This window comes from Cryptomeria japonica, chromosome 4 (genome assembly GCF_030272615.1).
Source record: "Cryptomeria japonica chromosome 4, Sugi_1.0, whole genome shotgun sequence".
NCBI lineage: Eukaryota > Viridiplantae > Streptophyta > Pinopsida > Cupressales > Cupressaceae > Cryptomeria > Cryptomeria japonica.
In genome coordinates this window covers 113018620-113090708 of record NC_081408.1, presented here as the reverse complement: position 1 = coordinate 113090708, position 72089 = coordinate 113018620, and positions in this window count along the sequence as shown.

The window sequence follows — 72089 nt, the reverse complement described above, 5'->3', positions numbered from 1 at the left end:
CTCTGTAAAAACCTTCAAAAATGTAAATCCAGGCTAAAATGCATTATCCCACATTAGCTGGGCGATGCATTTTTTTTATATTTAAAAGTAAGGCTTCACACATCCATAGTGTGAAAGCCTTAAAGGCTTTTGATGGATGGTGCTTGATGGCACCCAAGGTGGGCCCACGCGTGAGCACGGATCCTGAGGCGATGAAGGAGGTGACTGAGTGGTGACTAGGTGGACCCCACACATGCACGCTTCCCAAGGCAGATAGGAAAAATTTTGCAAAGGAAGGCCGGCTTAACGAGTGAGCAAGTTCAAGATGGATCAATGGTGCGTGCGGTTTCGCGAAGGCGAGATGCACGGAAGTTAAGCCCTGCGAAGTTGCAAAAAGGGTAAATGTCGAGCATGTTGGATCAAGATCAACGGCCTGCGTGGTTTAGCAGATTAAAGATGCACGAACGTTAGACCCTACGAAGTTGCGAAAGCCAGGTGGCACACAGGTGACGGGTACAGTCAGCGGTCCAGCAGGTGGGTCTCGGTGAGGTGGCGATGACGTGGCGGCCAAGTGACAATGACAAAGCAGATGACGTGGTAGTGATGAGGTGTCATCCCAGGTGGCACCCAGTGGACCCCACCAGCCAATCAGATCTCACCACATGGCAAGGCGCTAGAGCACATTCAGAGGCAAAAATCAAAATTAAAATTGTAAATGATATAGTTTAAACTATATCAAATAATTCAAAAATTTAAATGACTGAGCACAAATGGGAATTAATTCGCCCAGGGTCTCAATTTTGGCCAAAATATAAAGTGTTATATATCGCCGGAAAGCTCTTGGAGTGAGGAATCCGATTATGAGGTTAATTTTGAAAAATGTGGGATATTTTGGAAGGAGTTTACATAGGAACAAAATTCAGTTAGAGGGGAGGCACTTGACAATTTTCAGTTGTAGATTTGATTCTCTTCCCTCTCCTTCTTATTCCCAATTCTTCTTAGTTGTAGGGGTTCCAACTTTTGAGAGATTTTCTCCAAGGGAGAAATCCAAAATTGCAGGTTCCAGTGATGGCATCCTTTTATCAATGCAAATGACAGTGTGTTCGTTTATGTTTTTAGTGTTGTCTTTACTGTAGGTTTAGTTTCAGTTTGCAGGTTCACACATATGCAAGGCATGTGTGAGTTTCCATGAAATTGTCTCCAAAATGTACTCAGAATCATATAATTTCATATTATCAAGGATAATTTGAGTTGGCTCTTTAAGATTCCTTTAAGAGTGTAATGTTGTCTTTTGGGTATTCTTCAAGGAAGGATTTAAATCCTAAAACCAAGCATTAATGATTTTGAATGCATTAAGTATGGTTTTGTGATAGAGCAGAGGATTGTATTAATGTAAGGCATTGATACATGAAAATTTGATGTTGAAAAGAACTTGCATCTGAGATTTCTCATCTAGTTTTATGCATGACTTTGTGGCCTGGATAAGGCACTGGTCTCTTGTAATATTGAAAGGTTGCCAGAACACCTTTTAAAAAAGCAAAAATCAGAATATCTTTTTATATTTTATGTTATGTGGAAGTGTCCCTCCATCTCATGATTCAAAAATATTGAGTTGCAAGTGTGGATCTAGCCCATCTGTAGTTACCTCTTAGTTTTTGAACCTTTTGAGATCCATCTCCTTTTGATTGATGCAGTCTTGTGTGTACTAGGTCTGATTAAATGCATCAAAGGTATACCCACCTAGGTTTTGCAGAGCCTGAAGAGTAGAAGGATTCATATCCTTGTCATGTTGTCCAAGCCCTGAGGTGTTTCATTGATTGAGATCGACTATCTCATAGATAGATTTGAAGGTGTCTTGGGTTATCACTTTTGGTGAACAATATTTCTATCAAAATACAATTATTTGAAAGAGAATGTTGAAGCAAAAGATGTTGGTTTATGTGAATACAAAAGAGCAGATTACAGATATCTTTACTAAGCCTTTGCCTAAGGAAACCTTTGAATATCTTAGAGAGCCGCTTGGGGTAATACCCTCATCGATAGAGACAGATGATTGGAGATTGGCATCAAACTGACAGAAACTAACAAAGAAATCTTCTTTCCGGCTTTGATGGAGGAGAGGTACTTCTCAAGTGGAGTAGTTGGTTGTGTGTTCTGGTATTTTTATTGCTTTGGAATTTGATGTCAAAGGGGGAGAGATATCTATGGAAAAAAATTGTATTTGGGAGACATTATTCATTGAGGGAGATTTGTTTACTCATTGTATTTTGGTTTTGATTTATGGTACTGATCTCTTCTGGAGATTGTTGGTTTTTGGTTTTTGGTTTTTGGCATTCTATTTTAGCACTTAGATGTTTTTCCATCTTGTGCTGCCATCAATGCCAAAGGGGGAGATTGTTGGTATTATGGATGTGTTGCATTAGTTTTGTCATTGATGTCAACACTTATCCTTCTAGAGATCTACATTATTGATTTGGCACTATGGTTATATTGGTTTATTGTTGAACCGACACATTGTGTTCACCAGCAAGTTTAGTGACTTATGCACAATCAGCGATATATTGTTCACTGATAGGTTATATGGTTCACCGACACTTTTGATGACTTGTTATCATATGGAGATCATTTGATTATGTTGAAGACCTAGTTTCGATACTTGGTTTTTGTGTTTTTGGTTATTGGTCTAATCGGGTTGACATATTTGTTGTTACCGACAGATTGGTCTAGGTTATGGACCGATATGCGTTATCTATTCTAGATCAGCACGACATGCTATGAAGATGATTTATTGATTGGATATTGTTGTAAATGTATTGAGTTGACATGTTTCATCACATCAAGACTTATTTGTAATTGATTTTATTATAATATTCTTAGTGAGCTGACCTACACATTTGGTCTTAGGTTTTGTATATATGTTAGATCTCAATTGATGAGATATGGGACATGGTATGTAAGGTTATGGTATTGTAACATGGTATGTGCGAATATTGAAGATCATATGAGCATACCATAGAGAAGGTTTTTGAAGGTGTTTATCAGAGCTTAACCGATATTGAATCTAGTATTGGAGATGCTATTTTGAGCAGTACATTATTATAGGATTTAACCATCCCACTGTAGTCATTGCGAGTCCCATTTGAGTAGTGTGCTCTAGGCGGTTGGCCTTTTTGCATGTGCAGACCCCATTTGTATACACATACTATCTGTAGTAGTTTCATCTAATTGTGGGTAAGGTTTCCCATCATGGTTTTTCCCCTTACCGGGTTTCCACGTCAAAATATCTATGTTATGTGTTATGGATGTTGTTTCTCTTTCTGTTTCATGCATTAAGTTTCACTAGTATTGATATTAACTATTAATCTATTAACTGGCATTAAGTTTGGTTTACCATTATTAGGTATCAAGTTTAATTAAGTTATAATTGGGTTGAAATTCGTTGACAACTGATTCACCCCCTCTCAGTTATCCTTCCAATTCCTAACATTATAAACATTTGAAATGATATTGTTTAGGGATGTTTCATTAGACCAAAAGAACATACTTGTGGTGGATAGGGATGTCATCATTGATATAGTCACTATGCCAACACCCCCCACATGATAGAGATGGATACAAAAATGTACCATTGTGGATTTGCACCCACTATGTACCTCATCGATAAGTTGAGCTTACAAGAATAAAGGGTCTAGAGCTTGAGAGACTCGAATCGATGACCTACACTTTGATACCATGCATATTTTTTCCTTCGAACTGGAAGATTCATCTAGAGGTTTGAAATTAGTTCCCTTGGATCAAGATCCTTCTCCCCTTTGTCTTTGGATTTCTGATTGGATTTTGAATTGTTCTTCCCACTTACATGCATAGAAAGTGCATGAGCTCTGTAGTTTTTCAAGGTACCTATCTTTATGAACTTATCCTTCTCATGTATTAGAGACTCAATAAAAGCATCAAGTGTGGGCATCTTCCAACTTGCTCTGGTTGTAATCCTAATTGTGTGAAAAGAATGGACAAAAACAACATATTCTAGACCCAATTTTGATAATATTGAAAGAATCAACTTGTTTTCTTCTTTGGCTTTGTCAATTCCACAATATTTCAGTTGGAGTAACAATGCTTTGACATTTGTGAAGAAGTCTTGAATATTTTCAATACTTTCCAGATCCAATAAGTTAAGTTTATTCTCCAGGATGTGACCTCGCATCTAGTCTTTCTTCCCAAAAAGAGCTCCAACATAGTCCAAACCTGGTTTGGTGTGGTGCTTGCTTCAACATGAAACAACAACTCTGGAGAAATGGCTAAGCAAAGGAGATCGTAAGCCTTGTCCATCTAATTTAAATATTTGGATTTTTCAACTGTGGAATTAGGTTCAACCTCTATTACCATTACGATCTGATACAAGCCTCTGCTTCTGAGTTGAAGCAAAATCTTTGGCCTCTAATTAAAATAATTATATGGCATGAGAATTGTAGAAGTTGGAAATTCCATTCTTCTTAATTTCTCTAATATTTTCAATGCATGCAAAATTTGTTATCCTCCTTCCTAGCTTCCAGATACCATGTAAAATTTTACCATCACACCAAAAACATGTACTTGTAGTAGAGAGGGATCTCATTGTCAATACAGTCACTACACCAACGACTTCTAGACTTTTATCTTTTTCCATTTTCTAGATAGAGCTGGATTGAATGATTTTGATTTCCACTTGGTTCGGTTGCCACATTATTCCAATTCTCCCGAAGGCTACATTAACTTCCACAAATTGTCCTTTCCATTGTCTACAATATTTGACAAACTAATTCTAGTAGTTCAGTTTCTTGTATTAGAATTATATCATTGTTTTTAGACTCTAGTTGAGGCTTTATCATGCATCTATTGTCAGAGGAATTTAGGCACTTGATGAATCTTCATTGCTTTCTAAGGGAGGGGTTTTTCCCTTGGTTCTAGATCTGTGTAGATAGGTTTTGATTGATGTTTGATCTATCTTCAATGCTTCTTTCCTTTTCTGTTTGTCTGATTTCCTTCCTTTACCTTTTTTATATAGATAATTATTTTGAGTATTGGCAGTGGTCTAGCTTATACTTCTAGGCTGTAGTATGTCTAAATCATCCAATGATTCCTATATTTTAGTTTCCATTTTTTCTTCTGGAATTCCCTCTTTTGTATGATGCTTTTGTGATGTAGAGTCACTATTGTTGATATCAGGAGGATATTTGTTCTGCGTAATTCTTTGTTTTTGTCTTCCTTGGCATTCTTCCTTTCCTCTACTTGCATTTGTTCTTTTCTCCAATCTTTCTTGTCTTCCATTAGATCTTATTTTCTTCTGATGAAGATCCTAGAATGATCCCTATCTCTAATTTTAGTGATTCTTTTTGTTGGTCCTCCTTAAGCACTGTTGTTTTATCTACTTCAATTTTTGCCTCCAGGAGAAAAATAACAAGTATAGAAAATTTGCAAAGAAAAACAATAACACATCAAAGATTTACATGGAAAAAACTGGTAAAAATATACCACTAAAAAACCATAAGAAAATTTTGTCTTTCGTATTGATTCTCAGGAATTATAGAGTTACAACAATCTCAAAACTGTACATCAAAACATGACTTCGAGCAACCTAAAACAATCGAGTTGGGGAGTCCTACTTAAAGACAACTTACTAAATATGGTAAGTATGACTCACACAACTACATGTAAAACACATGTTGAAATCCATGATGATGCAATAAATGGTAGTTAAGATAGCCATGATGACGCAAACACTGCTAGCTAAGATAGCCATGATGACTCAACCACTACTAGCTAAGAGTCCAATGTAGACTTCACATTCCAACATTCTCCCACTTGAAGTCAAATTTCAAACTTTGAATAATTCCTCTACTAAAAGACCATTGCCAATGCTACCTATAATCACATAATCTACAAACCAAGAGAACTTCTGCACCAAATGAACTTCTCTCTACTAATAGGTTTCGTCATAATATCTATAGGGTTTAAATCAGTGTGAATCTTGGCTAAAGAGATTTCTCCTCCTTCCACCACTTCACAAAAAAAGTGATATTGAATATCAATATGCTTTATTTTGGAATGGTAAGATGAGTTTTGTGCTAAGTGTAAAGCACTTTGACTATTGCCATGCGGTACCATGTTATCTTACTTCACTTGCAATTCACCCAAAAGTATATGAAGCCAAATTGCTTCCTTGCTAACCTATTGTTAGATACTTGATCAGTCCCAAAGACACTGAGAAGGGGGGGGGGGGGTGAATCAGTGTCTAACCAGTTTACAAAAGATTTAAACTTGTTTGTAACTTTATAACCCAAGTTAATATACATGTAAACAAGTAATAATGCAATAAAGAGAAATAACAATATAACCATCAATGGACACCATAACACAAATATTTCTGGTGAGGAAACCTGATAGGGGAAAAACCTTGGTGGGATTTGTGACCCATAATATTTACTCATTGGCCAATATGAATCAATATTACTTATACAATAGGGGTTTGGACATGTAGGAAGGCCAATAGCCTAGAGCTCACTGCTCAACAACAAAAATGGAGTCCCATTGACTATAAAATTGAATGATTAAATCCAATGAAAATGTACTGCTAAAATAGCATTTGCAATGCTAGATTCAGTACCGGTTTAAGCTCTATCAGATACCTCTACCATAAACCTTGCTTCGCTTTGCTCTGCTCTTATTCACTCATAAAATAATTACATCATAATGCATATACAGTTATTCACTCTCATATACCGCTTGCATTCATTACCTAATTACATTCCTTACTTCACTTACTTGCTTACAAAATGACCTATACATATATGAGTCTTTACAATACACCATGTCAGCTATACAAATAATATTACAATATAAAACAATATAATTTCCATGTCGGCTAGGAGTGCCAATAAGATCTTTTGTCAGTGTAGAATGGATGCCGATGAGAATAACCTTGTTGCACCTGCTGGTACCGGTAGATGATGTCTATTGCCGGTGTAACCTATGAACCATGTTACCAGTTGGTTGCCATCAATGACAACATCAACTATTCTCATCTGAGTGTATAATTCCAAAAATCTCCCCCTTTAGCATTGATGGCAACACTCATGAGAAAAATCCAAAAACTGATATCCAAAAAAAAATGAAGTCGAAAACTAAGAGTGCTCCCCCTGAACAAATGATCCCTTCTGTACATTTTTCTCCCACACTACTACTCCCTCTTTGACATCAATGACAAAGTATGTCAAAAAAGAATAAAACAACTCAAAATTCTACCTCAAAGGTTGTAACTAGTTATGTACAATCTGAAAGATATCCGCTAAAATCAAATTAAGACTTTGTATGAATTTAGTGTTGTTAGAATTAATGATTTCAGTCAGTCTGATCATACCGGTCAGATAATGCATATGCTGCTCCAGTGATGTTTCTCCTTGAATTGTTGCTTAAGATAGCTCAATCTATTGTGTTAGAAGGTTGTCCAATCTCTCACCAAGTTTATTTTTCAGCTCTTGGGCCTTCATTCTTATCCTTGCTTTTTCTTTTTCTAATTTCTCAATCTTTTCTTCAAAACTGTCATTTCTTGATCAAAACTAAAGTAAGTTCCAAACAACCTATCATGTTATATGCTATATTATCAATCTCTTTTTGTGTTTTCTTTATCTCCACATCAATGCCCTCTATTAGGTGGTGAGGCTTCCATGCTTCCTTATACAATTCTTTATATTCCAAAATAGTGGAATTAAGTGTCAGTAATAAAGAATCAGTATGCTCTGTGCAGTCCTTAATAGTCTTATCAAATAATTCACCTTTCTCCTTATTCACCCTTTCCTTAATAGTCTCTTCATTAATTTTGTCTATAGTTAGAATATTTGAAGCAATGAATTTGGACAATGTGTCCAATTTACCTTAAGATCTAGAAATGTGATCTATCTTACAATTCGGTGCAATCATTTTCATAATAGGTAGGGTATCATCAATGGCCTTAAATACTAAGGCGTTGCATTCAGTGATTTTCTTTATGGAATCTAAAAGTACATCTGTCACATTAGTAGGTTTGTAATCCATAGTGGAAGTGCTAGGTGGAGTGTGAGGTTCTGTAGTTGGTTTCTTCTCATCTCCGGATTCCTTAACCACTTCTACTATCTTGTTTCCATCAATGACCTTTTCTTTATTCACCGTTTCTTCCTTATGCTCACTCTATTTTTCAACTTTTTTTTCATCCTTAATATCTATCTTGCTGACTGTCGGTTCAGCTATACTCTGCTCTTGTCCCTTTTCTGCTTCATCTTGTGCTTCTACTTCTGCTTGTGCTTCTACCGGTGTCTCAATGTTAAGCTGAGTATTGGCAGGGGTGGTATCTATTTTCTTCACTTCAACTGTCTCCTCAATATTCTGTTAAGATTCAACAGTGTTTAATGGTTACTCAAAGACCATAACATTTGTAGCTTCAGTTCTATTTTCCTCTACAATTTCCTTATCCATGAAAATAATAAAATCATGTGTGTCCACATTCATGGTAAAAATAATATCAGACTCTAGAATAGTGTCATCTTGTGTCATTTCCTTTTCCTTCTCTTCTGGTTGACTATCAGTTTGTGTAGGTGCCTCTGCAGTTATTGGTGGGGTGTCCTATGTTGGTGGAGGAAGGTTATCCTTGACCGTGATATCAGGTACACTACTAATTTTTCATTTACCCTTATCTCTCTGATATACCTGTAAATGACTTGTCTATTTTCTGTCTATCCTTCTCTTCTTTCTTCTCTCTTTCCACAAAAAATATATCCCACTTATCTGTCGTTTCCTTTTCTATTTCTTTCACTCTGCCTGCCATAAGGCTAACCTGTCGGTGACCACTCACAAAAACTATTCTATTTGCCTCTGATATTAAATCATTAATTTCCTGTTTGGAATTAACAGGCTGCACAACAAGTAGAGCCTCTACTTTTAATTTCTTATCTAATCCCATTACTGACATTCTCTTAGCCTCTAACCTTAAGTACAAATCATTTGGTAGATCATCTATAACCTCAATAAGAACTTTCTTGTATATATCTAGGTACAAAATAATGCTTTCCTCTATAGTATGCTTATCTAAATCCTTGAAAGAATGATAAACTTTATTCACATTACTAAGGTTACCTTCTTGTGTGATTTCATTGATCAACTCTTCTAGTGTAAGCATATCCAGTACCTTAGGTTTTTGTTTCTTCTTTCTAGTCACTTTCTTCTTCAGACCAATGGGCTCTCTTACAACCTATTGTTTCTTTCTCTGTGTCCTTGACTTCTTGGGAGATGGAGCAAGTGCTAGTGAGGGTTTTCTTTTCTTCCTGTCCACTCTCTTGAATTTAGCTACCCTATCACTATCAAAATCAAAAGAAGTAGCCATAGGGGAAATGTGAGCTACCAGTTTCTGCTCTGATTGAATTTCTATCACACTAGCAGCAATACTGCTAAGATTCATCAAACCTTTTGTAACATCTTTTACCATTTTAGAAGAATCTTTCATAAATTTATCTCTTTTCTTCCTCTGCTTCATCATAGCAACACCACTTTCAATGGTTTTAGCATTACCAAATATTTTCTTTGTTGGTTCTGGTGGAGCATCTAGGAGTATTTTAGCATATGAGTCCAAGATGTGCGAGTCCACCTCATATCCCATTTTAGTAATCTAGACAGTTATGGGTCTAGTTGCTTCTATCCAAATATCATCTCTTTTTACTACAAAGCATATCTGTTTATCATATTTATCCACAATGCTTTGGGGAATCCTTTCCCTTTGTCTCATTTTAGCTTGGAAATTCTTAAAGTAATCTTTAACCAACTTATCACCATCAGATCCCATACTAGTGATTGCCTCTTTTATCTATTTTCCAACTAAAGTATCATAGGCAAAATCCTTATGACCTATATCGGGGATCTCTTTTCAAAAGTAAAGCATTAAACATACTATCTGACTTCCAAATTTGAAGGTTCCTTTCTTATCACCTTCAATCTTATACAAATTCTCTAATAGTTCATCCTTTAACCATTCAAAAATGTCAATCTTTGCATTGTTCAATATCATCTCATGTGCGCTATGAATGCATGAACTAGACACATAATTCAACCTATTTGTATGACCAACTTTATAGCCAATGACCATGCTAGAAAATTTAACATTTTTATCCTTTATATCATTGACCCTAAGTGACTGGTTGTCAAATGTAGCTCTGGTTAAGCTCATAACCTCTTTGTTAGGGATTTCCTTCTTCTTGTTAGGTCTAGAATCGGTGGAGGGTAAACCAGTAACAATCCTCATAGCTTCCTTGGTAATCTTAAATAATGAGTCCAACCACATAAATTCACCGTGAACCATACTAAGGACATAGCAGACAACTTCATCTGAGAATTCTGACATGTGGAGGATATCTATAAAACCTAAATCCTTAACTACCTTATGTTTCGGTTTCACTACCCCATTCATGTCAGTGATTACATTCATATACATGTTAAACAAATCTTTGGACCCTAAACTTTCTATGTAACAATGTATGTATGCCCTAGGGTCTTTAGCAAATGTGATGCCTTTCTGGATTCTAGAAAATGCACCAATAGACTCATCCATTTTTTCTATCTTAGGAATGATCTTGAAAATGGGTCTAGGTCATTTAATGTTTTCCACAATAGTAGGGTTTGCTATGAATTTGGAAATAGAAGATGAAGATGCCATTGCAAAAGATGAATACCTTTTAACTGAAAAATCCTTGAATGCTCAGAAAATACCTTTGCTTCTTTGCCTTTAGAATGCCTTTGCTCAATTTCACTCTCTTCGAATTCTTGGATACTTGGTAAATTGATATGAGAGGTTACAATTCTTTTATAACCAAAAATTGACTTACAACCACAATAAATACTTTGTCGGTGAAGTGAAAAATCCACATGTCCGCTGGTAAAGAAGAAATATAACTTCTTACCACCAATCGAGGGTAAATGCATGATTTTCAATTTGTTGCCTTACCCCTAATGATTATTCCTTAGTTAGATGAAGAATCTCCTGCTGGTGCAAGATTACCCTATTCTGCTGGTGCAAAGACAGATTCATCAATTCTCTGATCTCTCTTCCTAATCCATTGTTTAGAAAATTCTTGCTTGATTTTAGTTACCTTTTCTTTGCCTTTGTTACTGGATCCTTTATTGTTCACCGGTACAGTCTTACTTCTACAAAATTTTGCAATATGCCCAATCTTGTTATATGCATAACAAGTTACATTATTTCTCTGAATAGCCTTTCCATAACCTCGACTAGTTTGATTTCTACATTGATTAGATAAATGTCCAAATCTACCACAAACATAGCATTCCACATTCATTTTGTAATTGTTTGAGTTATGACCATTTTTATTGCATTTGGAACATTGACCGGTGGGTAAGTTTGTATTCTGATTATTCGTAAATCTGGACTAATTTTCTCTATGACCAAATTTGTTGCAATTAAAATATTTCTCATTAAATTTATAAGCATTAGGTTGCCTTACCGGTTTGTTGTGATCATGATTGTTTGCAATCCCAGAACTTCCTCCATGTTCAAATCCAAGTCCAATTGTTTCTCCATCAGGTTTCTGAATTTTCTTGAATTTTTCTTTGTATTCATTTGCAGGGACCAACTCACTTTCCAAAGTGCTAACTTGTCTCAAAAGTTCCTCTTTGTCATGTTGCATGTGAATCAAATCAGTTTTAAGCATATCATTTTCATAACTAAGCCTTTGTGATTCATTTGATCTTTCATTAAGTCTTCTGGCCAAATCTTCCTCGTTCCTCTTTCTATCTTCAATATCCTTGCATAGTCTCATGGTTAAATATTGCATCTCATTCTTCATGTTACTATTCTCTTGTCTCAATTTCTCTGCAATATCTCTGAGAGTTTCTTTTTCTTCATCATCTTGATTTTGCAATTGCACATGTAATTATTTTCTCTTATTCTTTGCTATAACTAGGTTATCTTGAAGTGCTTTGATAAATTCCCAAGAAGTTCTGAGTTCATCTTCCAATTTGATATTCTTCAATTTTTCTGCATCATAATCTTCAAGAGCTCCTTCCAATTGTTGTCTCAAACTTTCCATCGGTACCAGTTTCAAAATCTTCCTTAAGTTATTAGGTTTTTGCAAATAGAGGACTAGGCTCTGATACCAATTGTTAGATACTTGATCAGTCCCAAAGACACTGAGAGGGGAGGGTGAATCAATGTCTAACCAGTCTACAAAAGATTTAAACTTGTTTGCAACTTTTTAACCCAAATTAATATACCGATAAGCAAGTAATAATGCAATAAAGAGAAATAATAGTATAACCATCAATGAACACCATAACACGGATATTTTTGGCAAGGAAACCTAGTAGGGGAAAAACCTCAGTGGGATTTGTGACCCACAATATTTATTCACTAGCCAATATGAATAAATATTACTTATACAATAGGGGCTTGCACATGCAAGAAGGCCAACAACCTAGAGCTCACTTCTCAACAACAAAAATGGAGTCCCACTGACTACACAATTGGATGATTAAATCCAATGATAGTGTACTACTAAAATAAAATCTGCAATGTTGGATTTAGTTCTGGTTTAAGCTCTATCAGATACCTCTGCCATAAACCTTTCTTTAATCTGCTCTAGTCTTATTCGCTCATAAAATAATTATATCATAATCCATATACATTTATTTGCTCTCATATACTGCTTGCATTCATTACCTAATTACATTCCTTACTTCACTTACTTGCTTACAAAATGACCTATACATATATGAGTCTTTACAATACATCATGTCGTCTATATGAATAATATTACAATACAAAATAATATAATTTCCATGTCGGCTAAGAGTGTCTGTAAGATCTTATGTCGGTGTAGAATGAATGCCAGTGAGAATAACCTTGTTGTGCCTGCCGATAGATGACGTCGATTGCCAGTGTAACCTGTAAACCATGTTACCAGTTGCTTGCCATAAATGACAACATCAACTATTCTCATCTGAGTGTATAATGCCAACATTGTAGATTTTCTCTTAACTTTGTCTCCACCAAAATTTGCATCCACATACCCATTAACTTGAAGACTACTCCCACTATAATAGATAGTTGTTGGCATTCCATGAAGATTGTATTGGATAAGTATAGTGTTTTTATTATGTCAATTGCAACCGGTAATGAAGCAAGTATTTCTACCAGTAATGATGTAGTAAAGAAACCGGTGTTGATGCAGTAAAGATCAATGGGTAACCCTAACCAGTTGAGATGTTGAACCCTAATTGATGGATTTTGGAGATAGGTTGTGATGATCTATGACTGAATAATGATCAGTGCTGAAGATGCCACATAAGCATGTTGCACGTGATGAGTTTTGAAATGGATTAGGCATGTAGGTAATAACTGTTTATCTTGGGAATGATATATAGCATAATCTCAAGTTACAAACGTGTGATGAGGTAGAAGATTCAATGTGTGGTGATCTAGGAGTAGTTGTAGATACCTAGATGAATGTAATGTTGATTGCATGTAATCTAATGGTCAAGATTGAATCGATATATTTGTAATCTCTATGAGATTTGTAGGGTTTGTGTTGAGTTACCGATCTGATGTATTTTTTTATAAGGATGATGGATTGTTTGTAAGGTTGTTGGCAATTTGATTAAGTGTGAAAGTGATTATTGTCGAACCATGAGGTGTGTCTGTAGAATGATGTGAAGGCAAATAGGAGTTGTAAATGATCTAATTCAACAAGGAAGTACTATTTCCAAATCAGTCAACAATCTATTGTTCTCTAGTGATTACATTAGTAAAAACCCTTAACCAAGTAAGCTTTAACAGGCTTGTTGTTAAAATCCTCTAACCAGGTAATCTATTAGCTTGGATTTGAAATCCTCCACTAAGGTTACCTTTAACAGGGTATTTGTAGTCAATCCCTTTATTGGTTCCCAAATGGGTTTACACCACGAGAGGAAGAGATAAAGTCAATTATTCAAATACTCATGGAGAATCCAACTTGAACTATTAAAATCCTCAAGGACCTGGACCAATTGACAAGGATCCTGCTAATCCTTCTACACTTTGGGCTTTGCAAAACTCAAGAGGGTGATCCCTTAGTGAATTTGTGACCTCTGGGCCACACTCACAAATTGTGATACGTGTTAAAGAAGATGATCTCATACACAAGCTCAACAACATGGAGAATGCTTGAGAATGGTGAATTCTTGGGTGATCCTCAACCTTACATGGAGCATGAGATAGTAAGACAACTCAAACACACATAAAACTTGGAAATATGTCTTGACTTTAATGTTTTGTGACAAACCATAAGTGAAACATAAAAGAAATTGATAACCTAATGAAACCCGCTAGCAAATACTAGTGCCTACTTCCATTGGGCTTTGAGTTCCTGAAATATCACTGAAACTTGATAGAAATTTATCTAACAACTGATTAAATCTTAAACGATATTACCTTACAATATCATTTTATTTGTTGTTTCTTTACTCGAACTACTTATCAAATCATAATACAAGCTTTATATCTCTGTAATCTCATTCTATTATTTTAATTAACCCCTTGAATTAAAGTGTGAAATGGAAAATTATATACACCATAACAATGCAACTAGCAAATGAAACTATTGATTCCATTTACGCGAAAGAAAATAAAGTCATACACATGAGAGTAAGGATTTGAAATTGTATTTGTATTAATTTCAAAACTTTTCTATCAGATAATAAAGTACATTGCATTTACATAAAAAAACATACTTGGAATTTGAAAACAATAACTACCTTATATTTTGCTCTACAAAACGATGCTACAATTCTATGCTATTTCCTTATGAGTTCTCAAAATTGGAACCTAATCCTGCAAACTGGACCTACACAAAGAGACCCTAATCAAAGATTTCAGAACCCTTTCTCTCGGCCTTGATTTCCCTTTTATATAAAAGAAGGGAGCAAGAAACTTCAAGCCTGGAGACATATGTCATCAAGAAGATACAACATACTTGACTCTTGTTACAAAAATATTCCACGCGAGGAGAGTTGTAACTAATATTAAAATCTACAACTACTTCTCTCATATTCTTGATGTATTTTATAGCCCTTGTTGTTGTTCTGGTTCAAAAGAATAACCGCCACAAGAAAACAAAAACTATTCAACCAAACAGTTACCTCAAAACAATTCACAATCCTTATTCCTCATTAAAATATATCTTACTCCATTCTTTGTATTCTTCATCGGATGTCCATTCATAACTCATGACCTCATCAACTTTTTCTTGGTATGGAGTGTATTTAATGGCTCCCTGATTTGCCTCTCTTTAAAAAGATTCAAAAAATTTCCTTGTGGCAATTATTTTGTCCATGCTATCCTCCAAAATATCAATGTTCAGTCCTTTACAAATTATCTCCACTTGGGTTGTGATGACTCTCTCTACCTCCTCTTTCCAAAATTTTAAAGGCTTAACTACCCCACTTTCAGCTTCAATACCTGATAGAAGTGTTTCATTCAATTCACTGAAACTTCTCATTAGTTCCCTTATCTTTCTTTCTATACTCTCTAGAAAAATTTGGGCCTCCTGCATTGATTTTACCAGAAAATAAGTTGGCTGGAGTGTAGGTGGCCTCTCAACATGGTATTTAGAAGCCATAAACATTATTCTAAGCTCATTTCCCCTTTGCAACCATTTTGTGAACAAGGGAACCACCATCTCCTTACCTTTATCAAAATTTTGAATGGCATCAAACAATAAAGAATACAAAGAATGTATGTTATTAAGTCTACTATCTCCTTCAGTTGACAAACTAATCTATCTATTGATTCCTTCAACTTATTTTCTAATTCACAATTTTTTTCCAAAAGCTGGGCTTTAGTTGGATCAATAGACATAGTGGATTCAGGTTCTTCATCATCATATGGTACTAATGATATATTAGGAATGTCATCATTACTACCCTGTTGGACTACTATTTCCTCATGAATCGCAGACAAAGATCTTGATGTTGATTGTACTATTGTCACTATGAGTGCATAGGGAGATACTCTTATCTGTCCTTATTCAAGAAGTTACACTCCAGTTTGCAGCTCTACACATCTCTGTTGGACTGCATTATACTCATTTAAAAGCTCATCAAACTTTCTCATCAACACTGCCTTTTCCAAGGCTTCCCTCTTCGCACACTCATGAGCTAATTTGGCAACATAAATATTCAACTTTGTAGATTCCACACTTGATGTGTCAGATGCTATTTTTATAATAAGACTTCCTCTTAAGTTGGGATTTATGTCACTAATATTGGGCTTTCTAGGTCCTTCCTCTAATGCTCATATAGCCAAAGTTGCATAATCATCTACAAAATCTGATTATCTTAATGCCAACCTTGCTTTTGATCGTTGGTCCTTTGATTTCCTAATTGCATCAAAGGACACTACATCTGCTATATTCCAATATGGTAGAATCAAAACTCCACCATGATCTATAATCATCTTGCCCTCATCTATAGTAATTCTTCTGAATTATTCCATCATCTTATTCTTAACTTCTTCCTGGTTTTCAAGTTCAAACCATCTAACCTTTGAGCTTTTCTCTCAGCACTTCTCTTCTTAAATTATTCTATCTTTAGTTTCCATACTAATTGTTAAAAGGCCAGGCTTCTCACAAAATAATCATCCTCAAGAAACTTAGCACACGCTTCCTTCCTTTCATCCCTGAAAGCTCTTCCTTGCATATCTAATGGAGTGAAGTCCAACTCCAAACTAGGAGGCACAACAAGAATACCAATTTGCATTTTTGCACTTCTTAGGTCACAAAAGCATCTTCCTCTATTTTATCTTCCATTTGCCTTAAGAGGTGAAGAGGGTACTGGTGATGGTGAAGGATGTTTTTCTAAATCTCCAAGATCAATGATCTTGACTCCTTTAAAATCCTTATCTTTCACCTTTGGGGGAGGCTCTGACTTTATTATATTTTTACCTTTTCTCCTCACTAATTGTTCACTATCACTACTACTCTCCTCTTCACTACTTGATTCTTCTCTTACTCTCTTTTGAGAGGGCTCATCAATAGGTCTTGTCTCTATTTGCCCATTAGTTCTTTGAGGTAAAGGAGGTTATGACCCTTGTGGTCACATTCTCATTTGATTAATCAAGGTTGACTCCTCCAGTGTAATAGGTGTTGGATGTTATATATCTCTTCTTTCAACTTGTCGGCCATGGATCCAATTTATAAAGTACAACCCATAGCTTCCTAAACGATATCAATTTTTGTTGGCATTGTGTTGTCATTGATGTTAATCGGTATAGGATATTATCGGTATCACTGACATTGATGTCAACTAATTGAAAAAGAGGTTGTTGGCATTAGAGTTTTATGTCAACTGGAATAGAATATGGACCGATATGGGAGAAGAGTTGATGTGTTATCATTGGTGACAACCAGGTGACCATCTACATGTAGAAGGAAGAACTAGTGTGTACTGGTATGCTAGAGGTACAATAAAGTGACCATTCACTAAATGGGTTGTTGATATGGTGTTGCATACAACTGAAATGAAGAGACTACATGATGGGCTATTGGTTGTGATGAAGAGGTGGAATGTTATTTGAGTCACATCAACATTGGAGGTGAAGTATGAGCAGGACACCAGATTGCTAGTATAAGGTTAACTAGCAAGACTCTCACTGGATGAAGATGCTATCACAGGCTAGGTGATAGGTTGGCAGAGTGTACTTCCTCTGTGTGTAGGTTGACATATGTAAAACCACCGAGACATATGTCAAGATGGAGATACTTCGGCATAATGATAGCTATGTCATGTTAGTACAATATCAGAAGCAGAAGGTAGGAGAGTGAATGAACAAATTAGATGATCAAGAAGAAGATGAGAATTCTTCCAGAGTCTAAGATCAGTTTGGATCCAGAGAGTGTGATTAGAGACTCACTGGATAAGCATTTGAAGACAAGGTGTGTCACTAGGATGGTGAAGGAAGATTTAAAGTGAAGGGTTTTGCCACTATGGAAAACTGGCTATGAGATGAACTCAACAAATGATGCTATGTTTGCAATTGCACACAAAATAGAGTAACCAAAATGAAGAAGGTGTTTTGTGTTACCACTGGTGCATATCTAATGGAGGATGATGAAATTGAGTCATCTAGGTAGTTACCAATAAACAAGGACACCGGTATGTAGCTGAGTGAGCTAAATGTAAAGAAGTGAAAGACCTTCATCAGATGGAGTTACACATGTTGAGTAACTCCTAATGGCTACTGAGGTCTGGCATGGTTCATGCCCAGGTTGATGTGTTACACAAGCAAGATTAAGATGGTATTGTCATGAAGGTTTACCGGCAAGGTTTGTGCTGGTATAAGAAAACTAGTAAGGATTGGTTCCGGCAAGGATTTTCCGGATGATCAGGTATCAACCAACCCAAGTCATTAATTTGAATGCTGAGTTGGATGTCGACATGTGCAAATCGTGGGTGGCAAGTGGCAATATGATAGAGGTTGGTGTGTGCATCATTAAGACATGGTAGGTGTGACAGGTTGACATTAAATGCGATTGAAAAAATCATGTACTGAGTATAGGGTTTGCGGCTTGATGAAGGATGAATGATAGAGGAAGGTCAAAGATTTGCAGGTGTCATGTTCAAGGCATGAAATCAGTTTGCAGGATGACCTTGAAAAGGAAATAGCTAGATGATAAATGTGTCGACTAATTTTGAGGCTGAAGAACATGATTAGAGTTGCTATTTTTAGGAAATATGCATTGGATGATAGAAAATGTGTACATATGCATTCCTCCAATGGAGGTGATCGATCCAATGCAGATTGGATCAGATTTGATGAAGATTTGATTGGTGGAAGAAAACCTAATCGACTGAAGTTTGAATTGAATTTATGGCAGGAAAACTTGTTTATATAAATGCAAGACAAAATCAATGAGAAGTTGTTGGTTGAAGGATCTTGCATCAGAAGACTATGTTGGATAGAGTGTTGGTATACCTCTGTGAGTAAAGAAATCAATCTAAGTCAGTTTGGTGAAGATCTTAAGTGTCTGAGTATTAGAAGGAGAACCGGTAAGAGGGTTTAACTATTAAGGTCTAGGCTACTGGTGAGAAGGCATTTGAGAATGAATGCAAGTTGAATGAAGAACTAGAGGAATCCAGTCAAGTAAGAAGGAATGACAGAGAACTGGTAGTGATAGATAGTTGTGGACAAGATAGAGGTAAACCAGAAGAGAAGAGGTAGTGGGCTGAGCGAAGAAGGAACTGGTAAGTAGCAACTGTGAGAGGAAGAGAGTAGAGAGTGATATAGGAGATCCAAAAAGATAGTGGCTAAGTTGTTGAAGATTAGGGTAAAATTACAAAGCCATGTCACACTTTTATAAAGGAAATGGTAAATGTTGATTCAAATTTTTAAAGTAAATCAACAAAAATTGAAATATATGTTTTAAATTTTGAAATGACGTAAAATAATTAAATTTATATTCTTTTGTCTATTTTATGTTTGTAATTTTAACAAAATTTTAAAAAATTATTTGAATGTAGTTTTTATAAAGTAACCACCATAATTTAGTTGTTGATACAATGTTGAAATTGAAGTTACACAAGCCACCACACTTTAATTAGTAAATTTTACTTTTTTTAATCAATTTTTTGTGTATATTGATAACTTGAAACTTTAGTGCATAGATATATTTTTTACTATTTTTATAAATGTATATTTTTCAATAAATTTGAAAAGTTGAGTGTGCTGAAATATAGCTCTTTCCAATTCCCACTAGTTTTTTTCTTAATTATTTATCCAAATTATAAAAGAATTATATCATCTTGACATAGATTCCTTTCTCTATTGCATCATATTTTTTTCAAAAATTTTAAATAAATTTTAGTATTTTTCCTTGACAAGACAATCAACCTTATATTTTAGTGCTAATGACCTACTTTCAATAAAAATATATTTAAAATATTGAAAAAAAATTAAATATTAAAAGATATATGTTTTTTAAAATTCACTTATAGATCTATAAAAGGGCATTTTTACATTTCAAAAAAAAAATTATTTATAAGAGTAGGAGTTACATTAAAACATTGAGTTTTTTTATTTTTTATTTTTTGCAATTAGACCCAAAGTGGTATAAAATATACATTTAGTACACACTTCCAATTGGAAAAGTTGTGGTCCACATATAGCATAGCTATAATGAATCTATATAGACCATATGTTTGACTAAAATTAATTTTTAGTTAGAATTAATTAAATTCACTTGTGCTGATAAGTTAGCCTGAAACGTAACGCAGTTTTGTGCTTTTACCCTTCAGTCAAAGTGAGCAAAGAACTAGTAAGGCAGATGGGTACCTTACCAGAAGGGAGGATTGTATTGAGAGGTTACAAGATTCACTTGTAACTAGATTAATACCTTTGTATTTGAATATAATGTATTGTGATCACTAAGTTGGTGCCCCTTTGGGTTGTTGCCCATAAACTGCAGGAGTTGGTGCCCTAAACATTGTAATCAAAGATTTCATTGTGAGGCTATATTGGAGTAGTAGACTCCAGTAACATTGCTCACTGAGGTTTTTCCCAGCTTGGGTTTTCATCATACATACTGGTGTTATGTGGTGTACCCCTTTTGTGTTATTTCTTAGTGTTTTTTAATCTAACCAGTATTCTTACTTGGTATTAGAAGGGTAAAGATTGGATACCACTGATTAACCCCCCCCACCTCTCAGTGGCATATTGTGTCCAACAATTGGTATCAGAGCATTGGTACCCTATTTTTCAAGCTTTCTCTCGCTTGGGTAGAGCCTGTCTAGGACACAATGGTTAAGTATGAGTCAATCCCTACTCCCATGTTTAATGGATCAAACTATGCCATTTGGAATTATAGAATGGAAGTCTATTTGTCTGCCCTAGGTTATGATGTCTAGATGGCGGTTGTTAATGGTCTCCTTAGGAATGTCAGTCTTCCCACCGGTCCTAAAGAAAAAAGAATATCCTTGTGCAATGATGAAGCCATGAAGGCTATTTGCAGTGGACTAACCAGTGATGTTTCCCCATAGGTGGATAAGTGCAGATCTACAAAGAGTCTATGAGATAGACTGAAGAAGCTTTATGGAAATGATCCATGCACTATTGAAACAGATTGTGGAAGCATGAAGAACAACAAAGCATACACATGTGAAAGTGTTGATAGAAGATCGACCAGCCACTGCAGTTTTGATGAAGACGAAACTCATCTCTTCATGATACAATAAATAGAAAATGAAGTGCACACATCATAGTGTGACAAGGCAAACAAATCTCACCGACAAGAAGTGTTTGGGAGTGTTGATGAAGATGAAGCTGAAGTAGATATTGAATGTGAACTGGCAAGTGCTTTAGAAGAGCTACAAAATGCTAGAAAGGAATTTAAAAACTACAAAAGATCACTTCATGAGGATTGCAACCAGTTGAGAACCTTCCTTGAAGAATCAAACCGAAAGGTTAGTTTATTGACCATTCAACTATAAGAGGAAAAAATATTGACTGATAATTTGAAATCAGTCTTGGACACCAAGGAAAGTGAAATGGAGAATCTGAGGAAAGAATATAAGATGTTCAGGAATGCTTCTAGTGTGGAATAGAACCAGTTGGTCAATAGTCTTCAAGAATCAGAGTTAGCCCTTGCTAACTTGAAAACACAAGTGGTTGATGCTAAGAATGTGAATGTGGAATCTAGATCTAATCTGGATAAACATTGTAATCAAAGATTTCATTGTGAGGCTATATTGGAGTAGTAGACTCCAGTAACATTGCTCACCGAGGTTTTTCCCAGCTTGGGTTTTCATCATACATACTGGTGTTATGTGGTGTGCCCCTTTTGTGTTATTTCTTAGTGTTTTTTAATCTAACCGGTATTCTTACTTGGTATTAGAAGGGTAAAGATTGGATACCACTGATTAACCCCCCCCCACCTCTCAGTGGCATATTGTGTCCAACAATTGGTATCAGAGCATTGGTACCCTATTTTTCAAGCTTTCTCTCGCTTGGGTAGAGCCTGTCTAGGACACAATGGTTAAGTATGAGTCAATCCCTACTCCCATGTTTAATGGATCAAACTATGCCATTTGGAATTACAGAATGGAAGTCTATTTGTCTGCCCTAGGTTATGATGTCTAGATGGCGTTGTTAATGGTCTCCTTAGGAATGTCAATCTTCCCACCAGTCCTAAAGAAAAAAGAATATCCTTGTGCAATGGTGAAGCCATGAAGGCTATTTGCAGTGGACTAACCAGTGATGTTTCCTCATAGGTGGATAAGTGCAGATCTACAAAGAGTCTATGAGATAGACTGAAGAAGCTTTATGGAAATGAGCCATGCACTATTGAAACAGATTGTGGAAGCATGAAGAACAACAAAGCAGACACATGTGAAAGTGTTGATAGAAGATCGACCAGCCACTGCAGTTTTGATGAAGACGAAACTCATCTCTTCATGATAAAATAAATAGAAAATGAAGTGCACACATCATAGTGTGACAAGGTAGACAAATCTCACCGACAAGATGTGTTTGGGAGTGTTGATGAAGATGAAGCTGAAGTAGATATTGAATGTGGACTAGCAAGTGCTTTAGAAGAGCTGCAAAATGCTAGAAAGGAATTTAAAAACTACAAAAGATCACTTCATGAGGATTGCAACCAGTTGAGAACCTTCCTTGAAGAATCAAACTGAAAGGTTAGTTTATTGACCATTCAACTATAAGAGGAAAAAATATTGACTGATAATTTGAAATCAGTCTTGGACACCAAGGAAAGTGAAATGGAGAATCTGAGGAAAGAATATAAGATGTTCAGGAATGCTTCTAGTGTGGAATAGAACCAGTTGGTCAATAGTCTTCAAGAATCAGAGTTAGCCCTTGCTAACTTGAAAACACAAGTGGTTGATGCTAAGAATGTGAATGTGGAATCTAGATTTAATCTGGATACCAACAGGTGTAGGTACAAAGTGTTAGAGAAAGAGGTGGAGACTAAAGGAAATGAGTGTCATGCTCTTAAGGATGAAGTTGTAAAGATCATATTAGAGCTTGTTAAGTGCCAAGATGAGCTTAAACTGAGAAATTAATATGATGGTGGTACTAAAACCTTGGATAGGATGTTAAGCCAATAGAAACACTCCAAGGATGTTAGTGGATTGGGATGTGGTACCGGTGAATTCTCCACAACCAATAATATCCACCAAAAGAACATTTAGTTTGTCTCCTCAAGTGGAAATGGCAAGGGACAAACCTTCAGAGTCCGATATGCTCCAAGGAAGAAAATATATTTGACCACAACTAGTGAGGATATGAGACTAAGGATGAAGACCAGTGCAACAAGAAGAAATAATGCAGATCCCAAAGAAAAGGGAAATATATGAGAAGAAAGCTTCACCAAAAGAAAGAACATGAGAAGGAAACTTAGAAGACTTCCTACCAAAAGAAGACAAGGAGATGCTTCTATCCACAAATCAAGTAAAGTGTGGAAGAAGAAGGGAGTTGATCAGAGAAATGCTCAGAATGGACAACCCAGGATCCATCCCCGAAGAAGAAGAAATGGAGATTCCTAACCGGTACAATCTCCCCATGCATGGCCAAATAAGTTTGTAAGTAATGAGAACTCCTTCCCCAGTTAATGTTTTGCATGTAATGGCTATGGCCATAGGGCAGAAGCATATAGAAATAGACCTAGAAGGAATAATCTAGGATCTCATAGAAATCATGTAAATGAGTAGAATGCATCAAGAAGTAGAAAAATGCATATCTCCTCTCCCGATTATGCAAATGTTGTATGTTATAACTATAGTAGATCTGGCCACAAAAGTTATGAATGTTGGAATAAGAACTCACAGGTCTATGGGAGCCAGTGGAACAATCATGCTTAGCATAAAGGAAATTACAGAAGAAATGAGCAGCAAAGACCTACATGGAATAAGGTGAAATGTGTCCCTACACATACAAGGAATCCATGGAGACCAATAGCTAGCTACAATGTCATAAAAAGAAAAGGAAGAGCATACCAGTATGTTAGGAGATTCCCCAATCAAGAGATTGACATGGATGTCTTTTGCTAGTACAACATTGCTTCCGATCATGCTGCAAAATCCGGTAAAGAAAGATCCAATGAGTAGAAGAAGATGAAACCTGCTCCAAGGGCTGAAAATGAGAATAGAGTAGAGACCAAGAAGGTATGGAGGAAGAGGCATGAAGAAAAAAACATGAATAGGCATTGTGAATTCATTGCACATGTGATATCTCCTACTACCTAAAGGAGATACGGGTCAAAGGGGGAGCTACAACTTAATCAATTTATTCACCCCCTTGTATGGATAGAATAGAGGAGAAGACCAAATGGGTTGTCGATAAGTGGTAGTAAATAAGATGGCAATGTGTGTGTAGATATTGCCTTGACTACACATGGAAGATGGTTTACTGCTATAGGTGAAATGAATGGTAGCAGAGGTAATTGGGACCAGAAGATAGAGGTTACAAGTAAAGCGTCCTAGTAGAGATAAGAGATTGACATGGGACATAGATATGGGCAACATGTTATCAACACAGATGTTGATTTGTGTTGCAAGTTATGTAAGTCAATGAGTTGAGGGGTCATTGCAGTAACTCCGGTAGCCTGGATGGATGAAATTATGTCTTAGGTGATATTGAAAAGGACCTGAATGACAAGAGGTGTCCCGATAGTTGACCATATTTATAGTAATATTTGTGAGTCAACCGACTGGATATGTGACACAAAGTTGTAGTGACCTATGGTTGGTATTGTGGTCATGATTGAGGATATCACAGGTAGGATGAATGTCATGGAAGAGAGCAGAAAGATGATGACCAGAGATCTATGTTTCAGGGGGAGTGCAAAGCCATATTTTTTGATTAGTATCAGACATGCTGGACACAGTGGAAGATCAGGTAGATGTTTGACAACATTGGTATGGTTGTGACTTTGAAGAGTTGTCTGTATTCAATTTGTCTATCAAAGTCACAATCTGTTGCTTGGGTAAAGAATGGAACAAGAAAAGAAATCTGGTCATCCGGTAGAACTACCTGCACAAAAGAGAATACATTATTTTAGTAGTACAATCACATTAAATTCTTATTAATAGTCTATATCAGACTGATGTGTGCAGTTGAGGTATGTAGGTGTCTAAGTCTTCCATATCATGTGCTACTGATTGAGATGCTATACAAAAAAGGGGGAGAAAGAGCTTATTGTGGTAGTAATGCAGAGCATCAATTGGTAGCTTACTTAGGTTCCCTGTGTGTTTCCCAAAAGGGAAGAGATGTAGCCTGACCGATACGTAAGCAATTTTCACTAACACATCTTTCACATTTGAGTGCTACAACAATTGGTATCGGACTTGTATACTCAATGTGTGTGAGTTGGTGTGTGAGCCCTCCATTTCTTGTGTTGTTGTTTAAAATGATGAGGTCCATAAAGGTCAGAGGGGAAGAAATGATAGATGCACCACAAATAGAAAAGAGGGAGAGAGTTCCTTTAGTATCCTGGAAGTCATGACTCTTTGTCATTGTTGTCAAATGTGGAGAATGATACTATAGTATACTGAATACTACATGTCTTGACATCAATGCGAAAGGGGTAGATTGTTGGCATTGTGTTGTCATTGATGTCAACTAGTATATGATGTTACCGGTATCATTGACATTGATGTCAACTAAGGGAACAAGACATTGTTGGCATTAGAGTTTGTTAATGTCAACCAGAATAGAAGATGGACCAGTATGGGAAAAGAGTTAATGTGTTGTCATTGGTGACAACCAGGTGACCATCTATATGTAGAAGAAAGAACTGGTGGGTACTGATATGCTAGAGATGCACTAAAGTGACCACTCAGTAAATGGGTTGTTGATATAGTGTTGCATACAACTGAAATGAAGAGACTACATGATGGGTTGTTGACTATGATGAAGAGCTGGGATGTTATTTGAATCACATCAACACAAGAGGTGAAGTATGAGCAGAACACCAGATTGCTAGTGTAAGGTTAACTAGCAGGACTCCCACTAGATGAAGATACGATCACAGGATAGGTGATAGGTTGACAAAGTGTACTACCTCTGTGTGCAGGTTAACATATAGAAAACCATAGAGACATATGTCAAGATGGAGATACTTCTGTATAATGACAACTATGGCATGTTAGTACAATATTGAAAGTAGAAGGCAAGTGAGTGAATGAATAGATCAGATGATCAAGTGAAAGATGAGAATGCTTCTAGAGTCTGAGATCAGTTAAGTCTCAAGAGAGTGTGATCAGAGATACACACTGGATAAGCATTTGAAGACAAAGTGTGTCATCAAGATGGTGAAGGAAGATTTGAAGTGAAGGGTTTTGCCACTACGACAAACTGGATATGAGATGTTCTAGATAGATGATGTTATGTCTACAACTGTACACAAAATAGAGCTACCAAAATGAAGAAGGTGTGTTGTGTTTCCACTGGTGCATATATAATGGAGGAGGATGAAATTAAGTCATCTAGGTAGTTACTGGTAAACAAGGATACCAATATGCAGCTCAGTGAGACGAATGTAAAGAAGTGAAAGACATTCAATAGTTAAAGTTACACATGTTGAGTTACTCCTGATGGTTGTTGAGGACTGACATGGTTGATGCCCGATTGATGTGTTACACCACCAAGATTAAGATGCTATTGGAATGAAGGTTTACCGACAAGCTTTGTGTCGGTATAAGAAAACCAATAAGGATTGGTTTTGGTAAGGGTTTGTCAGATGATCAAGTATGAACCGACCCAAGTCGGTAAGTTGAATGCTGAGTTAGATGTCAAAATGTGCAAATCACAGGTGCCAAGTGGCAATATGGAAGAGGTTGGTGTGTGCATTGTTAAGACATGGTAGGTGTAACAGGTTGACACTAAATATGATTGAAAAAATTATGGACTGAGTATAGGATTTGCGACTTGATGAAGGATGAATGATAGATGAAGGTTAGAGATTTACTGGCATCATGTTCACAACATGAAATCAGTTTGCAAGATGACCTCGAAAAGGAAACAAGTGGATCATAAATTTGTCAACTGATTTTGAGACTGAATAATAGGTCTAGATTTTCTATTTTTATAAAATATGCATTGGATGATGGAAACTGTGTATAGATGCATTCTGCCAATGCATGTGATCGATCCAAGACATATTGTATCAAATCTAATGAAGATCTGATCGGTGGAAGAAACTCTAACCGATCGAAGTTTCAATTGAATTTTTGGTAGGAAAACTTGTTTATATATATGCAAGATAAAATCAATGAGAAGTTGCTAGTTGAATGATGTTGCATCAGAAGACTATGCTAGACAGAGTGTTGGTATACCTATGTGAGTGAAGAAATTAGTCTAAGTCAGTTTGGAGAAGATCCTATGTGTTTGAGTATTAGAAGGAGAACCGATAAGAGGGTTTAACCGATAAGGTCAAGGCTACAGGTGAGAAGGCGGTTGAGAATCAATGCAAGTTGAATGAAGAACTAGAGGAATCCAATCAAGTAAGAAGGAATGGCAGAGAACTAGCAATGACAGATAGTTGTAGACAAGATAGAGGTAAACTAGAAGAGAAGGGGTAGTGGGCTGAGCGAAGAAGGAACTAGTAACCACCAACAACGAGAGGAAGAGAGAAGAGAGTGATAGAGGAGATCCAACAAGATAGTGGCTGAGTTGCTAAAGATTCAGTTAGAGTAAGCAGAGAACTTGTAAGGTAGAGGAGGTACCTTATCAACATGGAGGATTGTATCGAGAGGTTACAAGATTCACTTATAACTAGATTACTACCTTTGTATTTGAATATAGTATATTGTGATCACTGAGTTGGTGCTCAGTGTCAAGGTTGTAGCTTGTTTGGGTTGCTATCCATAAACTTCATGGGTTGGTGCTCCTTGGGTTGGTGCCCTAAATCAAGGGTTGGTGCTCCTTAGGTTGGTGCCCTAAATTAGGGGTTTGTGCTCCTTAGGTTGATGCCCTAAACATTGTAAAGAGATATTTCATTGTGAGGTTGGATTAGAGCAGTAGACTCTAGCAGCATTGCTCACTAAGTTTTTTCCCATCTTGGGTTTTCTTTGTACATACTGGTGCTATGTGGTGTGCCCCTTTTATGTGATTTCTTAGTCTTTGTTTTTCTAATTGGTATTCTCACTTGGGTTTAGAAGGGTAAAGTTTTCATACCACTAATTCACACCCCATCTTAGTGACATACTATTTCCAACAATTTCTCTTTCCTCCAATCCTGCATCATGAAATCAAACTCATTTCTAATGACATCCTTAGGGAAATTTTGCTCATGGGAAAAAAACATCCATGTATTCTTGCCCTAAAAATATTGTAAAACTACTCCCGGTCACTATGTCGGGCTGTGCTAACCCCTAAATGATAAGGTGTGAAGACTTTATCAAAATTATCACATCTTCCTTTTAAAATCACAAAATAAGGAATGACAATGTTATCAGGGAAAATTGTTCCTTTGCTTCTTCCCTTTAGTTACTTATCATGGATGAAACCTATCTACCACATTACTTCAGCAAAACCCATCCTCAAAGGAACATTGAAAGGAAAAACATGTGGCTAACCAGAGAAACCATAAATTCTAATAATAGTGCTGACAATAAGGGATGAAATCCCCCCAATTGTGCTCAATCTTCAAAAGTGGAAACCTCTCTTTAGGCCTTACAAAATCATGTAGCTCCTTGGGGATCCTTGGTGGGTTCATTGTCAACCTTTGCCTCAACCTAGAAGGAAAGTGATTATCAAATCTCACAAAACTAGCCTCCTGTCTGTCCCAAGACATATCCATGCTCTAGATTTGCACTAGAATTTCATTATTGTCAATAGTTCTTGTGAGGTTCATAGTACCCTCAAAGTAATCTGCATTCCATTATAGGAACATATGCATGAGAAAGGAGTACAAATAGAAACGAGTGTCAACCACTTCACTCTTTATATCCTGCAACCCCTGGTGAATCTTTTCTTTAAGGTATGGGGCAAAGTAAAAAATCACTGTATAGTCTGGATGTTGAATTTGCATAGCCATATACATGTAGTTAGGTGCCATAACTATAATTGGATTGAAACCTAAGACCTAACATATGGAGAAAAATGTATCCTGAAAGTAGGGAGTAAAAGAACCAATGGGAAAAGGCTCCATTGAATTAGGGCCAATGTAATATATTGTTTGTCCTACCTTTGACAAATGAATTGAAAAAAAACTTTCCCTAATGAAATCTCTCATTCTATAATACTCTTCCTTTAATTCACCTAAATTTATTTGTACTAGGGTAGCAGATGGTTCATACAAGTCAAAAATCTCCTGGAACTCCTCTCTTCTAATTGTCAGCAAAACTCTCCTTCATTTCCCCTTATAACCCTTGAGATAGGGTCATATCTGTTTGCAATAGCCTTGAGAAGATTGATATCCATAAACACATTCGACACCACTAATTTAACCAAATTATATTGCTAGGGAATTGAGAGTGGGGATTGAAATTTTCTCTATCCATACCATAATCTGCACATATCTACCCCAGTCATTGGTACCCTAACATCAACTAAATGATATGCTTTATCAGTCAACCCTTATCCTAGGGTTTTACCCTGAATCAGTACTTGCCCTTGGTATTTGTCATTTGTTGAGGGCTTTAATTAGTCAAGAAAATCATCAAATATTCAGTCTCCCCTTAATGTTTCCACTGGGGGGCCATCTTACTAGACTAAGGTTTTCTATTATTCAATCGCAAGCAAAAAAAAGAAAACTAGGTTTCAACACAAGAATCCCTAGAACAACAGAGAATCATGCAAATTCTTATCAAATTTTGAAACCTAGAACAATTCATGCAGTTTTCCCTACAATTACTTATACAATTCACACTTCAATTATTTAGGGAACACAAAAGGGTATTTAGAAGCTTACTGATTTGCAAATATTAGGTGAACCGTAATTTTGCACTACAAGAATCTGTCTTAGTCTTCATTAGCTTTGGGGACACCTTCTGAATGACAATGAATCACTTTACGAATTGAGAACAACTCTAAGAATGCTTTTATTATTGTTCTAGAATGAAGTATCACTGTCCCTTCCGCCATTAATTGGTCGTGCGAGTGAAAAAATGGCTCAAACTTACATTTGAAAGAAGTTTGAAACTGAACCGTTGATCGTCTACCATAATGGTGCAACACATGATCATCCTTAGTCAATCCAGAATTTACCATCATATATAGGAAGCGGGCCCACTCAAAGAATGACGCAACATAGCCAACTCACCACTAACTTCACCTTGGTCATCGACTTTTCCTTGCCCACTTTGGACACGTGGCATCATCTTGTGATCTCACAGTCCATAACTTTCCTGCATCTTTCTTCAAGGGGTTATGAGGACCATTGGATTTCTTCACTCTTTACCTTCTAGCCATGATGTCCACCAACCTTTGTGAATTAAAAATCAAGCATCTTTTCACCTAGATCAAAACATCTTCATTCATTATGAACATGTGTAGAAACATACACCTTTAGTAGCTTAGACTTTATCCTCTGGGAACTAGTAACAACAACTATTACAAAAGTTTAACCACCAGCTTAACCTTCCCATTGAGGAAACGTGACATCATCTCCTGATGTTGCAATCCTTTGTTGGCAATTGATAATATATTGGTTGGTTTCATTATGTTGTCATTGATGGCAACATGATTTTGGGTTTCGGTTTCATATGGTGTACTGATAGGCACTTCACAGACTCTACACCGGCACCGACACTAACACTAGTGGGGTAGAAGGTTTCTTTAGTAACCAATAATGCAGGCTGACATGGTAGAGAAAAGGTCATTGGTATTGGAGACCGACACATCTTGGATCCGACATCAATAAATAGTTTTAATGCTTATTCATTTTTGTTATCTAGATGACATGTAATATGTTATTGTATATATATTTGTAAGTCGACATAAGGCATGTAAATTGTATAGGGTATATAGGGTAGATTGATTAGATCATTTTGAAATATAAGAAAAATAAGGAATATATGGATATGTGATGACAGGATGGATATATGGATGTAATGTAATGAGAAATATATCAGAGAGACTATGTATGTGAGGAATTCATTGTAATGGATATTTTGGTACTAAGGTTTAGAGTTTTAACCGAGAGTTGGAGCTTAAACCAGAATTGTATTCTGGCATAGGAGATGCTACTTCTTGCAGTTCAACACTTCTCTGAATTGTTGTCTAGATTGTTATGTAGTCAGTGAGGCTCCTATTGTGATGAGCAGTGTGCTCTAGGTTGTAAGCCTTCCTGTAAGTGCAGGCCCATCATATATTGTAATATCTCTTCATATGGCCAGTGAATTTATATTGTGGGTCACAAATCCAATTGTGGTTGTTCCTCTTTGAGATTTTCCACATATAAATGTGTGTGTTATGTTTCTCATTTATGTATTTGGCTTATTGGTTGCATTACTTCTTTCAATTCTATTTATACCAGTATACCAGTTGGTGTATGAATGTTTTGTTAAGATTAAAATCTTCTATTCTAGTATAACACTGATTCATCCCCCCTCTGTGTTATTGGTTTCCAATAATTGGTATTAGAGCCTTGTTCCTTGAAGGAAGTTTAATAGCTTGAGGAGGATGCTGAAACTGAAATCCTTGAAGATGGCTTTGGAGAAGTAGCTTGAGATGGCACTTGAAGATTATGATGCTGAAAGATTAAAGAATTTAAAGGTACAAGATGATTTGAATTCTACCAAGGAATTCATCCTTGTCCTACAAGAGAGAGTTTCATTTGTTCAAGCTAGGAGGAAAGAACTCTTACAATATCAGGAAGATGAAAATGCACTTAAGGAACAATGTCAGAAATTGAGTTAGGAGAACATGGTTATGAAGAATGAAATGCAAACTATGACTATGAGGATGTCTAAGGAGATTGAGGACAGAAAGAAAAGGAAGAAAGTCTTGTTGTATCCCTGAAGAACAAATTTGAAGAATATGGTAGGTTGACTCATGAAAATGAGATGTTGAGGACTGATTTGGTACAATCCCAGAGCAATAAGAACGAGCTTGAGAGACAAGTGATGATACTAAGAGAAGAAATAACTTCTTCTAGTGAGTACAAAGAAAAATTCAAGATTAGCTTAGCACATCTTGATGACTTATTGAAGAGACAAAGGCAAACTAGAGATTCCAATGGACTTGGATTTGAGTAAGGACAGAGTTCTAGTACTTCTAATGATGATCAAAATCATAAGGCACTGGTAAGACAATTAAATGCTTATAAATTCAATGGTAGATTTTTTGTTTGCAATAAATTTGGACACATGGCTAGGCAATGTAGAAATGGAGAAAATCAGAACCCTAATTCTGCTCCTGGTAAATGTTCTAAATGCAATAAGTTTGGTCATAAGATAGAGGATTACAGAATGAATGTAAAATGCTATGCATGTGGAAAATTTGGACATATGGCTAATCAGTGCAGGTCAAGCAATTTCACCAGTAATAGCAAAATAATTCAAAAGGATAATGTTACATGTTATGCATGCAATGAAATTGGACATATTGCTAGGTTTTGTAGAAGCAAAAATCCATCGTTAGGCAATGGAGGATAAAATGATAAAGGGAAAGAGAACGTTAGTGAGATCCATCATTAGCACACTCAAAGATGGGTTAGGAAGACTGAAGAGCAATCATTAGATGGGAATGCCCCGATTATCTATCCGGTAGAAGAGGCTGCTCCTACACCGACAGTGAGCTCAACTAGTAACTAAGGCAGATGTCTTAGGGGTAGGAAAATTTCATGGAAGATGATGCATATGCCCCCGAGAAGAGATGTTGGAAGATGTTTCAGATATTGGAGAGGATTATCTGGCATTGATATGTTCAGAGTTAGATCTGGTATCTTTCATCGGCAATCTTTTATATCAAAAGGAGATTAGGGTTTTTGCGATGAATAAAAGGTTGACTACACTTTATTGTTAATCACCCAGCATTCAAAACAATTACAGAGTGATTTAGAGTGACTTAGTGCAATTATAATCTTTTCAGAGGTGATTATATTTCTTCTTGAGAAATCACACCGACATCTAGAAGGATTTGTTGGAGGTTCTCACTAGAAGTGTTCAAAGGTATTTTTCTTGAATCATGGAATCGAGATCATATTTTTCTCCTATTTTTGTGGCAAATCCAACTGTGGTAGAAGTTAAGGATTGCCCCAGGCCAATTTTCAAATGGTATTCACATGTGGCTACCAAGGAAGATTTGGTTGGGGTGTTTTCTTGTGTTTCAAAGGGAGTGATATATGTGGAAGATGTTAAGGCCTACATTAATTGTCACATAGAGGAATTAGGCACTTCGGAGATCAAAGGGATGTATATGAATGAACTCATGGGAGAAGCTAGAAAAATCAAACCAACATATCAACACATCGAAGATCTAGGGTTTACTCATATTCTAGATATTCTAAAATTTGAAGATGAGATAGTCAAATATGTACTGAGTAGTGTACACGAGGAGTTCAAATGGCTGGACCGACCCTACAAGGTTACTAAAGAAGCCATCCGAGCAATTACAAGATTATCATCAATAGGGCAACATCTGAATAAGAAGGTATCAAATGAATTCATAAGGAAGATCACCAGTGCCACATTAGACAAGAGATCGATGAAGCTGAGCACCATCACTGACAACGACATCAATTTTGGAAGCATGATCATAGGCTACAAGGTAGCTCAATCTAACCAACTGAAATTAGTTTCCAGTTCATGTATTTTGACCACTTATAGAATGATGAGAGAAAATATCAAGTTAGATACTTGTGACTAGATGCTTGAGGAGTTATTGATCAATTTGGGAAAGATTAAAGGTGAGAAGAAGGGCACCTTCCCATATAGAATTTTTTTGGTCTATTTAATGTTATACTTTTTGAATGATACCCCCAGCTCTAGAAGGAAGCAATGGGCTTTCAACATCCCGGTAGCTAGACAACTCAAGTAATCAATTGCCGCATTGGGAAGTCTTAGAGATTATAAGGTATGGGGTTACTTTAAATCTTTTCAAAAATCTATGAGGTCTAGAACAAGAGTACCTGAGCATATAGTAGAGAAATACTCTATTGACACATTTTTCATGGTCAAAAAGGATGAGACCCTCATGGAGGTAGTCAAGCCCCAGAAGATATGGATAGATGAAATGGGATATGAGGTAGATGCATCAATTCTTGATGCTTATGCAAAAATATTGCTTGATGCTGAAATATATGAAGCAGAAAAACCTTGTGGAATAGCACAACAAAAGACTCTTGAGGTTGAAACTGAGTTCAACCGGAAGAAGAGGGAAAAACAAGAAGGTAAGGCGAGAAATTTTGTACAAGAAGTTTCTAAAGACATTAAGGCACTCATTGAAGCTATCCCGAAGAAAGGAAGGAAGAGGAAGGATTCAGTAGTTCACATTGAACCTGTGGTTGCTAAATCTGAATCTGAGGACAACACTCCATTAGCTTTCAAAAGAGTTGTGAGGATGAAACCAGAAGAACCCAAGGTGGAAGCAAAGAAACAACCGATTAGGAAGGTTACCATAAAATTACCAGCACAAAAGCAGGCACCTAAGGCCACACCATCAGCTGCATCTAGTACCACCAGGAGGAGGAAGAAAAGTGATGTTGATTTAGCACTTACGACTGGTAATATTATAATTATTTTGTCGAAAACTTTTGCTAAAATTGTTGATGAAATCACTAAGGATGGAATATTGAAAAATGTTGAGTTATATTATGATCAATTAGAAGTTGATGAGAAAAGAGAGGTAGAGGAAGCAATACTTTTATAGTTAAATATCTACAAGAAAGATTTAATTGAAATAGAAAATCAAATACCAGTAGAGTTATATAACATTCTAGATGATAGAAGGTTATCTGCAATGCAAGAAGACAAAAACATCAAAATGCAAGAAATTTTAGCTATCTGTGTTACCATAGCTCCAGATGAGATGGAGAAGACAATAGAGGCTACTGATAGGAAGGTTTTTAACAACAAATATAGAATAACTAGCCTAATGTTAGGGAGAATGAATGAGGTGATCAAGGAAATATAAAAGGCTTGGATAAAGTTTTTGGGAGAGCATAGGGGATTCTTTACTTCGCCGGAGACAAAAAATGAGACTGTAGATACACTGGTTGAAGGGAAAGGGAAAAGAATTATGGGTACTCCACCCACAATTTTGAAGCACATCAAGATAGTGGATATTGGGCCACCGGTTAGCATAAATATACATACACATATTGAGACATTGGTTATTATAGAGAGCATTATACATGACACTAATAGTGAGGACACTTGTCCTTTGGATATTAATGTACAGGTTGAGGAAACTATTCCTAGAGAGGAACCAATAGTTGCATAGACTACACCAAGTGGCAAAGCCACTAGTGCAAGTGAGGAAGCATTAAAAGTCAAATCACCAAAGAAAATAAGGGAATCTGGTAAGACACCAGTTGGGAGTCCATCATTGTTGTCAATTGACACTTCTCAAGTTGAGAATAAATCCATCATAGAGATGAGTCCCACAAAGCTAATGATGATGGCCACTCAGAAACTAATGAAGGAGGGATCCATAGATAAGGGGATAATAAATCAATCAATAATAGTTTTTCACAAATTGGTCCTAGAATGTCAAATTGAGAATGAAACGAGCCCTTCTGGCAAGCTTAAGGCAATAACATAGCACATTTCTAAAGATTTTTAATCATTACAATAGATCGCTAATCGGCAAGCACTTGAGAGATTTAATTTAGCTAAGAGAGCCATTTTTTATCAGATTATTGAGACAAAGAAGAGGAAAATTTGGAGAAACTTATTCTTATTGAAAATTGTTTGAAACAAGGTACTGACATATACAGGGTATGTTGTAATATAGAGGTTCTTACATCAAATGTTGATAAGAAGATAAAGAAGTTACATTAAAAGATTTCTAATATTGCTAGTTATTTTGATGGCCTAACTTCACTGACAACATCCATTGATGGACAAATTTTGACCTTGGAGAACCAGATTTGTGCTCTTGAAAAGGAAAGAGATAAGATCATTTGGAGAGCCAGAAGTCTTAGAGGTTTGGTGAGTCCAAGATTAGATTCACTTGGTGTACATAAGAGGGAATGCATGCATATGCTTGGTAAGCCCACATCAACAAAAGTCACTTAGAAGGAATCACTTGCATATTTATTGAGTGGACTTGTATCCATCTCTGACACATTCAAAACTATCTAGGATACCTATGTAGAGATACTTGAGAAATCTTACTCGGAAATCTTGAAATTGGTCAAGCTTCAGTAAGATATTTTTTGGAGGTATTCAATGTACAGTTATTATTCTTTGACATTCTTTTAAAAAAATTTGGGCATTGATGTCAAAGGGGGAGTAGTATACATGTGAAAAAAAAATAAAGAGAAAAAGAATAAAGAGTCGCATACATTAGGGGGAGCTACCGAGTTTTTGTAATTTTGGAAGTATTTTGCATATTCAGCTTAGGGGGAGCAAGGCAGGATGAAACTGACAGGTGAAACCATGACCATTTTTCACATGAGTGTTGCAATCAATGCCAAATGGGGAGATTGCTTGAAATTGACACTCTATTAGTTGGTTTCATTGTGTTTTCATTGATGGCAACATGATTTTGGGTTTTGGCTTCATATGGTGTACTAGCAGGCATTTCACAAACTCTACACCAACACCAGCACCGACACAGGCAAGGTAGACAATTTCTTTAGTAACCGACAATGCAGTCCAACATGGTAGAGAAAAGGTCCTTGGTATTGGAGCCTGAAACATCTTGGATCTGGCATCGGCAAATAGTTTTAATGCTTATTCATTTTTGTTATCTGGCCGACATGGTAGAGAAAAGGTCATTGGTATTGGAGGCCGACACTTCTTAGATTCGGCATTGACAAATAGTTTTGATGCTTATTGATTTTTGTTATCTGGCCAACATGTATTATGTTATTGTATATATCTTTGTAAGCCGACATAGGGCATGTAAAATGTATACGGTATATAGGGTAGATTGATTAGATCATTTTGAAATATAAGAAAAATAAGGAATATATGGATATGTGATAATGAGATGGATATATGGATGTAATGTAATGCAAAATATATTAGAAAGACTATGTATGTGAGGAATTCATTGTAAGGTATATTCTGGTACTGAGGTTTATGGTTTTAACCAGAACAAAGAGAGCTTAAACCAGAACTATATTTTGGCATAGGAGATGCTACTTCTTGAAGTTCAACACTTCTCCGTATTGTTGTCTAGATTGTTATGTAGTCAGTGAGGCTCCTATTGTGATGAGCAGTGTGCTCTAGGCTGTAAGCCTTCCTGCAAGTGCAGGCCCATCATATATTGTAATATCTCTTCATATGGCCAGCGAATTGATATTGTGGGTCACAAATCCCCTTGTGGTTTTTCCTCTTTGAGATTTTCCATGTATAAATCTGTGTGTTATGTTTCTCATTTATGTGTTTGTCTTATTGGTTGCATTACTTCTTTCAATTTTGTTTATACCGGTATACCAATTGGTGTATGAATGTTTTGTTAAGATTAAAATCTTTTATTCTGGTTTAACACTAATTTACCCCCCCTCTCAGTGTTATTGGTTTCCAACATCCTTAACCACCGTGCACCTTTGACTGCAAGGAACCATGGACTGTTAGATCTGTTTTGCCTTTAGCCACCGGTCAAAACATTAAAATTCAAGATTTAAGAAAATTAATGAGTGCAAGTATAAATATTAAAAGGGACTGACCACAATGAAAACTTTCATGCAGACTTAGGAAAATTAATGGGGTTGGCCGAAAAGAACTTAAGCGCTTAGGAAAAACAATGGCCCCGACAATGGTAATCGATCATTGGATTAAGTGAAAAAGGTAATGAAGGGATATAACAAGCTTAAGGTTTTTCTTCATAAACATGACTTAACCAGAAATTCAAAAAATCTAAACCCTAAACCATGAACCTTGAACAAAGGGCAAAATTAATCCAGAATGACCAACATTTTGACTCAAGCATGAAATTTTTTTCATAGTCATTTTTTAGGACTATTAGTGGCTCTAGTTGGGGATGATCATTACTCAGGAATGATACAAGAACTCCATATTCTTTGGTAAAGAAGACCATTTTGCAGAGCAGACCAAAATAAAGAACCTAGACAAGGCGACTCCAACAAAAAAGAAACTACTCTACTATGTACAAGACCTAAACTAATGCTCATGGAAAAAGGCTACCTTAAGAAAAGTAGAGCTTCAAGAATTGTCCATGAATAGGAAATTCAAGAGTATTACCATTCATATCTTGGATATATATGAATCTTCTCCCCACTTTCTCTGGATCAGATATGGGCCAAGCCAAATGGCGTCAAATTTACCATGTTTTCCTTTATCTTCTAATCTAGTATTCCACATCGGAACTAAGTCATTCCACATCGGAACTAAGTCATTCCACAGTTGTTCTTTTGTCATACAAGTTTTTTACTTGCATTTGTAATTTTGCATTTCTAGCATTAGCTTCTCTTCTGATTTCATCCAATTCCATCAAAGCTTCAACCCTCCATTGCATATCATCATCTATATCATTTTCATAAGTTTGGACAAACTTATACATTTCCATTAAATTATTTTGAGGCAACTTTGCATGCATACTTGTGAGATTTTTCTAAGATCAAGAGCTCAATGAAAAGAATAAAATAGAGAGACAAAATATAGGACAAGGATAAACTATATTCTCATCAATAGATAAATGATCAATAGTTGTTGTTCAATGAATATGATCCTACTTATATAGGTAAGGATATATGGATATGTGAGCACACAAACATGACATATGGTTCAATAAGAAACAAGGGTAGGTAGGAGAAAAAACAAAATATTCCACATGAGGTGTATCACCCACCAAAGGTGGAATTATCACTCCACAATAAGTGGATATGATAAAGTAATAACAAGATCACACAATTAAAGGTGGAAATCTCCTACAACACACTATCCCAATGTGGCACAAACACCCAAGTGCCTCATACCCAAACTACTATGAAATGCATGTTCCCAGGTATAATTAAGTAAGGTGTAAAAATATCCAACATGAATAAATAATTACACCAACAATACCATACACCAAGTCAAAAGGTGCACATCTTATTTCTCTTATTGCTTGATTCAACTTGCCCATTTCCCTGTGGGTGGTAAGGTGATGAGTATGAAATCTGGATACCATATTTGCTTCCAAAATCCTCATATTCTTCTAACCTAAAACTCATAGCATTATCAGAGACTATTCTTTCAGGATATCCAAATCTAGTTAATACATTATTCATGAGAAAATCAATTACCACCTTACTTGTTGCCTTCCTAGTAGGAATGGCTTCAACCCACTTAGTGAAATAGTCAGTAGCTACTAAGATCCAAGAGTGACCACTACTATAATTACATGTTATTTCTCCAATAAAATCTATAAACCATTGCTGGAATGGAGCCTGCACATTTACAAGTTTTAATGGCAGATTCCCTAAGAATCTTACTTTCCCTGAAAACCTCTGGCATAGATCACATCTTCTAAGCAACTGATGTGCATCCTTGAAAATTGTTGGCCATGAAAACCCATCCCTTAATACCTTGTGTGCAGTTGTTTTGGCCATATAATGACCTCCACAAAGTCCACCATGCATTTTTGACAACAACTTCTGAGCTTGGTCATGGTCAACACATTTTAATATGACACTATCACTGTTCCTTCACAAGAGTTTTCCATTAATAATGGCATACTTTATAGCATATAATTTCAATGTCATCCTTTTGTTATTAGCCATATCTTCAGGACATCTCATTCTTTGCAAGTAGTATATGATACCTGATGGTATGATGCAAGAATAAGGATCCGGTCAACTACTGAGATGGGGGGGTGAATTAGTAGATAGAAAAATTGATAAACTTTCACCTTACACAAAAATTAACTCTCAAGTAAACCAGAAACAGAAAAGTTAAACCACTGAACTTAAATGCAATATTTTTGTCAAAATAAAACTATCAAGATAAACTGGTTGATAGTTACAACAGTTAATAGTAAACAACTCAAAACTTCTCAATCATCTAAATGCTTTTGTTATCGGTTACCATAACTTATCAAAGTGACTTAAGTAGTTTAAGTAATTCAATAATAGAAAAATAATCACAAAAACATTGACCACTTGACACAATATTTTTGACGTGGAAACCCAAATGGGAAAAACCACGGTGAGATGAGAGTCGCCCTATTAGGAGCCAAGCTTGTTAAATATTTTACAAAAAGTTCTGTTATCATGTTAGAGACCACCTAGTTAAGGGATTGAATATAATGCCTTGTTAGAAGGAATACCCTGTGAGGAGTAATATTTGTAAATGATTTAGAGTCCAAACTAATGGACCACCTGGTTAGAGGATTTGAATAACACAAAGCTTGTTAGAGTTTACCCGGTTAGGGGATTTTACTGTTGTAATTATTAGAAAACAACAGGGGTTTGTTGATCTGTTAAAATAGAACCTCACTTTCTTGTTCAGATCCTTTTCATGCTCTTATTTTCTTTTACTCAAACTATAGATACATCATTCGGTTTGGCAACCTCACACTCAATTCAACTTTGCTAACTCTCTCAACAAAAATAACTCATCATCTTTATAAACAAATCAATTAGGTCAGTAACACAATAAAAACCTAATTCTCTCATAGAGATTACAAACAAGTCAGTTCAGGTATGACCGTTGGATTAGATAACAATCTCTATACATCATTCAAGAAAGCCTCGACCTCTCCTTGATCACTTCTTCATCGAACTCAGTAACTCATCAAGCACTTTGCATTACATGCAATATACTTGCTCATTTCCAAGATAAAAAACATTAATTCAACACGCAAAATGCTCTTTGAAACTCTCCTCATATAATATGCATACATTTCATAATCATTACCACTCATCATTAGATCATAAACCAATATAACCAATTCACCAAACTTAATCGGTTAGGGTTTATCAAAACAATAGGTAGGGTTTACCAGTTCAACTCTCAAATTATTAGCAATACCGGTCCACTCCACAAACTTACCTACCCATTATAGTTCCTTTCACTTAGCTCTTTCCTACTGATTACAAAACAACATTATATCAATAATATTACCGGTTAATTGACATCAATGACAACATAACAAATAATTAATGCAATCTTCATGCAAATGCCAACAATCTCCCCCTTTGGCATTGATGGCAATACAAATATCAATACGATTGATTGTTGTGATTGTGAATAGGAAACATCATTAAAATTACAATTCATCACGTCCAAAAATCACATAGTTTTTATCTCCCTTTGACAACAATGCCAAATTGAAAGTAAAATATGCAATGTCAAACTCATTGATCAATATCAACAACTTGATTTCCCCCCTATGGAATAACTCCACTTCTACATCAATCCTCCTACAAAAATTCTACATGTAGCTCCAGGACTAATGTAATCTACATCATGATTAGTTGACCTCATGAAGGGGTACAACCCCTAGTTGACTTGTAAGATACTCAAAATTAGTCTTAGGCAGAGGTTTAGTAAATATATCTACAAGCTGGTCCTTGGTAGAAACATGCTCTAAGATCACATCTTTACTCCGCACTTTTTCCCTCAAGAAATGATACTTCAATTCAATGTTCTTGGTTCGTGCATGCAAGACAAGATTCTTTGAGATATTAATGGCATTGGTATTGTCACATAAGATCTTTACAGGTTCTGTAAACTTCATCTTGAAACCTTCCAAAATGTGTCTCGTCCATATAGCCTAGGTACAATTCATATAAGAAGCAACATACTTAGGTTCAGCAGTAGACTATGAAATACAACTCTGCTTCTTGCTACTCCATGAAACAAGTCTTCCTCCCAAAAAGAATGCTTCACCGATTGTGCTTTTCCGGTCATCAACATTACCTACCCAATCTGCATATGTGTACACCTTCAAGTCAAATTTTCCTTCATATGGATACCATAATCCATAGTCAACAACACCTTTCAAATATCTGAATATCCTCTTGGTTGCTATCAAACATGTTTCCTTAGGATTCTTCTGAAATCTAGCAACTAGACCAACAACATGAGCTATACCCAGTCTGCTGTGAACAACATACTACAATTTTCCAGTCATTGACCTGTACTCTTTTTTATCAAAAGATGTGGCATCATCTTCCTTAGATAACTTATAACCTATAACCATTGGTGTCCCAACTGGTTTACAATCACTCATACCAAATATCTTTAACATCTCTCTCACATACTTAGATTGTGTAATGAAAATACCACTCTTCATTTGTTGTATTTGCAAACATATGAATTTTTTTATCTCTCCCACCAGAGACAATTTCAAACTCAGTTTTCATTTCATTTGCAAAATTATTGCTCATGTCATCATTTACTCCAAATATGATATCATCCACAAATACTTCACTAACCAGTATCTTATCTCCTTCAAATTTGAGATATATGTTGCTATCTTCACTAGTTCGCTGAAAACCTATCTTCATAAGATGTGAATGAAGTCTTTCATACGATGCTCTTGGTGCTTGATTTATTCCATATAGTGCCTTGTGAAACTTGCATACCATGTCCTTTTTATCATTTAAATCATAACCATCTGGTTGTTCTATGTATACCTCTTCTTCTAGTATTCCATTCAAAAATGCATATTTCACATCCATCTGATATACTTTGAATCCCTTGTGAGCTGCAAAAGCCAGTAAAATTATAACACCTTCTAGTCTAGCAACTAGTGCAAAAGTCTCACCATAATCTTCTCCTTCTTCCTATGCATAACCTTTGCAAACCAATCTAGTTTTGTTTCGGGCTACTACACCATCTTCATTCAACTTGTTCTTGAAAACCCACTTAGTACCTATTACATTTTTATTCACCGATCGGGCTACTAGAGTCCATGTATTGTTCTTCTCAATTTGATCAAGCTCCTCCTCCATAGGTTTGACCCAATGATCATCTCCAAATTCTTTCTTAACATTTCTAGGCTCAATAGTGAAGATCATGCAAGAATTCTCTCTAATTCTTCTTTTGGTTAGTACTCCAACATCCTTATCTCCAATAATCTAGTTAGGATTGTGATTGAGTCTCACATACCTCAGAATAACATGATCATTTTCTTTAAGTTCATCTTCTTTATTATAATCTTCTTCTTCTGAGTCTACCTATTCCGATTGAACTGGTACATCAATATTTGCTTTATTGGTTTCAGGTTTCACAGGTTTTGGTTCCAAAAACAAATGCAAGGATCTTCATCCTTTTTCTCCATACTAGTTTCCCCTGAGACTTTAGGATACTCATCCACTCGAACATCAACACTCTCAATAATTTTCTATGTCTGATTGTTGTAGCATTTGTAGGCTTTACTCTTGGTGGAATAACCAAGAAATATGCCTTCATCACTTTTAGCCTCAAACTTGCTAATATAGTCATCTCTCTTAATAAAACATTTGCTACCAAATATCTTGAAATAACTAACATTAGGTGATATACCATACTAGTATTCATAAGGAGTCTTATCCTTAGCTCTTTTTACCAAAATCCTATTCATTGTATAAATAGTTGTGCTGACAGCTTCTCTCCATAAGGTTTTAGCAACACCTCCTTGTATCAACATTGTCTTATTAGCTTCAGCAACTGTCTGGTTGTTCCTGTCTACAATACCATTCTACTATGGTTTCCTTGGTGTAGAAATATGCCTTTTGATACCATTCTCTTCACAATATCTAGTGAATTCCTCAAAAGTAAATTCACCACCTTGATCAGTCCTCAGACACTTTATCTTCTTACTACTCTCCTTTTCAGCTAAGGCCCTGAATGCCTTGAATTTACCAAATGCCTCTATTTTACCTTTCAAGAATGTGACCCACATCATCCTTGAGCGATCATCAGTGAAGATCATAAAATATCTATCACCTTGAATACTTTTAATCCTTATTGGTCCACATAAGTTTGTATGAATAAAATCTAATAGATTCTCTGCTCAAAAAGACTTGCTCTTGAAAGTTGAGGATGCCATCTTTCCCAACTGACATTCCTTAAATAGAGCATAAACCAGTTTGTTTAACTGAGAAAACCTCTCACTGCCTTGGACTTACTCACTTTAACAATGTTATCAAAATTCAAATGACAAAATTTTCTATGCCAAATCCAACAATCATCCATTTTAGCAATTAAGCAGTTGCTGACTTTAGGATTCAAGTGAAATAGGTTACCTTTAGTCTACTTGCCAATTGTAATCAGTTCTCCTTTGCTCCCATAGATTTTGCACACACCGTTCTTAGATTCCAATGGGTATCCTCTATCATTGAGTTGAGAAACACTCAAAAGATTGTGTTTTAGACCTTCAACCCAGTAAACATCATCTGCACTGCTCTTCCCATTAAGAGAAATATTTCCTTTACTTTTAACCATGCAGGATGAGTCATTACAAAATCTTACAACTCTGCCATCAAATTCCTTCAAAGAAAGAAATTTTCTCTGATCACCGGTCATGTGATGTGAGCACCCACTATCAATAATCCAATTATCAGAATTATCCATGCAAGAAACTAAAGCTTTCTTATTAGATGTCTCCTCTTTAATGGCTACAAAGACAATGTCTTCATTATCATCACCATCAGATTCCTCATCAGTGATACCATGATCAACTGCAATAAGACAATATCTTTTTCCTTTTCCTTGTACTTCTTGAACTTCTCTCGCTTGTGTTCATTATCACCATTAGGACAGTTAACAACTATGTGTCCAATCTTATTGCATGCAAAACATTTCAAACTTAATTTGCCTCTATATTTACCAGTACCTTTAGGCAATCACTTGGCCAACAATGCTTCAAGCTCAACCAGATTGTCTTCATCATCAATTTCTCTACTAGATCTAGATTCATGACAGTGACTAACATCTCTACTTTTCCTTATAGATGGGTTAGAAATAGAAGCTCTAAATGTTGATTTGGATTTCTAAATGCTACTATCATAACCATTTACTTCAAAAGTAGTAAGCTTACCAATGATGGAATCAAGGGTTACCTTGGTTTTGAAAATTGACTTTAGCTCCTGAATGGCTTTAACTCGAATAGCATAGACCGGTAGCAGGGTTCTCAATACCTTACTAACTACTATGGTATCATCCATTTTATGAGCAACACTCTTGATCTCTCCAACTATCTCTTTTATCCTTTGACCATATTGTTGGATATTCTCAGCTTCAGCCATCCGCATGTCATCAAACTTCCCTCTTAGACTCTCTTCCTTGGAAATCTTCACATGTTCATCACCGCTGTAAATATCTTAAAGTTTCTTCCATACCTCATGTACAGTCTCCAGACCATGAACATCAACATATTCTGCATCAGACAAAGAACTGATAATAGCCTCCAATGCCTGGTTGTTTTCTTTTTGCTCTTTCTTCTGATCATCTATCATAATCCAACTAGGTGAAACATATTGAGTATTAACATGTTCCCAGTATTGATTTCCAAGACTTTTGATATAAATTTTCATTTTGTTACTCCATATCCTATAGTTCTCTTTGTTAAACTTTGGACCTTCCTTCTTCATCATGTTCAACAAGATCTTTACCTCAAGTTGTTAGGCTTAGACCTCAGAGAACCTAAAAATTGCTCTAATACCAATTAATGGTATGATGAAATAATAAGGATCCGGTCAACTACTGAGAGGGGGGGGGGGGGGGTTGAATCAGTAGATAGAAAAACTGATAAACTTTCACCTTACACAAAAATAACATCTCAAGTAAACCTGAAACAGTCAAGTTAAATCACTGAACTTAAATGCAATATCTCTGTCAAAATAAAAATGTCAAGATAAACTAGTTGATTGTTACAATAGTTAACAATAAACAACTCAAAAATTCTCAATAATCCAAATGCTTTTGTTATCGGTTACCATAAATTATCAAAGTTATTTAAGTAGTTTAAGCAATTCAACCATAGAAACATAACCACAAAAACATTCACCACTTGACACAATATTTTTGATGTGGAAATCCAAATGGGAAAAGCCACGGTGAGATGAGACTCACAAGATAACTATATGAACTCTTCTAATGTTCGCCCTGTTAGGAGCCAAGCTTGTTAAAACTTTTACAAAAAGTTATATTAAGAATAGATCTTGTTAGAGACCACCCGGTTAAGGGATTGACTATAATACCTTGTTAGAAGCAATACCATGTGAGGAGTAACCTTTGTAAAGGATTTAGAATCCAAGATAATGGATCACCTAGTTAGAGGATTTGAATAACACAAAGCTCGTTAGAGCTTATCCGATTAGGGGATTTTACTGTTGTAATTGTTAGATAACAATAGGGGTTTGCCGATCTACTAAAATAGAACTTCACTTGCTTGTTCAAATCCTTGTCATGCTCTTATCTACTTTTAATCAAACTACAAATACATCAGCCGATTCAACAACCTCACACTCAATTCAGCTTTGCCAACTCTCTCAACAAAAACAACTCATCGACCTTATAAACAAATCAATTAGTTTGGTAACACAACAAAAACCTAATTCTCTCATAGAGATTACAAACAAGTCAGTTTAGGTTTGACTGTTGTATTACATAACAATGTCTACACATCATTCAAGAAATCCTCGACCGCTCCTTGATCACTGCTTCATCAAACTCCGTAACTCATCACGTGCTTTACATTACATGCAATATACTTTCTCATTCCCAAGACACAAAACATTAACTCAACGTGCAAAAATATCTTTGAAACTTTCCTCATACAATATGTATACATGTCATAATCAATATCGCTCATCATCAAATCATAAACCAATATAACCAATTCACCAAACTTAATTGGTTAGGGTTTACCAGTTTAACTCTCCAATTCCTAGGAATACCAGTTCACTCCACAAACTCACCTACCGATTGTAGTTCCTTTCACTTAGCTCTTTCCTATCAGTTACAAAACAACATTATATCAATAATATTACCAGTTAATTCACATCAATGACAACATAACAAATCGTCAATGCAATCTTCATGCAAATGCCAACAATATCATCATACCACTCAAAACCATCCATATCACAAATATACACTCCGTGTTCATCTTTTATGACATTTATCTGATTTGCATCCAAATTACTCTGAGCCATTAACTTAGCCAATCCTTTTCTCTTGACTAATTTTGTAATTTGGATATCAATGTTAATTTACTAGATCCTGTTGATCCATCTACACCTCCTTCTAGACACCTCTTGCTGAGTGAAAATGTCTTTGACCACAACACTAGGTACATATGCAACCATTGTAGCTCCCATTAGATAACTCCTGAAAGCTTTTACTGCCTTTACTAGTTCATAAGATTATTTTTCATTTAAATTATATTTTAATTCTGTAGTCTGCAAGGACTTACTAAAACATGCTATGGGTTGTTCAAAACCCTCTAAATTCTTTTGCAACAAGACAACAACAACAGTATGAAAATATGTGAATGAGAATATTTTCATAGGTTTGCCATTATCAAGTGTTCTCAAAACATGTGCATTTTTCACAGCTTGCTTGATTTACTGAAATGCCTTGGTTGGCTCTCCTTCCCATTCTAACTTTGCACCCTTTATCAATATCTTGGAAATGGGTCTACTGATTTTAGCAAAGTTAGTGACAAGCCTTCCAAGAAAATGATTTTCTAAAAGAATGATTGAATTCCTTTCACTGTCTCAGGCTGAGGGACATTGTGAATTGCTACTACCCTTTCTGGGTCAATCCTGACACTATCTCTTGAAACAATATGACCCAACAACTTACCTTCAGTCACCCCAAAAGAATATTTATTTGGGTTTAAAGATATTCCATATTCAATAGCCTTGTTGAATTTTTTTTCAAGATGACCACAATGATCATCTTCCTTCTTGGAATATTTTGTTAAATCATCTTGATATACAACTACGAAAACATTTATATGTCTCAAAATGCAACATCCATTTCTCTTTTAAATGTTTCTCCTGCGTTTGTTAAATGAAAAGGCATCCTTACATAAACCTAAGCTCCCCAAGGAGTAGTAAATGTTGTCTTGTACTACTCTGATTCTTTAACCATCACATGGTTATACCCTAAAAATGCATCCATCATATATAAAGGCTCACAACCTGTGACGCTTTGCAATATTGCTTCCATTTTAGGCAATGGATAGTTATCTTTTAATGAAGATATATTCAAATTCCTAAAGTCAACACACAATATGCTATCTCCATTGTTTTTTCTCACAGGAACCAAGTTAGATACCCAAGACGAATGTCTGATAGGTTTTATGATTCCAACGTCCCTTAGCTTGACCAATTCTTCTTGCATCTTGGGTTCTAAAGTTGGATTAATTGGTCTCTTTTTTTTTCTAAAGGGCTTAGCATTTTCCTTCAAAGGAATTTCATTTTGAAATAATTCCTTGCTATAAACTTTTAGGCCATCAAATGACCAAGCAAAGACATGTTTATACTTCCTTAACAAGTCAATCAACATTTTTCTTACCTTGGGTGACATTTTATTTCCGATGTACACCTTTCTTGGGGCTCCTTTTGTCCCAAGATTAATTTCTTCTAAATCTTTAGGGTGCGGGGAAGCAGTAGCAACCTTGTCCTTATCCTGACTATCAAACACCCTTTCCAAAATAACCAAACCTCTGGGAATTTTATTTGTCTTCAATTGAATCACCTCATTTACAAAGATTTTTTCTTTTCCATCCTCTATTTGTATGAAAGAACTGAAATCAATCTCCTGATTTTCATACTATTCCACACAAGTTAAGAACCTTAAAATATCATCATCATCATTGAAAACTTGTTTGCTTTCAATGTTATCAAGGACTAAAGGCCTAGTTTGAACTTCAACTTTTGAGCTTCCAGCAAAGTAATATCTTATTGCCTTAAAGCTATATTGGCTAGCAAGTATGTCATTCTGTTATGGCTTCTTTCCTTCTAGTCAATGCCAAATGCATCAAAATTCTTAATCTGATCCCAGACAACATTCCTATACTACTTCATCCTTCTATTCTTTGATGCATACTTATACCTAACTTGGGATATGACCACTTCATAATCTCCAATGACTTTGAGATTCTTTATCTGATGTTTCTCGGCTATTTCAAACCTAGCAACATTGCTTCATACTCTGCCACATTATTTGTGCATGCAAAATATAGAGTAAAAGAAAATTTTAAAGTTTCTCCATGGGGTGAAATGAATAATATACCTGCACCCAAGCCCTCCTTTTAGCTAGCTCCATCAAAATACATTATCCATAAACCATCATAACTTGATGATTTCTCTACTTCCTCATCCAATGGTGCAGGTTGTTCCTTTTCCCTTTCTAGATAATCCTCAACTTTGAATGCATTGATATTTGTGTCTACAAAACATGCCATGTTTCTATCAGAGTCCTTTTTATGTACTATCATATATGACACTCTTGGCTCCCTTTCAATCTTTACATTTTTACCATCAATACAAAAAGTGGCATAAGACAAATCACACTGCAAACTCCAACCCATAGAGGCACTCCACTTTCTTGACAACAACATCTCAGAATGAGGTGGGATATCTATAACTAGGACACTCGTGGTTAACTCCTTAGGGAAAGCAACAAGTTTATACAACAATGCCCTTATAGTACCTATCATAGGTACTTATCTTGAATCCATTACACAACATCTGCCCTGAGGAGTATCTACTTTTAAACCTATAGCTTGGATTATCCTCACTGGCATAACATTATTTGACGCCCCAGAATCAATCATACAATTATTTAAGACTCCTTCATTTATGATAATAGTCAGAAAGAAAGGGTCCACATTATCTAGGCTCTCACCTACCGTGTCTTCAAGATAAATTTGGGGAATCTGAGAAACCATTCCCTCTAACTCCTTATCCTTTGTCCCATTTTTATTTATTCATTCCTTTTCATTATGAGAAACATTCTCATGTTCAATCTTAGCAAAACAAGAAACACCTATGACCTAGGCCATGGCTTTCTCTTTATGCTCTTCAATTCTTAGCATTTCTTGTAAAGGAACTTTAACTATAATCTGAGAAAGAAATTGAAGCTTATCAATAGGTGTGTAAACTAGCAATTCAAGAGACATACTTGATTTTTCTTCATGTTTCTTTGTTTTATTGCTTTCAACATTTTGTTTCTATTTCATGTCCTCTACAACAGACAAAATAGATCTTTCAACTACCTTTGTCTTCATCTAAGGTGAATCATTCTCTTCCCTAGGCTTTATAGTTTCACCTTTCTTGGCCCATTCTTTCTTTTTAACCTCCCTAATCTTGATTGCATCCTTCCATGACTTATCCTCCTTGTCTTTATTTTTCAATTCTTTAATAAATAAACTAGAAGGCTTTCCCTAGTCTTCACCAATTGTTTTGTTCCTCAGTTGATGATTACTTTTAACCCAAGCCACCATAGAAGTTGTTACTCAGGAAATCTCCTCATCTGAAGGTCTTTTCAAGGACACAAAATCTTCACCTTGTTCAGCATTGCACATTTGATCATCATATGATTCATCATCAAAAAAACTTGTTGATGGTATGATTTCATTCTCTACCTCTAATGATCTGTATCTAGATCCTGATTCTCAATATCAGAAAAATATTTTGCCCCTCTGAGGTAAGAGGTAGTCATAAGATAATCAACATCATCATCCTCAAAGGTTTTTTCTTCTCCTTCAAGTAACTCTTCTTTGGTAGAAATGAACTATGCAACAACACAATATTTAGGTGAATGAGGTGATTGAAAAGTAATACACCAGGGTGTATCCTCAACAACATTCACAGTGTGTTTTTGCAATGGACCAAGAGTTTGATTCTCTTGCTTATCACTTTGTTGTTGAACTAGTTTGCAATCCTTCCAATTTGTGTTGTAAGGATAATCCTACAATCTTGGGGTTTATTAAACTTATTAAACTGTGGCTTTTCTGGTACAAAACCCTTATCATTTTTTTCCACGGTCAATTTTAGATCCTTCAAGGTATCAAGTACCTTGTCCCATTTGTCTTCCTCTTTAGGTTTTGACCCTAAATATTTCTCATCTTTGTCCTTTGCACTCTTAGAGAATCCAGGATCCTCTCTTCTTCCAAGATTACCTGAAGCTCTTCTATTTCCTTCAACATTTATTGCTATCTTGAATTCATCTCTAATAATTTGAGGGTCTTTATCCCTAAGGATATATGCCATTTTTGCATCAAATACATTCATATATGTAGTCAAACAAACATTATCATTTAACCTTAAAACTTGAAATAGCTTATGCATAGCCTTCTGAAATCTAATATTAAAATCAGCCACATCCTCATTTAATGATTTCTTGATATTGTTGAACTCATTTAACATAAAGAATGCATTAGTTTTGTCACCATACTTCTCTTTGAAATAACTCTCAAATTCCTCCCAATAACTGATGCTTGTAGTCAATAACCCTCTATATCAATCCCTAGCATCCTCTGTCAGAGATTGCATAAAAAGTTTCATAACAACATCCTCATGCTCTACTTCATAGTTATTTAAATTATCTTTGAAAGCCCTCAGATGTTCCTCACCAGTAATAGAAATATTCCCTACAAACTTACTGAACTTATTCCTTAAGTCATTTGAGGTTACATTAGGATGTCCTAGTATTCCAACAAAATGTAGTTGCCTATACCTTTCTAAGTGGATAGGTCTTCTTTGAAACTGCCCAACAATAACTTGTCCGAAAACATTTGTTGTAGCATTAGTCCCAATGGCATTTGTTTCATTACTAACCCTAGAAACAACACCAATTGGCTCTTTAAAAGGTTGGGATTAACTTATGTTTTGAGTATCCACTTGACTTCCCTATCTAGTGACTACAATTCTAGTATTCTGGGTACTTTGAATATTCTTGGAAAGAGTATTTGTACTAAAAATTGGTGTTGCTGTAGAAACCACACCAGAAGTATCCCGGGTTTTAGATGGGCCAACATTAAATGAAACACTATTTAATGTTGACAACTTAAGTAAATCAATCTTTCTCTTCATTTTTGCACCCGAAGCTTCCATCTCAATTCTCCTCAACTCTTTTGTGAGAGTTTCATTTTCTATCCTAGCTTTCTCTAACTCAATATTAGCTTGGGATAGTTCTTGACTCAGATCTGGGATAGTTGAAGATCTTCTATCATCTATCTTAACACCAGATACCTTTTGTTTTCCTTTATCCAGATCTGATTTGGGAATCTAAATATTTAGCTGACTAGAATCAGCTAACTTTTAAATATTATCACGACTCTTAGGCTTTTCCTTTGTAACTTGTTTAGATCTTTTATCTAAGATCTCCCTTAGTAAAAGACCCTCAACACTAGGCTTGGATTTTTCTTGAGCTAATGCTTTGAGTGTATGGCCATTCATAATTCATGACCTCATCAACTTTTTCTCAGTATGGAGTGTATTTAATGACTACCTGATTTGCCTCTCTTTCAGATGATTCAAAAATGTCCTGGTGGAAATTATTTTGTCCATGCTATCCTCCAACATATCAATATTTAGTCCTTCACAAATTACCTCTACTTGGCTAGTGATGACTCTCTGCCTCGTCTTTCCAAAATTGTAAAGGCTTAACTACCCCACTTTCATATTCAATACCTGGTAGAAGTTTTTCATTCAATTCACTGAAACTTCTCATCAGTTACCTTATCTTTCTTTCTATAATCTCTAGAAAAATTTGGGCCTCCTGCATTGATTTTACTAGCAAATAAGTTGGTTGGAGTGTAGGTGGCCTCTCAACATAGTATTTAGAAGCCATAAACATTATTCTAAACTTATTTCCCCTTTGCAACCATTTTGTGAACAACGGAACCACCATCTCCTTATCTTTATCAAAATTTTGAATGACATCAAACAATAAAGAATACAAAGAATGGATGTTGCTAAGTCTACTATCAACCTTTTCATTTAAATGAGTTAGCACTGAGCTAACTATCTCCTTCTGTTGACAAACTTATCTATCTCCTGATTCCTTCAACTTATTTTCGAATTTACAATTTTTTTCCAAAAGTCGGGCTTTAGTTGGATCAGTAGACATAGTGGATTTAGGTTCTTCATCATCATATGGTACTAATGATATCTTAGGAATGTCATCATTACTACCCGGTTGGACTGTTGTTTCCTCATGAATCAAAGACAAAGATAATGATGTTGATGGTACTGTTGTCACTATGAGTGCAGAGGAAGATACTCTTATTATTCCTTGTTCAAGAAGTTGCACTCTAGTTTGTAGATCTACACATCTCTATTGGACTGCATTATGGTCATTGAAAAACTCATCAACTCTTCCTTTTCTAGGGCTTCCCTCTTCCCAGACTCATGAGCCAATTTGGCAACATCAATATTCAACTTTGTAGCTTCCACAGTTGTTGTGTCAGATGCTCTTTTTTATAACAAGGCTTCCTCTTAAGTTGGGATTTATGTCACTAATATTAGGATTTCTAGGTCCCTCCTCTAATGCCCATATAGCCAAAGTTGCATAATCATCTACAAAATTTGATCCTCTCAATGCCAACCTTGCTTTTGATTGTTGGTGCTTTGATTTCCTAATTACATCAAACGTCACTGCATATTCTATATTCCATTCTGGTAGAATTAAAACTCCAGCCTAATCTATAATCATCCTACCCTCATCTACAATAATTCCTCTGAATTCTTCCATAATCTCATTCTTAACTTCTTTCTGGTTTTCAAGTTCAGACCTATCTGGCCTTTGAACTTTTCTCTCAACACTTCTCTTCTTAAATTCTTCTATCTTTAGTTTCCATAATAATTGTAAAAAGGTCAGGCTTCTCACAAAATAATCATCCTCAAGAAACTTATTACACACTTGCTTCTTTGCATCCTTGAAAGCTCTACTCTACATATCTAAGTGAGTGAAGTCCAATTCCAAACTAGGAGGCACAACGAGAATACCAATTTGCATTTCTACACTTGTTACCACAAAAGTATCTTCCTCTTTTTTATCTTGTGTTTGCCTTAGAGGTGAAGAGGGTACTAGTGATGGTGAAGGACTTATGCCTGAATCTTCAAGATCAATGATCTTGACTCCTTTAGAAGGCTTATCTTGCACCTTTGGTGGAGACTCTAGCTTCATTATCTTTTTACCTTTTCTCCTCACCAATTGTTCAGTGTCACTACTACTCTCCTCTTCACTACTTGTTTCTTCTCTTACTCTCTTTTGAGAGGGATCATCAACAAGTCTTGTCTCTATCCAGCCATTGGGTCTTTGAAGTAAAGGAGGTTGTGACCTTGGCGGTTGCATTCTCATTTGATGAATCAAGGCTGACTCCACTAGTGTAATAGGCATTGGGCACTATATATCTCTTCTTTCAACCTGTCTACCATGGATCTCCTCAAGTTGGGACCTCTTCTCCTTTAATGCAATGATCAATTCATCAAAATTGTTCATAAGAAAATCAACCTTAGCACAAAATGGAGTGAAAATTTTTATTGGATCATAGCTCGGATCCATTTTCTAAACTACAGCCTAAAGCTTCCTAAAAGATATTGATTTCTCTTTCCTCCAATCTTGCATCATGAAATCAAACTCATTTCTAATGATATCCTCAAGGAAATTTTTCTCATGGGGAAAAATGCCTCCCTTTATTCTTGCCCTGAAAAATGTTGTAAAACTCCTTCGGGTCACTATGTCTGGTTGTGCTAACCCCTCAATGATAAGGTGTGAATAATTTATCAAAATGCTCATATCTTCCTTTTAAAATAAAAAATAAGGAACAATGATGTAATTAGGAAAAATTGTTCCTTTTCTTCTTCCCTTCAATTCCTTATCATGGATGCAACCTATCTACCACATTACTTTAGCAAAACCCATCCTCAAGGGAACATTGAAAGGCAAAACATATGGTTGGCTAGAGAAACCATAAATTCTAATAACAGTGCTTACAGGATAAGGGATGAAATCCCCCCAATTGTGCTCAATCTTCAAAACTGTCAACCTCTCTTTAGGTCTTACAAAATCATGCAGCTCCTTAGGGATCCTTGGTGGGTTTACTGTCAACCTTTGCCTCAACCTAGAAGAAAATTTGTTATCAAATCTTACAAAACTAGCCTCCTATCTGTCCCAGGACATATCCATGCTACAGAGCTGCACTGGAATTTCATTATTGTCAATAGTTCTTGTGAGGTTCATATTACCCTCAAAGTAATCTGCATTTTGATATAGGAACATGTGAATGAGCAAGGAGTACCAATAGAAATGAGTGTCAACCAATTCATTCTTTATATCCTACAACCCCTAATGAATCTTTTCTTCAAGGTATGGGGCGAAGTCAAAAATCACTGTATAGTCTGGATGTTGAATTTTCATAGCCATATACATGTAGTCATGTGGCATGACTGTAATTGGATTGAAACCTAAAACCTAACATATGGAGAAAAATGTAACCTGAAAGTAGGGAGAAAAAGCACCAATGGGAAAAGGCTCCATTGAATTAGGGCCAATGTAATATGTTGTTTGTCTCGCCTTTGCCAAATGAATTGGAAGAAAACTTTCCCTAATGAAATATTTCATTCTATAATACTTCCTTTAATTCACCTAAATTTTTTTATACTAGGGTAGCGGATGGTTTATACTAGTCAAAAATATCCTGGAACTCCTCTCTTTTGATTGTTAGCAAAACCTCTCCTAAATTTCCCCTTATAACCTTTGAGACAAGGTCATATCTATTTGCAACAACCTTGAGAAGATTGATATCCATAAACACATTCGGCACCACTAATCTACCCATCATATTGCTAGGGACTTAAGAGTGGGGATTGCAAATTTCTCTGTCCATACCATAATCTGAACATATCTACCCTAGTCATTGGTACCCTAACATCAGCCAAATGATATGCTTTATTAGTCAACCCTTCTCCTAGGGTTTTATCCTGAATCAATACCTACCCTTGGTATTTGTCATTTGTTGAGGTCTTTAATTGGTCGAGAAAATAATCAAAGAGATTTCTCTTCAAATATTTAGTCTGCTTTGAGTGTTTCCATTGGGGGGTCATCTTACTAGACTAAGGTTTTCTATTAGTCAACCGCAAGTGGAAAAAAGAAAACTTTTTTTCAACACAAGAATCTCCAGAACAACACAAAATCATGCCAATTCTTATCAAATTTTGAACCCTAGAACAATTCACACTTTAATTATTCAGGAAACACAGAAGTGTATTTAGTGACTTACTACTTTGCAAATATCAGGCGAACTCCAATTTTGCACTACAATAATCTGTCTATCTTCCTCAGTTCAAAGGACACCTTCTGGATTGCTTTTAATCACTTTACAAATTGAGAACAACTTTGAGAATGCTTTTATTATTGTTCTAGAATGAAGTGCCACTGTCCCTTCCGCCATTAATTGGTGGCGCGAGTGAAAAAATGACTCAAACTTACATTTGAAAGAAGTTTGAAAATGAACCATCGGTCATCTGCCGCAACAACGTATCACACTATCATCCTTAGTCAATCTAAAATTGACCATCATATTTAGCAAGCAAGCCCACTCAAAGAATGACACATCACAACCAACTCATAGCTTCACCTTGGTCATCGACTTTTCCTAGTCTGCCTTGGACAAGTGGTGTCATCTCGTGATGCCGTGGTGCATAACTTTCCTACATCTTTCTTTACAAGGTTACAAGGACAATTGGATTTGCTCACTCTTTACCTTGCAGCCATGATGTCCACCAACATTTGTGAATTAAAAATCAAGTATCTTTTTGCCTATATCAAAACATCTTCATCCATTATGAACACTTGTAGAAACATACACCTTTAGTATCTTGGACTTTATCTACTGGGAATCAGTAATAATGACTATTACAAAAGTTTAACCGTCAGATTAACCTTCCCCTCAAGGACACGTGGCATCATCTCATGATGTTGCGGTCCTTAACCACCATATACCTTTGACCACGAGGAAGCGCAGGCTGTTAGATCTGTTCTTCATTTAGCCACCAATCGAAACATTAAAATTTTAGATTTAGGAAAATTAATGAGTGCAGGCATAAATATTAAAAGGGACCAACCACAAGGAAAACTTTTGTGCGGACTTAGGAAAATTAATGGGGTCGGCCAAAACCAACTTAAACTCTTAGGAAAAATGATGGCCTTGCCAACGGTACCCGATCCTTGGATTAAGTTAAAAAGGTAATGAAGGGATATAAGAGGCTTAAGGTTTTTCTTCATAACCATGACTTAACTAGAAATTCAAAAACCCTAAACCCTAAACCGCGAATGTTGAACAAAGGGCAAAATTAATCCAGAATGACCAACATTTTGACTCAAGCATGAAATTTTTCACATAATCATTTTTTAGGACTATTAGTGGCTCTAGTTGGGGATGATAATTACTCGGGAATGATATAAGAACTCCAGAATATTTGGTAAAGCAGACCATTTTGTAGAGCAGACCAAAAGAAACAACCTAGACAAGGCGATTCCAATAGAAAAGAAACTACTCTACTATGTACAAGACCTAAACTAATTCTCATGGAAAAAGGTCACTTTAAGAAAAGTAGAGCTTCAAGAATTGTCCATGAACAAGAAATTCAAGAGTATTACCATTCATATCTTGGAGAAAATATGAATCTTCTCCCCACTTGCTCTAGATCAGATATGGGCCAAGCCAAATGGCATCAAATTTACCATGTTTTTCTTTATCTTCTAATCTGGCATTCCACATCAGAACTAAGTCATCAACTTGAAAATTCCTTACAGTTGTTCTTTTGTTATACAAGTTTTTTAATTGCATTTGTAATTTTGCATTTCTGGCATTGTTTCTCTTCTAATTTCATCCAAATCCATTAAATTGTTTTGAAGAAACCTTGCAAACATAGCATACACCAAGTCAAAAGGTGCACAACCTATTGCTTTCTTGATTGTCACCTAGTCTACCCAACTACCAATTTTAACTTTGAATCCCAAGCCTTCTTATTTTCCTTCAAGATTCTTTTAATTATTTTCATCAAGCTCTTATTGCTTGATTTAGTTTTCCCATTTCCCTATGGGTGGTAAGGTGATGATTATGAAATATGGATAGCATATTTTCTGTAAAAATCCTCATATTCCTCTGACCTAAAACTCATAGCATTATCAGAGACTATTCTTTCAAGACATCTAAATCTACTTAATACATTATTCATGAGAAAATCAATTTCCACCATACTTGTTTCCTTCCTAGTAGGTATGGCTTTAACCCACTTATTAAAATATTCAGTAGGTACTAAGATCCAAGAGTGACCACCACTAGACTTACATGCTATTTGTCTAATGAAATCTATACTCCATTGCTAGAATGGAGCCTACACATTTACAAGTTTTAATGGTAGATTCCTTGAGAATATTAATTTTCCTAAAAACCTCTAGTATAGATCACATCTTCTAACTAATTGATGTGCATCCTTGAAAATTGTTGGCCACCAAAACCCAACCCTTAATACCTTGTGTGCAGTTGTTTTGGCCATATAATGACCTCTCTAAACTCCACCATGCATTTCTGACAACAACTTCTGAGCTTGGTCATGATCAACACATTTTAACATGACACCATCACTATTCCTTCACCAGAGTTTTCTATTAATAATGGCATACTTTATATCATGTAATTTCAACATCCTCCTTTTGTTATCAACCATATCTTAAGGACATCTAATTCTCTGCAAGTAGCATATGATATCATCATACCTATTGGTCCTCACAACTAGAATGAAACCTAAGTAATAAAACATAATTCAAAGATTGGGTATCTTCAAATAGCTAGTTTTCCTGTAGAAAAGGCTCATTTACTTATCGACTAGGGACGTAAACATAAAATGGGCTAGCACTGTATGTGCAACAAGTTCATATCATAACCATTCTATATTGCTGTAGGAAAGGAAATTCTTTAAAGTAAACATGCAAATTCTTAATGAACTAATACTTAATCCAAATTCACAACTAGAAATTACTTAAACAACTACTGCTAAATGATAATATTCTGGCAAGCACCAGGAACTACTCTGCCATTGTGGTTGCAGGAACAAACACATGAATTATTTCTAGTGGCTGTAGGAACAGACAATTTCCAAAACAACTATTACTAAAGAATGGAAACTAACTTAAAAAAAAAGGATTACTCACCAAGTGGCCCCCCTTGAGTGCGTATATCCAGAACTTTCAGATTATAATTTTTAAGCTTTTAAAATCACATAGATCTTTGTATTCTATTTTGACTATGAAAATACATAAAATACCAGAAGTTTGAGTATTACAAATATGATGGTCATTCTCTACTACTCTGAAAAGAGAGAGAGGCCCCTTTATTTATAAGGAAGCTTATAACAGATTGACCACATTCCTATGGGATAGGCAAACATGATTTATTAAACAAAAAGAAGAAGAAGAAGTTAGTGCAGGAAAACAGAACAACATTTGTCCTACGACTGAGAAAATATAGCATGACTTGCTTCTTGGATCTAAGCTCCACTAAGAACAGTTATAAATGTTTCATAAACCATTCTGCTAAAGAATCGGTCAAGTGGCTTCGATCTCCCTTATTACTACTTTCTTTTGATTGGGTCTGCATTGTGACTATATACCTGGTACTTCTTTAAACCACCACTTAGTCTTTTATTCTCCTTTGCTGACCCTGCATCATGATATTAATGTGCACAACAAACATGTGTATATAATAATGCTAACATGATATAATTTAAACCATACTTAAGATTGATTGCAGATATTTGCATAGATAAATCACTAAAAAGCCATTATATGACAACCTTAGGTATAAGTCAAATCAGTTTCAGAAACACTTAAAAGGTATCAACTAGGAGAGTATCCTGATCTAAATGTTATCAAATCACAAGACCTAGGCAGGAGTATTGTAACAAAAATATATCAAAATAGAGCCATTATTTAGGATCATCATCTCCCCCTAACCTAACTTCTTGCTGATCCTCGAGCAACAGGAAATTTCCGAATTCGTACATTGATTCCAAGGTTACCAAGAGTAACCTGCCCAGAACCAGCTGTAGAAAAACTCTAGTAGAATCCTTTCATTTTCTGCAATCTCATCAACCTAGTATGTTATGCTTCTTCACCGTATGGTGGATCATTATCCCTGCATCCCATTAGTGGCCATTGGAGGATTGGAGGCTGAAAACTGAGAGGCAACCAATGTATTCCCTTTGTTCTTCCCAAGTGCATATATTTGGGTGCCCTCTTTAGTGCTTCATGGTAGTTTTGAATATAGTGTGGCTCAGATTGCCTTAGGTCATCTAGTAGGCTATTCCATCAGATCAAATGTCATGTTGCTACTTGTCCTACCCTTCGAGATATTTGTTCATATTCTTTATACACTTCCTCTCTTAAGGGTAGAATATCTTTTTCTAGTTAAAAAAGAGTCTTCTAGGCTCTCCTGATTCAGCTCTTAATGGCAATGAAAGGTCAAGTTCTTCCTTTTTGTGAACCTGAAACTACTCTCCTCTTGCTATTTCATTCTATATCCATGACATGAGAGCTCTCAATTGGATATATCCAATGTAGAGGAGAGGGTTCCAATCAACATCATCTAGTACAACATAGTTATCTAAATAAAATTCATAGAGTAGGTTCCTAATGGTTGTAGGGGATGTCTGATAAACATTGTAGAATTATTCAAGTGTCTATAATGAGGGACTTACGTCCCTGACAATTCTCATCATCTAGAAACTGATATGCTTCTCTTTTAAATACAAATAATAAACATGAGGAGGTTCTCGGCATTGCATTAGTTGTGGTACCATAGTGGCTACCGTTTCCACCTTAACTTTAAGCTAAGCAATTTCCTTGTCTTTTTGTTCAATAATTTTCTTCTGCCAGTTGATTATCATCTGCATTTTTACCTTTTCAAATTCCCAATCCTCGTAAAGAGAAAGTCCCACCGCATGACTAGTAAGGGAAGTAGGTGGTCTATGAATATGTGTCCTAGGTTTCTTCTTTTTAACTTGGCTCCCTACTTCAATAACCTATTCTATAGCGGATGCTAAGCTTTCCAGCCTTTCAAAACCTACTTATTTTTGTGGCTGGTCAAAGTTATGGAGTTCTTCCTCAATATTCTATAGTTCTTCCTCTTCCTCTTTTTCTTGTTCCCTTTGGGGTTCATTAGGTGGAGAAGGAGGAACATCATTGTGAGGTAGACTGTGTCGCTCTTGTTATGGAGAATCAATCAAGATGGTGACATTTGGCTCTGTTGATTGGTCTTGATTTTTAAACTTTTTTCGGAGCCTACCACTGCTTCTCTGAGATTTCCCTTTAGTGGCTATGAAACTACTTCCTATAGTTAAATCCTCAACCACCTCAGTGGTTATAGGAGTAACTAATTTTATAACTTTCCTTTTCTTGGCCACAAGAGAGGGTATATTCTCTCTTTCATTTTTCCCCTCCTTTTCTATGTCAACTTGTTTTTCTTTGCCTTTTTCCTTTCGTATGGAAGCCTTAGTTTTTATCAGGTGAGAAGGAACCCTTGTTGTATCTTTTTCTTGTAAGGGTTCCTCTATTGCAGGAACATTTTATTCTAATGGTATTCTGGGGGATGAGGGTTCAACAGGGGAATCAGGTTTTTCAATATTTTAAAAAAAATTTGGTTCTTGAAATGGAAGTGGTTCCTCTAAACCCACATTTTCTACCCTAAACCTTATAACTTCAACAAATGGAAGTGGCAATGATGAGAAATAGAGTGAGGCCTACCTTTCTGGGTTTCAGCTGCGCTTATAGAAAGAAGGTTGTACAATATGTTTGGAACATTCATCCTTCTCCCATGGTGTAGATGACTCAGAATCTTTAAAAGGTGGGAATTTCGACACTAGAACCTTCCTTCACATGTTAAATATTTCAAAACATATAATGTTGCAGCTCTCCATTTAGGAGGAAGACATTCTTGCCTAGTTGCCTGTCTATCTGTTACTAAAGGTGGGTCTCCTGGATGTGTAAATTATGCTCTTACACTACGTGCATCCTTGGATTCTGAGTACTTTTTTCCATCTATTGGTAACCCAGTTACTTCAGCAATATGTTCCTCTATCACCACAACTCTCAAACCTTTTACCTGGGCTTCTCCATTTGAATTTGTGGGTAAATTACCTTGCAATTTCCTCATTAAACTTAGTCAACTTTAAAAAATAATCCAGCCACCCACTATTGTGGAATATTGGCTCACAATCTTGGTCCTGAAGAAGGACTTCATGAACTATCAGCTCATGATGAACAGGTGGACCTCCCATTGCAGTGATAACACTATCTTCTCTCTAATGGCATAAATTTATCCAATTTCTCTAGCTCAAATATACTCAATGTATTCTTACTTTGTCAGAACCTAGCTACAACCTAAAATAACTCTAGGCAGATAGAAGGACAAAATACTGTTAGGTCCTGGGAAGGACAACTGAGAGGGGGGAGGGTGAATCAGTTGTGAACCAGTTGTCAATAAATTATAAACCAAATGCAAATTATTCCAATTTAACCTTAGTGCTTGTAAACCAAACTTAAGTGCAGGTAAAACAAATTAATAGTTATAGCAATACCGGTTTAACTTAATGCATAAAACATAAAGAGAAACAACATCCACACCAAATGACACAAATATTTTGACATGGAAACCCGGTAAGGGAAAAACCACTGTGGGAAACCTTACCCACAATAAGATGCTACTACTATAGATAGTATGTGTATACAAATGGGGTCTGCACATGTAGAAAGGCTAACCACCTAGAGCTCGCTGCTCAATCACAAAATAGGAGTCACACTGACTACACAATTGGATGGCTAAATCCAATGATAATGTACTGCTCAAAATAGCATCTTCAATGTCGTATTCAGTACTAGTTAAGCTCTAAACATGAGTGCCAAAACACCTTCATAACCTTCCTTCAACCTTCAAATAATGTCTGCATGATTCGCACAAGGATCTACTTATTTTCTCTCTTCAATATCCACATACACTCATACCATAACCGTATTCCCGATCTTCAATAAGATCTTACAATCATTTATACAAAACCTAAGACCAAATGTATAGGTTGGCTCACTAAAGATATTACAATTAAATCAATTACAAATAAGTCAACTCAATACATTTACCACAATATCCAATCAATAAACAATCTCTATAATGTGTTGTGCTGATCTGGAGTACCAGTCCATAACCTAGACCTATCTATCGATAAAGGAAAATCTGTCAACCCGATTAGACCAATAAGAAAAAAACCAAAACCAAACTTCCAGCCAATGTCTTTGACATAACTAAATGATCTTCAAGATATTGTCACTACCGGTGAACCATATAACCTGTTGGTGAACACATATTGATGACTATGCATAAGCCACTAACCATACCGGTGAACCATAGTGTCGATTCAACTATAAACCAATACAACCATAGTACCAAAACAACAATGTAGACTTTCAAGAAGACAAGTGTTGACATAAATGACAAAACCAATACAACACATGATGAAGTCATCCATAATACCAACAATCTCCCCCTTTTGCATTCATGGCAACACTAGATGGAAAAACATCTAAGTGCCAAAAATAGAATGCCAAAAATAATAAACCAACAATCTCCCAAAGGTAGATCAATACAAAGTTTGTTACAGAACCAAAACCAAAAATACATATATCCAAAGAGTATATCTCTCCCCCAATGAATAATCTCTCCTCCAAGGAATAATGTTTTTCATAGATATCTCTCCCCCTTTGACATCAAATGCCAAAGCAGTTAAGAATTCAAAACTTAACATTCAGCCAACTACTCCCCCTGAGAAGTAGCTCACCTCCATCAAAGCCGAAAAAAGATTTTTCTATTAGTTCCTATTGGTTTAATGCCAATTTTCAACATTTAAGTCTTTGTTGGTGGGAAAATCATGCAGGAGCACCCTTCCAAACTCTTTCTCTTTCTTGTTTTGTTTGTATTATGCTTCTTTAGAAGCCATTGTACATAAAATAATGAGCCATGTGCTCATAGGTCCTAGTCAGGGTCCTAGTGGAAATCTTAGGGGTCATGAGTCAAGATTGTGATTTTATCGAAAATGGAGGATATGTGTGTCCTTGAAGAGTTTAGGAGTCCTTTATAAAATGGTGGTGTCCTTAGGTTGGCCCAATGTGGGTCTAGGAGTCATAAAAAGCAACATTGGGAAAGTTGCTCAAAAGTTACAAAAGTTGCATGACAACTTTTTAAAGTTGTCAAGCATCTTTTCCACCTTGTTGTCAAGTTCTTTAGGTTAGCATGGAAAACCCTAGTTTGGGCACATAGACTGAGGCAAGGCAGTATAAGTACTTGCAAACCCTAAATTCATGGGTTGGATGTCAGACATTGTACGACCCTAGCAAGAATATCAGACTGAGACTGTAAGATTGTTACTAGTCAGTTTGAATGAAGGAAACAAGCAAGTTAATGGATTGAGATACGTCCAAAACTATGTGTTTTGTCTTTCATGGTGTAAATACTTTCATTTCAAGCAATTAGTTTAGGTTTTTTTTGCAGATTGAGTGTGTTTGTAAATAGTCTGTAAATTGTCTTGTTACTATCTAGTTTTGGACAGGATTGTGTAAATAAAGTCTTGACTCCATTCCCCATTGTGGAACCACCATGAAACCATGGGGAATAAGAGTGCAGACCTTTTACCATATTGATAAATAATTAGGGCCCTTAAAAATGTAGGAAGGCCAAGCAAATGCCCATTCCTAAGCGAGACTGGACAGTGCCGGTTTGGAATGGTTGTTGGTGCAGAGGTCTTGGAGAGCAAGGTTGAATAGTGGAGAGTGAATCCTTTGGAGAAGATGTAGAGGAGTGTTTGAAGAATAATTGGTGTGAAGGAGGAGCTTCCACCAATCCAAACAAGGTGGCTAAAACTTAAAACACTCACTGTGACCTAGGCAGATCCTAGAAACCCTCACAAACACCCTTAAGAACCTTAAAATTTGCCCTAGGCACTGTACGGCCACTTGGAGGCCTAAAACATAGGAAATCCTTGAGCCCTTTCCAATTGAATGGCAATCCTTTTTTGGAGATTGGGTTGGTTGTGCATCATGTTTCAGAGGGAGCCCTAGAAGACCGGTTAGGAGGCCTAATTGGTCCTAATCCTTGTAGCCCTGTTTTGTAAGCAAAAGCACAAAAACAGTGAAATTGGTAGGAAGGATGAAGGTAGAAACTTCTTGGGGGCACATGGAGGGATGTAAAACATGGTTTGATACCTAATTTAACCTTGCTAAGACCTTAGAAAGTGTGAAACAAGCCTTGGCCCTTATTAGCCATAGTAAGGGGTTTGGAGTCTCATGAGTAGGTGAGACCTTAGGAGTAGCAAAGCAACTCATTGGTGGGTGGATTGGGCAAGGTCAGGGGATTCCTCAAGCAAAGGAAGTCCTAGAGACCCTAGGGTGTGAGGAGAACACTAGGTGATCCAAGGAAAGGATCTAGGAGCATAGACTAGGCTAGTCTATCCCAAACCCATCCCATCAGATTGGTATCAGAGCAAGTAAAAGACTTGTTGGACCGTGTATGTCTCTATATACTGGTGAATCATTAGGGGAGAGCAAAATGGTTACTAATGCAGAGCTGGCTAGAGAAGTAGAAGAGCAGAAGGAGAAGAATAGACTCCTTGAAGCAGCAATGAGTGAGATAAGTGATAAACTGCAAGAAGTGGTGGATTAGAGAATACATGAACCTTGGGATGAAGACACCAAGGGTAAAGGAAAGAAGACTATAGATATAGATGACATTATCCCTGAACCTGATCCCTTGTTCAATGAAGAACCTTTTGTGAAGGCCATTAAGGCTTTGAACACCAAAGCTTTTGAAGGATTGCCACATTTCAGTGGAAGAATGGACATAGACACTGTTATGGAATGGATTGAGGGCATGGAAAACCACTTTGAGTGTGAAGGAGTGATAGAGGCTTAGAAGGTTAAAGTTGCCAAATCAAGATTAAGGGGAGCAACTTTGACATGATGGAAGTACCTGCAAGAAGAAAGGGTTAGCATGGGGAAGCTACCTATTTCAAATTGGAAAGCTATGGTGAGTAAGATTAAGGAGAACTACTTACCAGAGGATTATGAAGTCCAACTTCATAAGAAGAGACAAGGATTGAAGCAGAAAGATCTTGATGTAACTTCCTACACCGAAGAGTTTCAAAAACTATGTCTTAGATCAAAGGTTCAAGAAGATGAATCTATTAAGGTGGCTAGGTATCTAAGCGGCCTAAAGTGGAACATTCAGGAGGAGATAAGCCTATGGACTCCTACTATTGTTTAGAAATGTCATCATCTTGCTATCAAGGTAGAAGAGAGGAACAAAAGGAAAGGAGACTCCAATAACAGGGGTAGAGGTAGAGGTAGAGACCAAGTGAATCATCGAGGTGGTTACCAAAGCAAGACAAATAAGCAGAGAAACCAAGGAGAAGCCAAGTTGACTAAGCATGGTAGTGAAACCAATCTCAGAGGAGGACATTCTAGAAGAAGAGGTGCACAAGGTGGTCCAAATAGGGGTAGAGGTACCAAGAGAGGTAACTCCTATTTTGCAGCAATGAAGTGTTACAATTGTGGACAATTGGGACACCCGACATATAGATGCCCTGACAAGCCTACATCATCAAATAGTGGAAAGAGGGTTGCTTATGCACAAGAAGACTCTTCAAGCAACAAGACACCAGATGTGGACCAGATTGAATCAGAAGTTGGTGAGAATCTGATGTTCAATAGGATTTTGATCAGACAGCTGGTTAAGGAGGAACCCAAACATAGGAGAGCATTGTTTAGGGTGAGATGCAAAGTTCTTGGTAAAGTGTGTAAGGTGATAGTTGATACAGGCTCAACTGACAACATCATCTTAGAAGAGGCAGTTAGGAAGTTGAAACTCACAAGAATACCACACACCAATCCTTACAAAGTGACTTGGTTGAACAAAGGACAGAGTGTGCTAGTCAATGAGCAGACTTGGGTAGAGTTTTCTATTGGAGGATATAAGGATAAGATTCTTTGTGATGTGTTACCTATGGATGCATGTCACTTGTTGCTAGGAAGACCCTGGAAATTTGACAGGAAGGGAATTATGATGGAGAGGAGAACTCCATATCCTTTAAGAAGGACAGCAAGACTTTCAAGATTCAGTCTTTGACAGAGGATGAAGAGGGCACTTCAAAAACACCTAGTGTTTTAATGGCTACTGGTAAAGAGTTCCTAAATTTTCTACATGAGGAGGAGATAGTGAAGTGTGCAATCTTTGTGAAGCCAAAGGAGGAAGAAGACATGTTGTAGGCAAAAATACCCAAGGAGGTAAAGCAAATGTTGCAAGAGTATAAGGATATAGTGAGTGATGGAGTACCTGCAACACTCCCACCAAGAAGGTCTATAAGTCATCAGATAGACTTTGCTCTTGGTGCATTCTTACCTAACAAGGCTGCATATAAGCTCACACCTGATCAAAATAAGGAAGTAGAAAGGCAAGTGCAAGAGTTGTTGCAACAAGGACTGATTAAGAAAAGCATCAGCCCATGTGCAGTCCCGGTAGTGCTAGCATCAAAAAAAGGAGGTAAGTGGAGACTTTCCACTGACTCAAGAGAAATCAATAGGATTACCATAAGGTATAGGTTTCCTATTCCTAGAATAGAGGATCTTGTGGACTATTTAGGAGGGGCTATGTATTTCACCAAGCTAGACCTTAAAAGTGGTTATCACCAAATAAGAATTAAGGAGGGTGATGAGTGGAAGACTACTTTTAAAACCACAGATGGATTGTATGAATGACTTGTGCTGCCATTTGGGCTTACTAATGCTCCAAGAACCTTCATCAGGTTGATGAATAAAGTGGTGAAGGATTTCACAGGCAGATTTGTGGTAGTGTACCTAGATGACATTCTCATCTATAGCAGAACCAAGGAAGAGCACCTTGAGCATTTGAGGTTAGTTTTAGAAAGGTTGCATGAGGAGAAACTATCCATCAACCTTGAGAGGTGTGACTTCTTGAAGCAAGAGATAGTTTACTTAGGATTTGTGGTGTCTAAGGGAACCTTGAAGATGGATCCAAGCAAAGTGGAGGCAATCTTGAATTGGCCTGCACCTAAAACAGGGACTAAAGTTAGAAGTTTCCATGGATTAGCTCAATTCTATAGGAAATTTGTGAGGAATTTCAGTGGTATATGTGCACTAGTCCTTGACACCATAAAAGGAGGTCTTAAAGATAAGTTTGAATGGATTGAGTAGGCAGACAAAGCATTTCAAATGTTGAAGCAGGAAGTAGCCACAAAACCTATCCTTCTCCTACCTACGTTTGATAAGCTATTCACTTTAGAGTGTGATGCAAGTGGAATTGCAGTAGGTGGTGTATTGAGTCAAGAGGGAAGACCTATGGCATTTTTCAGTGAGAAGCTTAATGAAGCAAAGAAGAAGTACTCAGCTTATGACCTAGAGTTGTATGCATTAGTGCAGTCTCTAAAGAAATGGAGGCATTACCTACTTCCTAAAGAATTTGTAGTGTTCAGAGACAACCAGGTGTTGAGTTACATAAACACTCAAGAGAAGCTAAGCAATAGGAATCTAAAATGGATGGAATACCTCCAATCCTTCACCTTCACCATCAAGCATAAGAAGGGGTAGCTTAACAGGGTGGCAGATGCATTAAGTAGGAAGTTGTTGATAGTTCAAGAGTTATAGTTGTAGAGCATAGGAATAGAAGGTTTCAAAGAAGTCTATGAAGGAGATGAACACTTTTCAATAGCTTACAAGGTTTGCAAAGAGTTTGAGAACCATTTCCATAGTGAGTATGCAGATTACACTCTCCAAAATGGTCTCTTGTTCAAGGGTAACCAGTTGTGTGTACCAAGGGGATCCATGAGGGAGAACCTCATCCAAGAGAAACATAATGGCAATTTAAGTGGACACTTTGGAGTTAACAAGACCTTGGATTTAGTACAGAGGTACTACTATTGGCCAAAGTTGCCAAGAAATGTGAAAAGATATGTAGAATAGTGTGGTGTATACCAAAGAACCAAAGGTGGATCAAGCAATGCCAGTTTGTATCAATCATTACCGGTCCCTAACAGACCTTGGAAATGCATAAGCATGGACTTTGTAGTAGGACTTCCCAAGACAAAAATAGGTATGGACAACATCTATGTGGTAGTAGATAGATTTTCCAAGATGAGTCATTTTATCCCATGTAAGACTACACATGATGCAAGCTATGTTGCACATCTCTTCTTCAAAGAGATTGTTAGGATTCATGGACTCCCTTTCAGCATTGTTTCAGACAGGGACAACAAGTTCATGGGTCATTTTTAGCAAACATTATGGAGGAGACTAGGAACTAACTTGTCATTTAGCTCAGCTTACCATCCACAAACAGATGGTCAAACTGAAGTCATCAATAGAGTGTTAGGTAACTTGCTGAGGTGTTTAACTAAGGAATATGGCCAGACATGGGACCTAATCATTTCTCAAGCAGAGTATGCATATAATGACAATGTGAATAGAACCACTAGTAGAAGTCCTTTTGAGGTTGTGTATGGCAGACATCCAAGAGGAGTATGTGAGTTGAGATACCTTGGTAGTTCGGAAATGAAGAGTGGGCAAGCACAAGACTTCACTCAAACCATCAGGGAAGTTCAAGAGCAAGTTAAGCAGGCCATCCTTGAATCCACTCAAAAACTAAAAGCCAAAGTGGATGAGAAAAGGAAAGAAGTTCAGTTTAAGGTGGGTGACTATGTGATGGTACATTTAAGCAAAGCTAGGATGCAAGGTGGTAAGCCTACCAAACTACAGATGAGAAGGGTAGGACCTTGTAGAATCCTGTCGCAATATGGTAAGAATGCCTACAAAGTTGACATGCCTTCAGATTTAGCTATATCACCAGTCTTTAATGTAGCTGACCTGATCATGTACAAGGGTGAGATAGCAAGGCAGACTGAGAACCAAGCCAAGGTACTGCAGGACCTTGATGTTAATGTCTTACCACAGGTGAAGAAGCCTAAATCAGAGGAGATATTGGAATCAAGGGTGAAGAAGTCAACTAGACAGTAGGTCTACATGGAGCACTTAGTGAAATGGGCAGATCAACTAGTATCTAAAGCCACTTGGGTGGAGGAGAGTTGGTTCAAGGCACTTGGAATAGACCCAGCTCTCATCTCTTCTTCTATTTCTTAATTGTGTGTAGAGGGGGAGTATGGTGTAGGAGCACCCTTCCAAACTCTTTCTCTTTCTTGTTTTGTTGGTATTATGCTTCTTTAGAAGCCATTGTACATAAAATAATGAACCATGTGCTCATAGGTCCTAGTTAGGGTCCTAGTGGAGATCTTAGGGGTCATGAGTCAAGATTGTGATTTTCTCAAAAATGGAGGATATGTGTGTCCTTGGAGTGTTTAGGGGTCCTTTATAACATGGTGGTGTCCTTATGTTGGCCCAATGTGGGTCTAGGAGTCATAAAAAGCAACATTGGGAAAGTTGCTCAAAAGTTGCATGACAACTTTTAAAAGTTGTCAAGCAACTTTTCCACCATGTTGTCAAGTTCTTTCGGTTAGTGTGGAAAACCCTAGTTTGGGAACATAGATTAAGGCAAGGTAGTATAAGTGCTTGCAAACCCTAAATTCATGGGTTGGATGTCAGACATTGTACGGCCCTAGCAAGAATATCAGACTGAGACTATAAGACTGTTACCAGTCAGTTTGAATGAAGGAAACAAGCAAGTTAATGGATTGAGATACGTCCAAAAATGTGTAGTTTTTCTTTCATGGTGTAAATAATTTCATTTCAAGCAATTTAGTTTAGGTTTTTTTTGTAGATTGAGTGTGTTTGTAAATAGTCTGTAAATTGTCTTGTTACTATCCAGTTTTGGACAGGATTGTGTAAATAAAGTCTTGACTCCATTCCCCATTGTGGAACCACCATGAAACCATGGGGAATGAGAGTGTAGACCTTGTACCATATTGATAAATAAGTAGGGCCCTTAAAAATTTAGGAAGGCCAAGCAAATGCCCATTCCTAAGCGAGACTGGACAGTGCCAGTTTGGAATGGTTGTTGGTGCAGAGGTCTTGGAGAGCAAGGTTGAATAGTGGAGAGTGAATCCTTTAGAGGAGATTTAGAGGAGTGTTTGAAGAATAATTGGTGTGAAGGAGGAGCTTCCACCAATCCAAACAAGGTGGCTAAAACTTAAAACACTCACTGTGACCTAGGCAGATCCTAGAAACCCTCACAAAAACCCTTAAAAACCTTAAAATTTGCCCTAGGCACTGTACGGCCACTTGGAGGCCTAAAACATAGAAAATCCTTGAGCCCTTGCCAATTGAATGGATATCCTTTTTTGGAGATTGGGTTGGTTGTGCATCATTTTTCAGAGGGAGCCCTAGAAGATCGGTTAGGGGGCCTAATTGGTCCTAATCCTTGTAGCCCTGTTTTGTAAGCAAAAGCATAAAAATAGTGAAATCGGTAGGATGGATGAAGGTATAAACTTCTTGAGGCACATGGAGGGATGTAAAACATGGTTTGAGACCTTATTTCACCTTGCTAAGACCTTGGAAAGTGTGAAACAAGCCTTAGCCCTTATTAGCCATAGTAAGGGGTTTTGAGTCTCATGAGTAGATGAGACCTTAGGAGCAGTAAAGCAACTCATTGGTGGTTGGATTGGGCAAGGTTAGTGGATTCCTCAAGAAAAGGAATTCCTAGAGACCCTAGGGTGTGAGGAGAACACTAGGTGATCCATGGAAAGGATCCATGAGCATAGACTAGGCTAGTCTATCCGAAACCCCATCCCATCAGGAAATTACCCCAAGCTACTCTCTAGGATATTCAAATGTTTCCTTAGGCAAAGGCTTTGTAAAGATATCTAGAATTTTCTCTTTAGTATTCACATAAACCAATTTCACTTCATTTGCTTCAACGTTCTCTTTCAAAAAATTATACTTAATAGAAACATGCTTTGTGTTAGAGTGAAATACCA